The 70,130-nt window shown below is 38.9% G+C and overlaps 7 protein-coding genes, 1 long non-coding RNA gene and 1 pseudogene across 9 annotated transcripts; 5 read left to right on the top strand and 4 right to left on the bottom strand.

The window, feature by feature from the left end:
• Window positions 1-7,089: 7,089 nt before the first annotated feature.
• On the top strand, window positions 7,090-9,506 carry LOC137717614 (serpin-ZX). The gene is made up of 2 exons (XM_068457029.2): window positions 7,090-7,585; window positions 8,444-9,506. The coding sequence occupies exons 1-2, from the start codon at window positions 7,196-7,198 to the stop codon at window positions 9,218-9,220; spliced, it is 1,167 nt and encodes a 388-aa protein (XP_068313130.2). The 5' UTR covers window positions 7,090-7,195; the 3' UTR covers window positions 9,221-9,506.
• Window positions 9,507-19,359: 9,853 nt separating this feature from the next.
• LOC137717952 (serpin-ZX) lies at window positions 19,360-21,473 on the top strand. Its single transcript, XM_068457464.2, has 2 exons — window positions 19,360-20,217; window positions 20,540-21,473. The coding sequence occupies exons 1-2, from the start codon at window positions 19,828-19,830 to the stop codon at window positions 21,308-21,310; spliced, it is 1,161 nt and encodes a 386-aa protein (XP_068313565.2). The 5' UTR covers window positions 19,360-19,827; the 3' UTR covers window positions 21,311-21,473.
• Window positions 21,474-22,782: 1,309 nt separating this feature from the next.
• LOC137716862 (nucleobase-ascorbate transporter 3) lies at window positions 22,783-27,111 on the top strand. The gene is made up of 14 exons (XM_068456224.2): window positions 22,783-23,313; window positions 23,713-23,810; window positions 23,929-24,105; window positions 24,693-24,793; window positions 24,899-24,974; window positions 25,064-25,123; window positions 25,202-25,386; window positions 25,491-25,587; window positions 25,714-25,800; window positions 25,940-25,998; window positions 26,147-26,238; window positions 26,326-26,403; window positions 26,489-26,649; window positions 26,755-27,111. Exons 1-14 carry the CDS (start codon window positions 23,169-23,171, stop codon window positions 26,977-26,979), a joined length of 1,641 nt encoding a protein of 546 aa, XP_068312325.2. The 5' UTR covers window positions 22,783-23,168; the 3' UTR covers window positions 26,980-27,111.
• A 1,967-nt stretch (window positions 27,112-29,078) lies between these two features.
• LOC137717833 (putative disease resistance protein At4g33300) lies at window positions 29,079-32,487 on the bottom strand. The gene is made up of 5 exons (XM_068457320.2): window positions 31,632-32,487; window positions 30,974-31,368; window positions 30,395-30,750; window positions 30,099-30,304; window positions 29,079-29,998 (listed from the first exon to the last, which is right to left on the bottom strand). Exons 1-5 carry the CDS (start codon window positions 32,317-32,319, stop codon window positions 29,187-29,189), a joined length of 2,457 nt encoding a protein of 818 aa, XP_068313421.2. The 5' UTR covers window positions 32,320-32,487; the 3' UTR covers window positions 29,079-29,186.
• Window positions 32,488-33,254: 767 nt separating this feature from the next.
• On the top strand, window positions 33,255-35,207 carry LOC148695328 (uncharacterized). The gene is made up of 2 exons (XR_015965023.1): window positions 33,255-34,149; window positions 34,972-35,207. It is a non-coding gene; the product is annotated as an uncharacterized LOC148695328 (long non-coding RNA).
• Window positions 35,208-39,111: 3,904 nt separating this feature from the next.
• Window positions 39,112-45,908, bottom strand: LOC137718083 (putative disease resistance protein At4g33300; annotated as a pseudogene).
• Window positions 45,038-47,150, top strand: LOC137716863 (nucleobase-ascorbate transporter 3-like). 2 transcript variants are annotated; one of them, XM_088698859.1, is made up of 8 exons: window positions 45,038-45,062; window positions 45,169-45,265; window positions 45,392-45,667; window positions 46,033-46,091; window positions 46,239-46,330; window positions 46,418-46,495; window positions 46,581-46,741; window positions 46,847-47,150. In XM_088698859.1, the coding sequence occupies exons 4-8, from the start codon at window positions 46,042-46,044 to the stop codon at window positions 47,066-47,068; spliced, it is 603 nt and encodes a 200-aa protein (XP_088554985.1). In that variant the 5' UTR covers window positions 45,038-45,062; window positions 45,169-45,265; window positions 45,392-45,667; window positions 46,033-46,041; the 3' UTR covers window positions 47,069-47,150. The 2 variants fall into 2 exon arrangements, with proteins under 2 accessions (XP_088554985.1, XP_088554984.1); XM_088698858.1 differs by having other exon boundaries at window positions 45,392-46,091.
• Window positions 47,151-54,764: 7,614 nt separating this feature from the next.
• Window positions 54,765-56,723, bottom strand: LOC148695327 (uncharacterized). Its single transcript, XM_088699256.1, has 2 exons — window positions 55,366-56,723; window positions 54,765-55,045 (listed from the first exon to the last, which is right to left on the bottom strand). Exons 1-2 carry the CDS (start codon window positions 56,426-56,428, stop codon window positions 55,002-55,004), a joined length of 1,107 nt encoding a protein of 368 aa, XP_088555382.1. The 5' UTR covers window positions 56,429-56,723; the 3' UTR covers window positions 54,765-55,001.
• A 4,423-nt stretch (window positions 56,724-61,146) lies between these two features.
• Window positions 61,147-64,656, bottom strand: LOC137717780 (putative disease resistance protein At4g33300). The gene is made up of 5 exons (XM_068457266.2): window positions 63,806-64,656; window positions 63,088-63,482; window positions 62,526-62,881; window positions 62,231-62,436; window positions 61,147-62,130 (listed from the first exon to the last, which is right to left on the bottom strand). Exons 1-5 carry the CDS (start codon window positions 64,509-64,511, stop codon window positions 61,319-61,321), a joined length of 2,475 nt encoding a protein of 824 aa, XP_068313367.2. The 5' UTR covers window positions 64,512-64,656; the 3' UTR covers window positions 61,147-61,318.
• Between the last annotated feature and the right edge of the window lie 5,474 nt (window positions 64,657-70,130).

Raw genomic sequence — 70,130 nt, 5'->3', positions numbered from 1 at the left:
CAAACAAGTGAGCCAAGAACAGACAGGCTTTGGTCTTTTTATTTTTTATTAATTCAACGTATTTACAAAAAAGATATTATGGAGCTGCTTTATCAGTATATATTTGAAAACAAAGGGAAAGGGACACAGATGTAGTTGGTTAAGATGCTTCTCGATTAGCTATGAAATCTTTACATGTGCATGGGGTGTTGGCAGGTCAATTTCTCACCTGCCCAAGCATGCATAAGCTCAGGTTCTAAAGTATAATTTATACCCTGGAGCTAGCAAATTAAACTGTTTTTTATGTTTTGACTATAGACTATAGTCTGTTTTTCCGTCCTAAATTAATATTTTTGTTATAAATATGATATTTCTTTTTCTCAAAACTGTTCCGTATGTGATCAATTCAAAATTAAAGCACTACAATTTAGCTTGTCAAATGAAAAGTTCGATGCGGTAGGTTTTAAGTTCGAGTTATATAAATGATGAGTTTGATATCTAATTATTATAGCTATTTATTGTGTGACTTAACCGAATCCGTTAACCATTAGGGTTTATTGTTTATAAAGAAAAAAAAAAAGTTTGTTGTTGGGCTACTTAGTCAACTTGCTATATCATCATGTTCATGTGTGCCATATTTTGTTATTGCCTAATCATTTGTTCTTATAACAGTCGTCTTGTTTATCCAGAGACGGACCCTGAATTTCCAAGTTGTCTGAGCTAAATTTACCTTACGTACAATACAAGAGATAAAGGAGAGGAAATTACTTTGTCACGGCTACATGAAACTAATGTATTGCTGCTATAAATGCTTTTCTTGTCGATTGTATTCGGAACAATTGAACTGGAGGTTACTCTATTTAGTTAAGTTACTTTCCAACCATTTGCGTTTCAAATCCTCTTCCTCCTCTTAGTCTAGTTTAAAGCAATGCCACTTGTAATAAAGAACAATATAAAACCCAATTAGTCAATATTTATGACATGTTTACTTCAAGTAAAGATACATAAACCGTTGGAGCAAGGGAATAAGCAAAATAAATCTATTCAACTAGCCACCTAGTTTATATAATTCTAATTTTTAGATATTAACTTATAAGCTGGCAGGAGTTGTCCACACCTAGATGGATTTCATCTGTACTAAAACAAAAAATTTAAAAAAATGAAAATGATTTGAATTCTCATATACATGTCATTAACTTTAAAATTTGAAACATAAACCCAATATGACGCCTTTTATGGTCTAATTATAATAAGCTCACGATGTAGTTCACCACTTGATGTTCATAATCAAAATAAGGCCCAATGTTAGCGTATTTCTTACTTGCCCAAGCCCAAAACTAGAGGTGGGTTCGGTTTAAATCTGCCGAAACTAAACCAAAATTTCGGTTCGGTTTAATATTTTTAGGTTTTTTTTCGATTCAGTTTAATTTTGGTTTGGTTCGGTCTTTTCTTTGCTTTGATTCGGTATTCGGCTTGATGTTTTTTCGGTTCTTTAAGGTACTGTTTGGTATGTGGGATGGGACGGAACGCCCTTGTCCTAAGTTTGGTGTGTGAACGAATTTTGGTTAAATTTTCATTCCATCTCCCCCCTAGAACGACTAGTTCCACCCTCGTGGAACAAAAAATTATAAAGACAAAAATGCCCCTTATCTTTTTTCAATATTTACACCATCCAAATCATAAAACAAACCCAAAATCATCTTCTTTCCATAGAGTTGTGTGAATTCTGACGGCAAAACAAGATCTTGAAGGAAATAACCAGGTATGTCGATGTCGATCGCAGGATTTTCATAGAAGCAGTTTTTTGTTGTAGATCTGTTAAATAAATAGCACCTTCTGCATTTCGTTCCAAAAAATATCCAATTTTCCCTTTACTGGTTCTCTCTGATCTAATTCGTGCACTTTTCATTTGTGAATTAAAGGTAACTTTTCTTACTTAGTTTTACGTTATACCTCATATCCTTTGTTTGGTTGCTGAGAAAAGTCTGAAAAGTGAAAACCGTTTTAGTTTTGATTTCATTTTCTCATTTTACAACTTAGTTGAAGGTAATTTCTCACTTGTGGGAAATCTGGGAAATTTAAATGAAAACTGGGAAATAAAAAGAATTTTAGTTGAATGATGTGTTGCATGTGGTTTCTGGGTTCGGATGAACAAAATTCCTTGTGTCAAACTTAGCTTAAACTGAAAGCGAGTTATTATTTCGATTTACTATATTTTCCACCAACAAAATGGTGTAGTAGTTGGATTTACCTCTTTCTTTTCACCCTATGAAAATATATTAATTTTGGATGAACTGAGTTTTTATCGTCTCTCTAATTTATTTAAAACTTTGCATGTTACTGGAGATTAGTCAACTTTGTATTTTCAAGAACTCTGCAAAGATTACTGCTTATTTTGCAATGTATTCTGATTGAAATGGTTGCAATTTGATTCTGTGACAAGGCTATGTTGTGGCTGCTTTGGTAGTGGAGGCAGTCTTTCTTACCAGATTTGTCATAGCTGAAAACCGTGCTTCTTGCCTGAAACGATTTAATGGAACAAAGTTTAGGTCAAGAGTCTGTTCCTGGTTTTGGGTTACTTGACAAGTCTAGGGTTTTAGATGTAAGGCCTTTGAGGCGTCTTGTTCCGTTGTTCCCGTCAGCTTCTAATACTACTTCATTTTCAACTCCACAAGGTGCTGCTCCTTTCGTTTGTGTTTCTCCTGCTGGCCCTTTCCCAAGCAATAGTTACAATATTAATTCATACATCTCTGTCAAAATACGAATTTCAGCCAAGGATGCAAGGTAGCAAGTTTAGGACAACAACTCTTCACATCATTGATCCGTGAAGCTTCAACCATGTTGAAGCTAATCATGGTATTGTTATAAAAGATGACGGAACGGTTGGACTGAATGAAGCCCATTCCATCCATATCAGCTGCGAGGTTGAACACATGGTCAACATTCTTAGTAAATTATCCATGACCCTGAGGTTAGCAAAACGGACTTCATGACATAACATATCTTCAATCATGTGCTAGTGTAAAAAATATATCATAAATAAGCATATATATGTTCAAATACGAACAAGTTAAAAAACAGAAAAAGGAGTTCTGTCCCGTCTCATGCATATACATTGTACCAAACAACAGACGGAATAAGGGTAAGTTAGTCATTTAATCTTTTGATTCCGTTCTGTCATGTACTTACCAAACGCAAAACGAAACCACCGTCTCGTTCCGTCCTGCGCGTACCAAACATAACACGGAACTTCCGTTCGGTTTCATTCCGTCTCGTTCCGTTTGCGTACCAAACGGGACCTAAACCCACCCTACCCAAAACGATGTGGTTCTGACTCGCGTGAATGTGATAATTGGGACAATGTTAGCGTACTTCCCAATGCTCCCTCTTTTGTCTTCTTCCCCACTTGGCTTCGCGCTGATTCGTTTGAACCTGTAACCGACCACGGACGGCTTTTCCGAAACCTTAGTTCTTAAGTCTCGTATAAGCCTGAAACAAAAAGCCGAACAATCTTCTCGCAACCAAGATATCATCCGACCGGAGAAAAGTTAAGCACAGCAGAAATGGATCTGAGAGAAAGCATCATCCACCAAAACGACTTCGCTCTGGGGCTGACGAAGCAGCTGCTTCAGACCGAAGGCAAGCAATCGTACCCAAAACGATGTGGTTCTGACTCGAAGCAGCTGCTTTAATTAGTTAGCTGTTCCTTGTGCCAAAAAGAAAAGTGAAATCCGTATTCCTTGCTGTTGGTTAAGGGGTTCTTATGTGGAATACATTTTCATGGGCTTTATCAGTAGGGTTTCTAGCAACCGTGAGTTAGTATAATTCTAGGAACTTGAAACTTATATAAAACTGAGGCCCTTATGCACACTGCTAACACCACAATAGTAAGAACTCCCCATCAGTTTATTGTCTAAGGAGCAACAGTCCATAGAAGTGCAAATTTAAAGTTCAACGCTGGACCATTCGTTGAAGATAAAAGTATATCAAACGCATATGAAGTTTTACCGTGAGCAGATTTTATCCATTGGGCAAATATAAAAATTCATCATGTCGTCTTCTCCATTGTGCATCGGGTGTTGGCTGGTCAATTTCTCACCTGCGCAAGCATGCATAAGCTCAGGTTCTAAAGTATAATTTATACCCTGGAATTAGCAAATTAAACTGTTTTATTTATGCTTTGACTATAGACTATTGTCTGTTTGTCCGTCCTAAATCAATATTTTGTTATACATATGATAGTTTTTTTTTCTTCTCAATACTGTTACGTATGTGATCAATTCAAAATGCACTACAATTTAGCTTGTCAAATGAAAAGTTTGATGCGGTAGGTGTTAAGTTCGAGTTATATAAACGATGAGTTTGATATCTAATTATTATAGTTGATTTATTGTGTGACTTAACCGATTTTGTAAACCATTAGGGTTTATTGTTTATAAAGAAGAAAAAAAAGGTTGTTTTTGGGCTACTTAGTGAACTTGCTATATCATCATGTTCGTGTGCCATATTTTATTATTGCCTAATCACCTGTTCTTGTAACAGTTGTCTTGTTTATCCAGGGATGGACCCTGAATTTCAAAGTTGTCTGAGCTAAATTTACCTTACGTACAATTGTTTGGGCCCAAAATATTATTGTTGGGCCGAGCAGCAGGATGCGCTCGGCCCAAGGTAATAACAAATACTATGGGCCGAATAATAAATCCCGGGCCAGTTGGCAGGGTCAGCCAAATCCTATCCTAAGTAGTCCGGATAAATAGAAAAGGTCGAGGAAGTCCTAGTGCGACCAGGATTCTCGACCGGCAAGGAATAAAGCCTCGAAAAGAAGGAAAATTCAGAATCCCAGTGGGAGTGGGTTTGATCGAGTTAGAGTCGAAATGGGACAAGGACTCCCAATCCAAATCAGAGTTGGTCTCAAGGAATGGGGTGCTATAAATACAAGAAATCATGCAACAGAAAGGCCCCTTCAAAATCAACGTACAATTGCCCTGCGCAAAACCTCTCAAACATCTTGAGATTTTTTCCTTTTCTTTTCCTGCCGACACACCTTCAGTTTGGATAAACAGCACTGTGGAAGCACCCGGTGAGCATCTTCAGTTTGGATAAACAGCACTGCTGCCGCAGAATTAGCCGACCGAGAAGTATCTTCAGTTTGGATAAACAGCACTGCGTCGAGGTCGACCGATTATCTATCTAAATCTAAGTCTCGGCCGAGAAGGGTTTTCGAACCTTTGTTGGCAGAGGTCACCTTACTAGCTTTCTCGGCATAGTCAGGTGTTACGAATTGCATTACTCGGTGTACTGGACGCCGAATGGTTTTATGATTGGATACTCGCAAGTAAGTTTCAGGGTTCGGCATTCCGACGGCCGAACTATGTTTACCATCAAGACATACATCACGTTTGAGTACCTGTGCCCATATAGTTTGGTCTCGATTCGTCGTGCTTATACTTTTACGAATATAATCACAGTGACCGAATCGGGCTCCGACGATTTGTGAACTCCGCAGAATTAGTAGCCTTGTCTTCAGGCTGTAGAACCAAGAGACCGAGAGTGTTCCTTCCTCGGTCGCAATCGCAAGATAGAGAAGTCAACAACGCGCTCAACGCGACATCAACAAATTTTACTCCTCGGCCAAGCTCGGCCGACGAGTTAGCACGCCCCGCATTCGACCGAAGGACGTAGTTAGCTTACTAGTTACTCGGCCAGCGCGCCACGTAGGTTTTGTAATTTTTAGAGTCAACAACAATACAAGATATAAAGGAGAGGAAGTTACTTTGTCACGGCTACAGGAAACTAATGTATTTGGGATAGGGTCTTCACCCATTATTGCTTCAAATGCTTTTCTCGTCGATTGTATTTGGAACAATTGAACTGAAGGTTTCTCTATTAAGTTACTTTTCTTCATTTAGTTAAGTTACTTTCCAACCATTTGCGTTTCAAATCCTCTTCCTCCTCTTAGTCTAGTTTAAAGCAATGTCACGTGTAATAAAGAACAATATAAAACCCAATTAGTCAATATTTTTGACATGTTTACTTCAAGTAAAGATACATAAACCGTTGGAGCAAGGGAATAAGCAAAATAAATCTGTTCAACTAGCCACCTAGTTTATATAATTCTTAATTTTTAGATATTAAACTATAAGCTTTCAGGCAGGAGTTGTGGACAAACCTAGACGGATTTCATTTGCATTAAAACAACAAAATTTAAAAAATCAGAATGATTTGAATTCTCATATACATGTCATTAACATTAAAATTTGAAACATAAACTCAATATGACGCATTTTATGGTTTAATTGTAATAAGCCCACGATGTAGTTCACCACATGATATGCATAATCAAAATAAGGCCCAATGTTAACGTACTTCTTACTCGGTCAAGCCCAAAACGAAAGGTGTGTTCGGTTTCAATCTGTTCAATTTTTTGTCAAAATTGAAACTAAACCAAAATATCGGTGCAGTTTAATATTTTTAGGTTTTTGTTCGATTCAGTTTAATTTTTCGGTTCTGTAAACCCACCATACCCAAAACGATGTGGTTCTGATGCGAATATGTGATAATTGGGCTAATGTTAGCGTACCCAATGCTCCCTCTTTTGTCTTCTTCCCACTTGGCTTCGCGCTGATTCGTATGAACCTACGGATGGCTTTTCCGAAACCTTAGTCCTTAAGTCTCGTCAAGCCTGAAACAAAAAGCTGAACAATCTTCTCGCAACCAAATATCATTCGACCGGAGAAAAGTTAAGCACAGCCGAAATATTAACCATGTAAATGCCAAGTGGCATGATTTGATGTAGACCATGTGTTCTGTTGACCATTATATCAGAGATTGATTAGAGAAATATTGATCATTAGATGTGAGTTAGTTAGGAGGTAACTTAGTAGAAATTTTTAAATGTGATAGGAACACGTCTGGTATATCACGTATTTTTATGTAAATGATGAGAAAGTTTATTTTTTGAGTTATTAACTTTTTAACACACATATCCCACAATTCATATAATAACACATGATATACCATCTCGTGTGCCTATGACATTGAAAAATATGTGGTTACTTAGTTGTTAAGATTCTTTCTTTATATAAATAGGGAGTTGACTCACTTTCTAATGCAATGAACATTCTCTCTGTAGAAATACATACAAGATTACGCATTTGCTTCTCTCTCTGAACTCTCTCTACATTTTCCTGATTTCTGCTGCCATTGTCACGAAGAAATGGATCTGAGAGAAAGCATCATCAACCAAAACGACTACGTTCTGGAGCTGACGAAGCAGCTGCTTCAGACCGAAGGCAAGCAATCGAATCTCGTGTACTCGCCGCTGTCCATCCACGTGCTGTTGAGCCTGATCGCGGCCGGGTCAAAGGGTCCGACTCAGGACCAGCTGCTGTCTTTTCTCAAGTCAAAGTCCACCGACCACCTCAACTCCTTCGCCGCCGAGCTCGTCTCTGTGATCTTCTCCGATGGGTCCCCTAGCGGCGGCCCCCAGCTGTCGTTTGCGAATGGTGGTTGGGTGGACAGGCGTCTCCCTCTGAAGCCATCTTTCACGCAGGTGGTGGAAACTTCTTACACGGCCGCTCTCGCTCAAGTCGATTTTCAGACCAATGTAAGCTCCCAAACCCTCTGTCTTGTCGTTTGGATTGTTTTTTTTCGACGATGCTCTTGATCGAAGTCTTTTATTTTTTCGATGTGATTAGAGATGCTTGTTCCTTTGTTGAACCTAAATTGTAGGCCTGCTGATGCTCTTTTACTTGTAGCATTTCAACTAAAAATTTCCTTTCCCTAATCATTACTGTTTATGTTAAATTATTGTTGCCAAGAACTAGATTAAGTTGCAGTAATCACAATCAAGTAAAAAGCACAAAAACCTTTTCATATAAAAGCATTTCAATTCACTAACCTGATGAACCGCCACGTGAAGACGCCATGAATGCTGCAAACCGATCTCAGTGCACTGTAACTCTTCTCCTCTCCGTCAGATTATTTCAATCTCTAACCAAGAATAGGGTTTAGTTCCGAAGAGAGCACTATTCTGTGAGAGCAGAGGTCACAATATATATATATATATATATATATATATTTAAAATATAGGCACATATATCTCCTTTTCATAACTCAATAAGGATTCCCTTTAAAATCCTTATAGAAAACAACTTACGTTTCCTAATTCATATCAGTTTAATGTCAAAACAGAATCCTTCATAAACAAGAATTAGTATACAACTTCTCATAAGGCTTTTTAATACCAATTGGACTTAATCACTCGCTGTCAGAACGTCCAATCTCATGTTCATACTCTTACAGTTTGTGCTTGTTCCTTCTGCATAGCTTAGGTATTACAGAATCATATCGTAATTCGTAGATTTTTGTTATAGTACGTTCATCACTAGGTCAATAGTACTGTAACATACAGGCTGATATATTATTGTTTTCTAACTTGTCGTAACTGTTGTTGGTGCTCAAGGCTGCTCAAGTGGCCTTGGGAGTGAATTCATGGGCTGAAAAGGAGACGAGAGGCCTTATCAATGAGGTACTTCCTCCCGAGTCAGTTGACTGCTCAACCAAGCTCATCTTTGCAAATGCGTTATACTTCAAAGGAGCTTGGACTGAAAAGTTTGATGCATCACAAACGAAAGAGCATGACTTCCACCTTCTCGATGGAAGCACAGTTAAGGTGCCCTTCATGACCAGCAGGAAGAAGCAGTATGTAAGATCCTTCAATGGTTTCTCAGTCTTAGGGCTTCATTACAAGCAAGGTGAAGACAAGCGATGTTTCTCCATGCACATTTTTCTTCCAGAGGCGAAAGATGGGCTGCCAGCTTTGGTTGAGAAACTTGGTTCTGAGTCCGGGTTTTTGGATCGCCATCTTCCCAAGCAAAAATTTGCAGTGGGTGATTTCAGGATTCCAAAGTTTAAGATTTCATTTGGATTTGAAGCTTCGAATGTCCTTAAAGGTCTGGGCTTGGTGCTGCCATTCGGTGGTGGAGGAGGTTTGACTGAGATGGTGGACTCCCCTGAGAGTAAGAACTTATACGTTTCCCGCATATTCCATAAGTCGTTCATCGAAGTGAACGAAGAAGGCACGGAAGCCGCAGCTGCTTCCGCCGTTGTTAAAACTATGATGTGTCTGCCGAGGACGGTTGACTTTGTGGCTGATCGTCCATTCCTCTTCTTGGTCAAGGAAGAATCGACCGGAGCCGTGCTGTTCATCGGCCATGTACTCAATCCTCTTGCAGGCTGAACGCCGCCTATTTGTATAATCTATTTAATAGAGACGAAATCCACATGCACTGGCGGGTCTTACCTCTATTAAATAGATGGTATAAATAAGTGTTAAGTGTAGCAATCATGTATTAATAAACAAAAATGTTACTCTTACCATCTAGTGGTATCATCTCACAATAAAAATAAGACCCACATGTATTGACGGATCTTATCTTTATTAAAGAGGTGATACAAATGATGGTATAACTAAATAGTAAGTGTAGCATTACTCTAAAATAAATGTATGATCATCATGTTCATGTCGTCTTGTTTCTCTCATGTGGCTTTTGTTATTCGTTCTGCCTTGGCTACACGAAAGTGTCGGAAATGCTTTGGGATAGGCGTGTTACCCATTATTGTCATTTTCCTTCGGTTGTACCGGAATGGTTTGGACTAGACCTTTTTTTTTAAAATTAAGTGGTTGATTGTCTCAGTGAATAGTCATTCCTTATTCATTTGTGTATTGGGTTCAAGTTCTCTTATTCTTCTTAGTCTAGTTAAAGTAATGTCGCTTGTAATAAAAAAATTAATTGATCGATATTTATTACACGTTTACTTAACATGAGGTGGACAAGGCAAGAAACAAATGTTAGAGAGATTATGTTTTTAGATTTTATTTCGTAGACCAATTGGTGTGGCAGTTGATGATTAGTTTCTTTACTTTTTTAAATCATTAAAGAAGAAAATCAACCATCAATTGCCATATTAAGTGATCTACAAAATATAGTTTAAGTAAATGATCCCCCTGTCATCTCCAGGTTTTATTTATATCATCAAACACATAAAAAATAAAGGGTTACATGGTAAGTATGTCATTAAGGTCAAAAACTTTGAAACATAAATACAATTAGACACCTCTTAAGGTCCAATTGTAATAAGATCATTTAAAAATAAGGTCCAATTAGACCCGATAATTTCGTACATGATTCATTGACGCGACACTGAACGATACTAAAATAACAGGTTTCGTATTAACACGTTATTTAATCGGGTATAACAAGTCACTCGTTAATAATGAGTTATTAACAGATTTGTCCGTAAGGAAACTGTTTCAACCTTTAAGAAAAAGTTAGTGTTAATGCAGGGACCTTTTCGGCCCCTAGAGCAATGCAGGCCCAACAAAAGGCCCGACAAAGGCCCAAATAAAGAAGAAAAATTCAAGTCTTAGTGCTAGGCATATTGTGCTAGGCTAAGTGCTAGGCTCAGTACTAGGCATATTGTGCTACGCAAAAGTGCTAGGCATGCAGTATCTATAAACCTTCATTAGAAATAACTAGGGAAGACCACACATCAGAATGCAAAAGTTGCAAAGGAAACGTAGAAACAAACGCAGACACGATGAAAGGTAACTTGGTACTTTTTCTTAAGGGACATGACTCAAAAAGGTTACATCAAAAGTACCATGAATTGGTACCAATTTAATTGAAATTAAAAACTTAATTATTAAATCGGCAGGATGACCAAGCCTAGCATGCCATTTTTGGATTGAACACCGTACTCCTACCAAGGCTGAAATTGAATACTTGAACTATCCACTACCACTAGGAAATGGGTATAACCCATTCTCACATCTCCCTCGGAAAAACGTCTTCCGTGTCTTGAGGTCATTAACAAGGAAAAAAATATGGAAATATTAGCAGATAGCAATTGTTGTCTAAGGTAAACCTATGGGCATATATGATGTTCTGAGAGGCAGTGGGACATTGAAGGACATTATTCAAATCAAATGAACAAGTTTTAGTATGTAGTTGATTGGAACCAAGATGAGAAATAGTGATGCTAGAATCATTACCTACACCCCCAATAGTTTCATTACCATTGTATTCATTGGGATTAACCAAAATTTGAAGTTCAGGAGTGACATGCGCATTAGCACCAGTGTCTAACAGCCAGGTACCATTGGATTGCTTGTTCAGAGTGATCAACGAGGAGGACATGGCTGTGAGTCTTTTGGCAGGAATCTTACCTTCATAAGCAGCATTCATCCTTTGGTAGCAATCAAGGGCAGGATGACCTGGTTTGCCACAGATTTGGCAAATGATATGCTCACCAGGATAAAGAGGTCTCTCACCATTAGCGGGCTGATTGCGCTGGTTGTTATTGTTGTGAGGATTGTATCCTCGTTGATTGGACAGAGAACCACGATTAAATGGAGATTTACCTCTTCCAGTCCCACGAGAGCGTCCACCACCACGTCCTCGAGTAGCAACAAAGGCATTGATTGGTGCAGGTTCAGCCAAGGAAACATTCTGATCCGCCATTCTTCGCTCGGTAGTCAACAGAAGTGCCTCAAGGGTGAGATAGGTGATAAGGGTATCCTCAACTTGAGCAGCACTTACTGTCATTTCAAACGTAGGTCCTAGATTGTTCAGCACAATTTGCATGAGTTCATTATCATTCAAAGGTTGCCCCGCTAGGGCAAGGTTGTCAGCAATCGCATTCATGCGATCTAGGTAATCTGCAACAGAAAGATCACCCTTAAACAACAGTTTTTAATTCAAATGGTGATTTGTTGTTTAAGGTTGAGGTAGGCATTCTATTAATAAGATAGACAGCCACTTGACAAGCAAAAGACCAAAAATGTGGAGGTAATGAAGCATTTTGTAAAAGTGTGATAGAGGTTTCAATGATATGTCTATGTTTGCTTTTAGCTAGACCATTTTGTTTCGGAGTATGAGGACAAGACAATTGATGTTTGATTCCTTTATTAAGAAGAAAGGTTTGAAATGTTTTACTAATATATTCCCATCCCCCATCACATTGTAAGGTTTTAATGGTTGTTGTAAAATGGTTCAAAACAAAATTGTAGAAACCAACAAAGACAGAACAAACAACACTTTTATTGCTAAGTGGAAAAATCCAACAATATCTAGTGTATTCATCAATGAATGTCACATAGGATCTGAAACCTTCAATAGAAATACATGGAGAGGGACCCTAGACATCAGTATGTACAACTTCAAAGGGGGTAACAAATTTTGACACAGAAGCAACAAAGGGCAGTTTACAAAATTTACCTTCCAGACAAGTAGAACAAATCACAGGTGATGAATCAAATGTAACAAACACTTTACATTGTTTTAAAATGGAAGACATTATAGAGTTTGATGGATACCCTAATCTACTATGCCAAAGTTTAGAAGATACTTGTTGTCCGGGAAATGCCACTGGAGATCGAGTTGATGAAGATGATGCAGGTGCTGATAGTGGAATTGGATACAACCCATCACTGCAAAGCCCCTCGAACATTATCCTCCCTGTGGCCTTGTCCTGAATCCAAAAATAGAAAGCATCATATATCAACCAGCAATTATTGTCCAGACACAATCGATGTACAAATAACAAATTTTGTGTTAATCTAGGAACATATACGATAGAATGTAATTGCAGTGGTTTGATTGGAGTTGGAATACTGGAAGAACCAATATGTGAAATGGATAAACCTTCATCACTAGCTGTTTGAATTGTCTCAGTGGATGGATAGGGAGTAGCCAAGGAAAGATTATTCAGATCAGCCGTCATATGTGATGTGGCCCCTGAATCAGTGAGCCAAACTTGTTAAGGAGGTGTACTTGGAACAACAGAATTTGAGACAGTGTTGACATGCATAGTAGTAGGTGAAGAATTTTGAACATTGGAGTTTCTGTAAAGACAAAACTGCGCACTATGATTCTTTTAACCACATATTTGACAACCTTGAACAGCTGCAGTATCTGAATTCCTGAACTTGCAAATATCAGCCAAATGCCCATATTTACCACAAATTTGACAGATAGTGTTAAACTTGCCTTGCTGAGATGGTGTTGAATTTTCAAGAATACTAGGAGCATTATTGATGTAACTAAATCTGTTATTCCCAAACCTAGGCTGTGAATTGTTGTAAAATTTCCCCTACCCTTGTTCTTGTTAAAATTTGGCTTATAACTAGAAGCATTATAGAACCCAGATTGAGAACCATAAGAATTATTTTGAAAAGAATTCCCAAATTTAGATTGATCACCAAAATTAGACTGTCGATCATAACTTGAATTCTTAGAATCATTACCACCATTCTTGGCAACCATTGCAGTTAAGAAAAGAGTGGTAACCACATTTTCAATCATTGCTTCCTCAGCAAGTAACTGAGAGTGAAGATCCTTTATTGAGATAACATTTTCTCTTCCTTGAATTATATACCTTAAAGTATTATACTCAGAAGAAAGACCATTCAGAGTTAATATCACAATATCATCATCCTCAAATGTTACTGCAGCAGCAGAAAGATAATCACGAGCCTATTTGATTCTTTGTAAATACTGAGAAATTGAATCATTACTTTTCTTGATGTTTTGCAATTCAGATTTCATCTGAAAGATTGTTGTACGAGTAATAATGGAAAATTGCTCCTTGAGACGAGTCCACAAGTCACGAGCACTGGTACTTCCAATTGCATAAGAAACGGCGGAAAGAGACAAAGTGGCAGTGATCAATTGCATGAGTGCCCTATTATGCATCTTTCAAATCTTGAAGGTATTAGTCTCAATTGAATCCCCAGATGCAGTGGAATCAAACCGTGAGGGACAAGGGTTGGTGCCATCGACAAAACCCATTATGCCATAACCTTCCAAAAGTAATTCCATATGGAAATTCCACACAAGATAGTTGGAATCATCCAGTTTGACAGTAATAGATGAAGAAAATATCGATAGAAGAGAGGTAATAGGAGATTGAAGGATCTGAAGTTGTGCAGTCGCACTATAGCTTCAAATCAGAGAAAAACCCAGATGCAAATTCTCAGAGGAATTAAACCAAACACCTGGAGTGCATAAGAAAATGCAAAAGGAACCAAGAAATATAGAGATATCAAGAACCTAAGAAACGTGAGAAAGGGGAGCTGATTATAGATAAAGAGTGGAAGCAGAGAAATCCAAGATCGAAGAACCGTCGAGCACGAAGCCTTGCGGCGATTGATACCATGTAAACTATGAAGAATTCACTGTATCTTGCAGAAGAAGAAAGAAAGAGATAGAGAGAGAAATAGAGATTTAGAGAGAGAGAATATTCAGTTTATTAATGATTCACAAACTTAGTACAAGATGGTTACACATGCTGGTTATTACCAGACTAGGTAGCTTACTAACTAAGCCACACACTCAACTCACAATCTATTGACATTTGTCATTCTATCTAACCATTGAATCATAAACTCATTGTTGAAAGCTAACCAGCTCTTGAAGTCGAGGGGTCAAAGGCGGCAAGGAGCTTCTGAGCAAGAGGTGTTGTCTGCATCAAAGAAAGAAGAAGAAGAAAATGAAGGGTTGGCCTCCAATGGCTAGTTTTTTGTTGTTTAAATGTGTGAGTGACAAATGTACACTTTAGATTAAATCACTTAAATCCCAATGAAGGGCTAGAATTTAATCTAGAGTAGTAAGGTAATTTTAGTGTTTAAATATTGTCTAATCACCAACTCTTTTACACAAGTACGGGTGATGGAAATGTACCATACCCTTACACATTTTCTCTACTTAATGAAGTATGGCTGCTGCATTTTTTCTGCACAACCTTGAAGTTGAAAACCACACTCAAATATCCTCTTAATTCTCTGCCATTCTACCCCTAAGAAACCGATCCAAAAACTATAACAAAAAATCATCCAAACAAACAAATTGTATCATGGCCTCAGAGCTCAGTTTTCTGATCTGAAAACTTTTTGGGCGTAATATATGCAAGTTAAGACTTTTGGGAGCACTAACAAAGTGTCCTCAACAACAACAACCAACAAACAATTCTAAAAATGAAAGGATCCAGCAGTAGCATGAGCTAAAAGCTCCAGTCTTTGATGGGGAGAATTATGATTTTTGGAGAATAAGAATGACAACCATTTTCAAATCCTATGATCTATGGGATATGGTTCAACACAGGTATGAACTACCTGAGATGGAGATTGATGCTCTAGAGGAGGATCTCACAGAAACACAACTCAAAACACTAAGCAGAATCAGATGGAGGATGATAGAGCACTTGGAATCATTCAAGGTGTTGTCTTAGACACCATTTTCCCAAAGACAGCAAATGAAGAAACTGGTAAGGAAGTTTGGGAAGTTTTACAGCAAGAGTACAGAGGAGACACTAAAGTCAAAAAGGTAAAACTTCAGTCCCTTAGAAGAGATTTTGAGTATACAAGAATGAGGGAAAATGAGCTGTTAAAATGCTACTTCGCTAGGCTGTTTGATGTTGTAAACAAGATGAAAACATATGGTGAGGAACTGCCTAATGAAAGAATTGTCCAGAAACTGTTAATTAGTTTGACTAAACCATATGATTCGATAGTGAGTGTTATTGAAGAAACCAAAGACACTGAAACTCTCAGTGTGTAAGATGTGATGACATCCTTAAGAGCCTTTGACCAAAGACTTGAGAGGCATGCTGATTTTGCACCTGATAAAGCCTTTCAATCACTCAATGTTGGATCTGGTAGTCAAGCCAGTGCAAGCAATCAGAAACCACAGTGGAAGGGCAAGAACAAGAAATAGGAGGGAAAAGGGTATCACAACTCTAGACCTAACCAAGGCAGCAACATTAATGCAGGTTCAAAACCAAACAACAATGCAAACGTTGTGATAAATTTCATCTTGGAGAGTGTTGGTTCAAAGACAAGCCTAGGTGCCACAAATGCAACAGGTTTGGGCACATTATGAAGGACTGCAGATCAAAGAATGTGCAGCAAGTAAACTGTGCAAATCAAGTGGAGGAAGAAGCAAATGTGTTCTGTGCTTTTAGTGCAAAAGTGGAGAAAAACAATGAAGTGTGGTACGTTGACAGTGGTTGCAGCAACCATATAACTGCACATGATTCATTACTCAATGACATTGACACAAACTTCACTGGAAAAGTGAAAATGGGAAATGGAAACATTGTCAAGGCCACTGGAAAAGGAACTCTGGTTATCAACACCAAGAAAGGAAGAAGATGCATAAGAGAGGTGATGTTAGTGCCAGGACTGGATGAAAACCTACTTAGTGTGGGTCAAATGATGGAGCATGGGTATTTCCTACTCTTTGGGGAACTGTGGTTGAAATCTATGATGATAGATCCTTATCAAATTTGGTGACCAAAGTGGAAGTGAAAAATAGAAGCTTTCCACTTGTGTTGAAGTACTTAGACGAAGCGGCAAGGAAAGCAAGTGTGACAGGTTCTATGAAACTATGGCACAAGAGGTTTGGTCACTTAAACATGACAAGCCTAGAAAATCTACAAAAGTATGAAATGGTACAAGGGATACCTAAGATGGATCACTGCAATGAAATCTGTGAAGGATGTGCATTTGGGAAGCATCACAGAGATCCATTTAAAGTTGCCAAGGCTTAGAGGGCAACAAAGCCACTCGAATTGATTCATACAGATGTGTGTGGACCAATGTAAACAATAACAGTCAGTGGAAACAAGTATTTCCTAACCTTCATTGATGACTACTCACAGATGTGTTAGGTGTATTTCATGAGGTTCAAGTATGAGGTATTCACAATATTCAAGAAGTTCAAGGCAATGGTGGAATTACAAAGTGGATACCAAATCAAAAGGCTGAGAAGTGATAGGGGAGGTGAGTACACCTCACATGAGTTCAATGCATTCTATGAAGATGTGGGGTTGGAGAAGCAACTCACTATGGCATATTCACCACAACAAATTGGGATTGTAGAAAGGAAGAATAGGACTATAGTCGAAATGGCTAAGTCTATGATGCATGAGAAGAATATGCCTTATATACTTTGGGGTGAAGCTGTGAACACCTCAGTGTACCTATTGAATAGGTGCCCTTCTAAAGCACTGGACAAGAAGACACCATTCGAAGTGTTCAGTGGAAGAAAGCCATCTGTGAAGCACCTAAGAGTGTTTAGCTTAGTATGTTACACTCTCATCCCTCACCAACTAAGGCACAAGTTGGAGAAATCAAGTAACAAGGGTGTATTTGTAGGCTATGGTACCAATAAGAAAGGGTATAGAGTTTATAATGTGTTAACTCAGAAGATAATCCTATCAAGGAATGTTATCTTTGATGAAGACTCAAAGTGGAACTGGGAAACAAAGATAGAAGAAAAAAACAATGTCTCTCTACAACTTGACCTCAACAAAAGGCAAACAAGGGAGCTTATGGAGACCTGAGTTTAAGAAGAAGTTATAAATAATGGTGACATACAAGGGACTCCACAGCAATCTAATATAAGTCCACAATCAAGTCAATCACAGATAACAACTCCAAGTTTAACTCTAGTGAGATTGAGAAACCTAGATGAGATTTATGCTACATGTAATTACTGTGTAGTAGAACCAGAAACATATGAAGAAGCTGAGAAAGACAAAGCTTGGAAGAAAGCAATGAAGGAAGAGCTTGAAATGATAGAGAAGAATGACACTTTGGAACTTGTAAATCGACCAAGTAACAAGCCTGTGATTGGAGTGAAATGGTTGTACAAAACGAAACTCAACTTAGATGATTCTGTGCAAAAGAACAAGGCCATATTGGTGGCCAAAGGTTACTTACAGAAACCGGGTGTAGACTTCAATGAAACCTTTGCTCCAGTAGCAAGGTTAGACACCATAAGGACTTTAATAGCCCTAGCAACCAAGAAGGATTGGAAGTTACATCAATTGGATGTCAAATCTGCATTTCTAAATGGAGTGCTAGAGGAGGAGGTGTTTATGGATCAACCTCAAGGGTTCATAAGTCAAGAGTTTCCTGAAAAAGTGTACAAGTTAAGGAAGGTTCTCAATGGCCTAAACCAAGCTCCAAGAGCTTGGTACAGTGAGATTGATTCCCATTTCACTGAAAAAAGGATTTCAGAAAAGTCCTAGTGAAGCTACACTCTACACCAAGACAGAAAGCAACAACAAGACACTCATTGTCTCAATCTATGTGGATGATGTTGTCTACACTGGAAATGATGCTGCAATGATTGAAGAGTTTAAAGAAGAAATGATGAAGAGGTATGAAATGATAGACCTTGGCCTCTTGCATCATTTTCTTGGCATTGGGGTAATTCAAAAGGCAAACAACATTTTCATTCATCAAAGAAAGTATGCTGAAACCTTGCTTGAAAAGTTTGGTTTCAAAGGTTGCAAACTAGTCTCTACAACCTCTAATTGCAAATGAGAAACCTAAGAAAGATGATGGAAGTGAATCTGCAGATGCTAGTCTCTATAAGAGCATTGTTGGCAGTCTATTGTACTTAACTGCAACAAGGCCAGATCTAATGTTCTCAGCAAGCCTACTTTCTAGATTTATGCAGAATCCTAGCAAGATACATATGGGCACAGCTAAGAGAGTGCTGAGATATGTGCAAGGAACACTAGATTATGGATCAAGTATGAAATGGGGAAGTCAACTATCTTAATTGGATTTTGTGACAGTGACTAGGGTGGCAGTGAAGATGATAGCAGAAACACATCGGGCTACGCTTTCACCTTTGGTTTAAGGGTATTTTCGTGGGCCTCTATGAAGCAACAAAGTGTTGCACTATCCACAGCCGAGGCGGAGTACGTGAGTGCATCAGAAGCAATGGCTCAAGCTATTTGGCTAAGGTTTATACTCAAAGATTTTGGCGAATTACAGGTTGATGCCACACCACTCTTGTGTGACAACACCTCTGCAATTGCCATGACCAAAAACCCAGTTTTCCATCAAAGAACAAAGCACATCAAGAGAAGATATCATTTCATCAGAGAAGCATTGCAGGATAATACAATCAAACTAATCTATTGCAGCACAGAATATCAGATCGCAGACATATTCACATAAGCACTACCGAAGGAGAGATTCAATTACCTGAGGGGTTTGCTTGGAATGACTCCTAGAAGCAGTTTAGAAGGGAGTGTTGGAAGCTAACCAACTCCTAGAGTCGAGGGGTTGAAGGCAGCAAAGAGCTCCTGAGAAAAAGGTGTTGTCTGCATCGAAGAAGGAAGAAGAAGAAAATGAAGGGTTGGCCTTCAACGGCTAGTTTTTTGTTGTTTAAATGTGTGAGTGACAAATGTACACTCCAGATTAGATCACTTAAATCCCAATGAAGGGCTAGGATTTAATCTGGAGTAGTAAGGTAATTTTAGTGTTTAAATATTGTCTAATCACCAACTCTTTTACACAAGGATGGGTGATGGAAATGTACCATACCCTTACACATTTTCTCTACTTAATGAAGTGTGGCTGCTGCATTTTTTCTGCACAACCTTGAAGTTGAAAACCACACTCCAATATCCTCTTAATTCTCTACCATTCTACCCCTAAGAAACTGATCCAAAAACTATAACCAAAAATCATCCAAACAAACAAAATTGTAGCACTCATAACAAACATCCAACAAACCTATATTATTCTTATCACAAATCATCCAAACAAACAAATTGTATCACTCATAACACAAACATCCAACAAACCTATATTATTCTTATCACTATTGTCTTCTTCCCCACTTGGCCTCGCATTGATCGTTTGAACCTGCAACTGATGACCGACGACCGACACCAAGATTTTCCCAAACCTTGGTCCTTACTCTCGTATAAATTCGAAACGAACAGCGGAACAATTTTCTCGCAACTGGACGCACAGCAAACATGGATCTGAGAGAAAGCATCATCAACCAAAACGACGTGGCAAGGAGGCTGACGAAGCAGCTGGTTCAGACCGAAGACAAGCAGTCGAACCTCGTGTACTCGCCGCTGTCCATCCAAGTGGTGCTGAGCCTGATCGCGGCCGGGTCAAAGGGTCCCACCCAGGAGCAGCTGCTCTCGTTCCTCAAGTCAAAGTCCACCGACCACCTCAACTCCTTCGCTTCCCAGCTCGAGTCCGTGATCTTTTCCGATGGGTCCCCCGTGGGCGGCCCCAAGCTGGCGTTTGCAAATGGGGTTTGGGTGCAAAAGGATCTCCCACTGAAGCCTTCCTTCAAGCAGGTGGTGGACGCTTATTACAAGGCCGCACTTGCCCTAGTCGATTTTCAGACCAATGTAAGCTCCCAAACCCCGTCATGTCGTTTCGGTAACTTTTTTTAAATGCTGCTCATGATCAAAGTCTTCAAATTTTTTTCGATTTGATTAGAGATGTTTGTTCCTTTGTTGAACCTAAATTGCAGGCCTGCTGATGCTCTTTTATTCTTGTAGCATTTCAACTAAATACTTCCTCTTCGTGCTTGTTCTTGTGCATAACTTAGCCGTTACGAAATCGTATGGTAGATTTTTTGTTTGTTACTGTTTGTGGTTGTAATTGATCGAGATATGCAGGCTGATATCATTGTTTTCTAACTTGTCGTAACTGTTGTTGGTGCTCAAGGCTGCTCAAGTGGAGTCGGAAGTGAATTCATGGGCTGAAAAGGAGACGAGCGGCCTTATCAAGAATCTACTTCCTCCCGGGTCACTTGACAGCTCAACCAGGCTCATCTTTACGAATGCATTGTACTTCAAAGGAGCTTGGACTGAGAAATTTGATGCATCAGCTACAAAAGAGCATGACTTCCACCTTCTCGACGGGAGCACAGTTAAGGCGCCCTTCATGACCAGCAAGAACAAGCAGTATGTAAGTGCCTTTGACGGTTTCTCAGTCTTAGGGCTCCCTTACAAACAAGGTGAAGACAAGCGGCGCTTCTCCATGCACATCTTTCTTCCACAGGCGAAAGATGGGCTGCCAGCTTTGGTTGAGAAACTTGGCTCTGAGTCCGGGTTTTTAGATCGATATCTTCCCAAACAACCAGTTGCAGTGGGCGACTTCAGAATCCCAAAATTTAAGATCTCATTTGGGTTTGAAGCTTCCAATGTCCTAAAGAGTCTGGGACTGGTGCTGCCTTTCGCGGGTGCAGGAGGTCTGACGGAGATGGTGGACTCGCCCGAGGGTGAGAAGCTATATGTTTCCAGCATATTCCACGAGTCGTTCATTGAAGTGAATGAAGAAGGCACAGAAGCTGCAGCTGCTTCTGCCGGGGTTATAAGTGATAGGAGGATGCCCATGACATTTGTGGCTGATCGTCCGTTCCTCTTCACGATCAGTGAAGAAACGACGGGAACAGTTCTGTTCATCGGTAACCTGCTCAACCCTCTTGCCGGCTGAGTGTTACAATCCCCTGGGAAAAGGCATCATGTGTACGTAGAATAATACGAGACTATAGTAAATAAAATGTATGATCCTTGTATACATGTGCTATGTTTGGTTATCACCCAATCACCCTGTACTTGAAGCAGTTGATCTATTTGTAGAATCTTGATTCTGAATACTTATTTTATGTTATTACGGCCACACACGATAATCAAGACTATTTGTTTAATACTTAAGCTTACTTGTGGTCCCATTATGTAAAAAAAAATCTACATACGACCGTTTGCATGTAAGAAATCGTTTATTGACTTTAATTGAGCTTAAATAATAATTATCCGTTCGTGTTAAAGTTAAAATTTATTTTATTACGTGGTTGATTTAAAATACTGTAAATACTGATTTAAAATTATCTCATCGTCACCTTGTGTGGCATTCTCGTAGAATTTGGAATTATTCACATTGTTTAATAACGTAAGATGTTTCAGTACATGAAAATGTCGTTACATTTATAAAAGGAACTGCAGCGCCTGCTGACCTCGTTAATTTAATGGTGGTTATCCCTGCCCCTTGTCACGACTCCCATGCAATGCTGCAAAGTCACAAGCAACCATCGTTTGGTTCTAATATTACAACAGTACCCCCCATGGAAACACAATCTTAAGCAATCTCTAATGCTCATAACGTTGTTGAAGTTTTGCAAGAATAATTGCTAAACAGTGATTAGACGGTCGGATAAGAGATAGGGTTTATGATTTGATTTGGATGTTCCACCGTTTGCCACTCAAAGTGTCTTATCTACCAAACATATCTTGAAAAATAATTTAGTTTCGTACAAAGAATCATAATCTTTATTTATCATTGACGTAATCAATCATTGCATGTTTTTGATCAAATCTGTATTTATTGGGATATTCATCCTTAAAATCTTCATTTTGTTATAAAACAACAATATATTTATTATTTTTAGAATTTTGTAATACGTTTATTTAATTAGTAACCTTGACATTTTAAAATTGAAAAATCAATATTTAAATGCAAAGTTGTCCGTTTTGAATAATCTTTAACAATATTTTCCTTCTCGTAAGCAAGTAAGACTGGTTTATTTTGTACACAATTCGATATTGAGAATTGAAATTCTAAATACTAAGTTCTTAATACCATATTTTTGTAATCATTTAAGATGTTTGTATGCTCGAAGAAAATGAAAAATTGAATCAACCCATATTATTATTATGGCTGTCGACATCTTTTATCGTAGGATAACCATCAAGTCACACCACATATCCAGAAAGAGAAATCCATCCAAAAAATAGGAAAACGAAAGGAAATTCCTTATTTTCCTCCGTGGAATCATCCCCTCTCTCCCCACCACGAAGGTCTCAGCTGAAAAGAAACGGATGGCACAATCGTGATTATCACAAACAGCAATGTCAATTTGTAGCTAGAGAATGGTCACCACCGTTTACAAATAAGTGGAAGTTCCTCGAAGAGTAAGAGAACTCGACAATCATAACGTAATCTATCTCTTCACTTTCTCAATCCTTTTCTATCTTTTTTTTTTTCTGGGTTCCTTGTACTTCTCGTAAATATTAAGACTTTAATTCAACAGAAAGGAACTTTCTCTTTCATTGCTTGCATTTATTTTTTTCAGATTTTGTACTTTCCTTTCCTTGCAGTTGCTTGGAAGAAACCAAACTCAGAAGACCTTTGTTTTTTTTAGAATTCAGTTCAATCCGTTTATATATATATATATATGTGGTGTTGATGATACCAGAAGTGATAGTGCTTTAACCGAGAAGAAGAAGCTTTTAGTCTTCAGAAATTCAGAGAAAAGATAAGGAAGTGGAAGAGTGAAGGAAAAGCAAAACAAAAGATGGGAGAAAATGCTCCGCCTCCTCCACCACAGGTGGTTGCTCGGCCGTCTCAGATGCCTCTTGGGGCGGCGAAGGGTCCTATTTGGACTCCAACTGAGCAGCTCCACCACCTTCAGTATTGCATCCACTCCAACCCCTCTTGGCGTTAGTCTCTCTCTGTTTCTGTTATTTCTTCGTTCTGGGTTTCTATATTTTTTGAGTAAAAAGCTGATTAAAGTTGTGCTATTTTAATGGGTTGGTTTAAAAGTTGAAGCTTTTGGCACTACTTCTTATTTAGTTTACTAGTTTGCTTTTTAGTCCTAATTTTGCAAATTAATTCTACTATTTTTGTTTCGGATTCTCTAATTTATTGTGTTCGAATCTTTTTAAGTACTGTAATTAGTTCTAATAAAATAATAAGCATATGTTCCATAACCAGTTTCAACTTATCCTGCTTACAAGAAATCGTTATCACTCGAAAATGTTTAGGAAGTGTAAATGTAAATTTCCCATGTTTTCCTGATCGAATGTAACAAACTGCTTCTAATGGATCGAATTTTACAGCGGAAACATTCGTACTCGCTTTCCAGCACTATATTGTGATGCTCGGATCCATAGTTATAATTGCCACTAGTCTCGTGCCTCGGATGGGTGGGGATCATGTAAGTTATGTCCTCTATATCGTAAAGTTTATAATATACCGGTTAAGATTAGCGATCACACATGTAGCTTTGAATCCGTGATGTTAATGTTTGGGTTTTGTTCTCCCTTTGTGATCAGGGTGACAAGGCACGCGTGATTCAGACGATGCTGTTTATGGCCGCAATAAACACGTTGATCCAAACACTCATCGGGACAAGGCTTCCAACAGTGATGACTTCGTCATTCGCTTTCACCCTTCCGGTGATGTCAATCATCAATGATTATTCTGATCGGAATTTTAGAAGTGAACATGAGGTATTAAAGTTTGAAACATGTTATTCATAGAGGATTTAACATCACATTAATTTACTTCTTAAATTGCTTTAAGAAATTTCAGTTATAGACTTTGAGATGAAAAATACGTGGTGCAAACTTTATACCAGTTGATGCAGATCAAATCAAAACGTGTAAACCTTACATACCTGTAAAAGACGTCATGATGAATTTCTGGTTTTGAGGACGGAATAGATTGAAGCACGTCTATGCACTGTTGCGTCATATGCAACGAACTGATGGGGAGTTCTAGGGTTGTGGCATTAGCAATGTGACAGGGACCTCAAACTTACATAGGCTTCACGTCCCTAGAACCCTACCCACTAACGGAGACTAGAAACTCTTATGATCCTCTAACCAGAATAATAAAGCCAATGGAATTGTATTCCAGGCAACAACCCCTTAAGCAATTGGAATTAATCCGGTTTCACTCTTCCCTGTGGCACAAGGAATAGCTAACTAATTAAATCACTAACCCTAGGTCATTCGGTTACAACTATGCAAACCAATTAGGGTTGGACTTTATTACTTGACTGCAACACGTTGATGATTAATGTGTATGATTGCAGAGGTTTGAGACCACAATGAGAACGATTCAAGGGTCACTTATTGTAGCTTCCTTCTTCAACATCTTCATCGGGTTTAGTAGGGCATGGGGGAACTTCACAAGGTACGAAATCATTATCTCAAGAGTGATGCTTGAAGCCTCAACATGACATTCTTCTTCGTTATCATTTTCTAAACTGTCATCGGTTTTCTTTTTCTTCTCTATCAGATTTTTTGGTCCAATCGTTATCGTGCCAGTGGTTTGTGTAGTCGGTCTTGGTCTTTTTGCACGGGGCTTTCCACTTGTAATGTCTTTGACAAAACACTCCATTTCTCTCATCACATTCATAAGGATATTATCAAAACATTGATCTCTCTCTTATGTTCTGCACAGCTCGCAAACTGTGTGGAGATTGGTCTGCCTATGCTGATCCTGCTCGTCATTACTCAACAGGTAAATTTTATCCGATCTGCCACTTTTTGTTCTTAGAATAAATGTTCTAAGTTTAACATGATAATATTGTTTGGGCAGTATCTGAGGCATGCTCTTCCTAGAGCCCATAACATACTCGAGAGGTTTGCTTTGCTTCTCTGCATTGGGCTTGCATGGTCATTTGCTGCTATCCTCACCGAGGCTGGTGCTTATAACAATGCTAAACAGCAGACTAAACAAAATTGCCGTACAGATCGCTCTTACCTTATAGCATCTGCTCCTTGGTATGTACATGTATCAGGTCTCTCTTCTTGCGTAATAAAGTTAATAAATTCCCTTCAGAAGAATTATTCTTTTCATAACACTTGTTATTGCTGTTCAAATGAAGGATTAGATTCCCATACCCGTTTCAGTGGGGTAAACCCATATTCCGAGCGAGCCACGTCTTTGGAATGATGGGAGCAGCAATTGTTACGTCTGCAGAGGTCTAATACTGGTTCTATAAACTTTTTTATGCACTTTGAAAATTTCGTAATTGGTATTGAATCTCGTATCTTAAATCTGATTCTATGCTTAACCCTTGATAAAGTTAATAATATGTTTTGTTGCAGTCAACTGGAGCGTATTTTGCGGCAGCACGGCTTTCAGGTGCTACTCCCCCTCCAGCAAGTGTAGTGAGCCAGAGTATTGGCTTGCAGGTGATTGCAAATTGTCATGCCGCTCCTTTCTCCCTCTCCCTCATCCTTTCCAAATCTCTGTGATGCTTTAAAAGAGCGGGAAACAAACGTTGTATTTCAAAATAGTTAAAACGATTTAGTTGTGTATGTTCAAATGTAGGGTGTTGGCATGCTGCTTGAAGGTATTTTTGGCGCTGCTGTCGGTACCACAGCATCCGTGTAAGAAAGCCTTTTTTGCTTGACATATATGTTGATATTCCCTTTATATAATAACGGTTTCCTAGCTATCGAAGAGTATTGGATATCAACAGAAGAAAATTTGCTTACAAAGATTATGAATTCACTCATTTTTTGTAATGTCTTGCAGCGAAAACGTTGGCCTGCTTGGATTGACACACATAGGGAGCAGGAGAGCGGTGCAGATTTCAACTGCTTTCATGTTCTTCTTCGCTATATTTGGTTCGTTCTCTCCTTCCGTTAGTCATGTCATGACTCATGCCTGGGTTTACTACATTGTGTTTGATAGTGTTAAGTTGTGTCTTTCAGGGAAGTTTGGAGCTTTTTTTGCATCAATTCCTTTGCCGATATTTGCTGCCATGTACTGTGTTTTATTTGGAATCGTCGGTGAGTGATTCGATTACCATTTCTAATCTCGTTAATACCATTCTATCACCGAAAAGTGTTTCACCTTTGTTTTCTCTATCTGCAGCTGCTGTTGGTCTCACATTCATGCAGTTTGCAAATAATAATTCCTTGAGAAACATCTATGTTTTGGGTCTTTCCCTGTTTCTTGGGATCTCGATACCTCAATATTTTGTCTCGAACACCACCCCGAATGGTGTCGGGCCAGTCAAAACGGATGGCGTGTGGGTACGTTACACATAGACACGTTACGCTAAACCCTAGACCCTCTCTCTTTCAACTATGACTTCGTTTATTTGGGATTCTAAATCAACATCATTTTGATGGCTGCAGTTTGATGACATACTGAACACGATCTTCTCATCGAGCCCAACAGTGGCGATGATCGTGGGCACGCTGCTGGATAACACGCTTGACGCCAAGCATTCGGCCAGCGACAGAGGACTTGCATGGTGGAGACCATTCCAGAGCAGGAAAGGAGATGCTAGAAATGAGGAGTTTTATAGTCTACCTGTTAGGATACGGGAGTACATACCTTCCAGATTTTTCTATTATTAGATAACAGAACATGTTTATAAATTGTGAGATGATGTTATTTGTTGTGTTTAACTGTTTATGTACATGGTACATGGGTTTGTTATTAATTTAGCAGAAATATATATCCTAGAAGCCCAAAGGGCAATAAAGAAAGAGGAGAATTGTTCATATGGTCGAAAAAGGAAAAAAAAGATGGGAGAGAAACTTCGGTAGGTCTTCTTAATTAGGGTGCTCTTATACTGGGTGGGATCGGCGTGGCTTCAAGCAGCTCTTTCAAAGTTTCTCTCCTCTCGAGAGTTGCTAGTGAAAGAACTTGAGCTACTAAGCACATTCGACCAAGATGCTATTAAGCGCCTTCAGAAAGATGATCTTATGAAAGGGGAAACCAGTTTCAATCGTCTATGATGAATGTAATGTTGTAATGAAAGAATGAGCTGATATGGATTAGATTAGTTGGTTAGAGAAATGCGTGTGTTATTTGGCATCTGAGTTTAATGCCATTTTGTGTACATAAGAAGGGTTAAGAATACTTAAGTTGAAACAAAGAGAAGGAATGCTATTTTTTTAGCTCTCTTTCTCATCCTGCAACGTTGAACGATTAACAGAATCATATGAAGAACCGGCCTCAGTAGAAATTAACTATGTCTCACCAAAAAAATAATTAAGTCTGAAATCGTTTAATCATCTAATATCAAACGAATAGACAAATAAAAAAGTTAAATGATTTTTGATTCATTGAATGTTTGAAAAATTGATCTTTCAAGGACGTTAAAGGTTTGAAACAGTTCTTATATTCAAATAACATTGCATGACGAGAATGGAAGCTAGAATGTTCAAGTAAGAATGTTACTGTATTTCCTCAAATGAGATATTTAAGTAGAATAGGGACAAAGTGAAAAATGTAAATGAAGAGATAATGATATTATAAATATGATAATGAAATCCATCACTGCTAATCGTAATGACATATTGTGCCATATATATATATATATATATATATATATAGTTCTGGACGACAATCACCTCCAAAAGCAACAAAATTATCAAGAAAATATTGTAACCTAAATCTGCCCAGAAATATATAATTTATACATATATTCATGAATCATGGTCCATGTAGTCTAAGACCAACGGTGTGAACGCCCGAAAGATGAAGGAGTACGACTCTGAAAACCAACTCTGTAAATTGACAAAGAAGCCGGCAACCGCACTTGGTTTGGTAGAGGTCTCGATCTCTCATGGACCCCACACGTTTTCTCTCCATTTCCTCAAGACGCGTTTGCCTAATTTTGAAGATAATATACTCTAATCATATAAATTAACACATAATCATCCCTTGAATATCAGATTTATTCAACTTTTATAAGTATATGTTAATACGATTTTAACGACTGTTTTGAACTCCTCGTACAAATTCATTCAAACCAAAGTGTTTACTTATTTAACAGCGATTGGACTAGCAAAAGGACATCAACGTTTTGTTGCTTAGTACAATAATAAAATAGTTAAATAATTTTTATATTATGTAAATTTTAACAACAATGATTTAAAAAATGAACGGCTGTGATTAAGTTAATCCACAAGCTTAAATTAATCTATTATTTTTCATTTTGGGAAGTGTGCTAAAGTCGTATTAGGGGTAGGGGATAAGTGGGAAGGTGGAATTGCGGGATGAGGGTAGACTAATTCAAACACTGATGTAAGCTCAATAAAATTGGACCCCAGCTGAAGTCAAGTCAATCAGACGTTACAAATATTTCAAAAGTTCTTGTCCTAACTTTTGGCTTCAGGCTAAAGTGCTTGTGAAACAAGTCCTTTTGCTGCTTGTTAGCCGCCAGCTGACTGTCCCTAAAGCAGGGCACTTGCGACGACTTCTGAAGTGTTCAGAAAACAGAACCACAGACACACCACAGTTAGAATAATCCTCTAATTTTTTGCCCTATTATTTGAATCGACATCCCCTCTGAATTTCTATGTCCGAAGTTCAAAGACTAGGAGAGCCAAGCCAGTGAAGAGAAATTCGGATTCTTAGTTTAGTTAGGTGGACTAGTAGGATGAACAAATAGGGACCGTATGGTTTAAAATGTGTGATCCGGACTCCGGAGTTCCAGACACAAAGATTCAGAGAGGATCTCAATTCCTATTATTTAACTTCATATGAACAAATTACTTACAATTTACAACAAAGTTTATACAAATTAACATTGACTAATGGTACAACAATTTGCTCATTCATCGAGCCAGTCCAGATCGAAATGTTTCTCCACCACCTGAACATGAAGCTCCGGCAATGCCATCTCTGCATCTCTCCACATCCAAGAAATATCCTCGTCGCACACTACACGGCGCAGAGACTGTAACACTGCAGCGGATTTCGGCAGATTGCTAATTTGTGAACATTCCCTCATGTCAATCTTTTCCAAACTTGCTAGCTTACCAATGTCCATGGGTAGGCATCTCAAATTTACACATTGGGAAATGTCAATGTACTTCAAGCGAAGTAGCTCGCAAATGCTGGCCGGAAGCGTCTGCAGTGCTGGACACGCGTATAGCCTTAGGATCTGTAGAGATTGCAGCCTTCCCAAATCAGCTGGGAGCTGGTATAGGCTGTGGCAGTTGGTTACGCTCAAGTTCTTGAGCGAAGGCATTGCGTAAATGCACGAAGGCAGCTGGAACAAGTCATCGCAATGATCGATGGTGAGCTCTGTGAGCCGAGGAAAGGCCGATTGATCAAGGCTATTACTTATCTTGCATAGGATTATATAGATTTTCCTCAGATTTTTCAGGGGGATGGTAGATAATCGAGGGACAAATACTTTTTCAAGCCAGAGGCTTCTCAAGTTGGTTAAGTTTGAGAAGACTGAAAAGCCATTTAGTATGCAATTTGATGTACTGTAATTCATGATTATCAATGCCCTCAACTTTGGCATGTTTTCAATGAAAGGAGGAAGAAGGTACTCGTCGTCCGATGAAAAATTCAAAATCAGCACTTCACATTTGGGAAACTCCATCTGGAACCAGTCCATCTCTCTCATTTCACCTGCATTATCGAGGAATGAATCGGTTTAAATCAGCACGAAAGAGTAAACATAACGAATAACCTCATAATCAATAAGGCAATTACTGAGACACGTTAATACCGGTATGAACTGATACAATCTTCGCGTGAAATGGCTGATCTGAATCCCTCTCCCATTCTCTTGGAAGTTCAGTCTCTCTTCTTGGCATAAGCAATCGACTACGTTCATTCACGCTGCCATCACTGCTCAAATGAAGAGCAAGGTCCCTCAGCACATCATGTTGTGTAACAGATATGTCATAGCAACTGCTATATATGTCTCCATCTCTACAACATCAATATATACAAAGGGTTCAAAACAGAAACTAATCACACTCAAAGTAAAAGAAACCAAGTGCCGAACTTTAAGCATCGTACCTTGCATCTTTCACCAGGGTGAGGAGATTTTTGTTCGAAAGCTCGACAAGTATAGCAAACGCTTCTTCTTCATCGATGCCATGTATTTCAACCCACATATTGGTAAGGATATCAAGAGGGATCTTCTTGTCTTCTGGAAACGCACCCAAATCTAAGAAACATGATTTAACTTTTTTGGATAAGCAGTCGAGACTCGCTGCCATTCGCTGAAGTAGATTGTTCTCATGGGACTCACAAAAAGCTTCCCCTTTTGACAACTTGCTCCTTGCATTTGCCCAACACAATTCAGGCTGGTCCTTCAATGAAGCTCCAATCACTTTGAGAGCCAAAGGAAGCCGCTTGCACTCGTTAACAATCTAAAGTTCAAGAAAACAATCAGTTACCAATCTAAAGAAACATGAAATAACCCGTTTTGATTAGCAGAAAATGGAGATTGGAGACTTATGACTACGTTTAGCAGTAGAAAGAAAGTGATTATGCATTATAGAAGCACTTTCTAGAGCTTTTCAAATAAGCAATTGTATTCCAGCAAAAACGCTTATGAGCAGAAAGAATTACAAACGGACACTAAGATCCTACCTGCTTGACCAAATTTTTATCAGCCGCAGGAGGAATGGACTTTTGGCCAAAAGCAGAGTGACAAAACAGAGAGAGTGCTTCTTCTTCCCTCAACAACTCAACATCATAAGTGGCATCGAGAACGTTTGGGAATTTGATACGTGAGACCACAAGAAACTTGCAGCCCGGGATCTTAAGGAGCAGCGGGTCAAGCACTGCCAGTGACCACACATCATCCAAAACCACCAGAGATTTCGTTACGGTTATCCATTCATACTGCAAGTTCCATTGGGGAAGCACAGAATTGGGACTGAGAATTTGGGTGCCCATGATGAACTGCACAATCTTGGCCTTCAACTGGTTCACATCTGGAGACTGTGACACTGTCAGGAACAGAATCCTCTCATTGAAATAAGCTGCATTCGAACGGCAACGAACACAAAACAGAGTCAGTGTTTGATTCTAAAGAAAACTCAAATTCTAGAGAACCCATTAAAGCGAATTCAAGTTCTATAAAAACGCTTCTGACAACATTTGGCGAAAAAGTCATTATATCATCTGAAAAGTACTTGAATTTTCAATACAAATTTCAACATGTTTCTAATAAAGTAAAAGCACTTCTAGCAAAATCGATTACGATGACAAGCAAGCAATCCGAAACAGGCACTTAGTTACTTACATCTAACTTGATCATCCTTGCAAAGCTCTCTAGCAAGAGTGGTTTTTCCAGAGCCACCAATCCCACAAATCCCAACGACCCTCAAATCCTCCCTCCCAAAAATCATTCCCTTCACCGTCTTCATCCCCACCCCTAATCCCAACACCACCGAACTGCTCACCTCCCACTTCATCTGCCCTTCCTCCTCAACCCTCCTCACAGCCTCCTCCATCCACCCGCCACCGACACCCCCGCCCCCGCAAGTCCCAAGCCGCTGTTCCAGCACCCGGTTGGACCAATCAAACCGGTCAAGCCGCTGATCCACCTCCGCCCTAATGTGGTGGACGTCGGCCAAGATATGGACCTGTAATGGGCCCTGAAGAAATCTTGACACTGTCTTCTCCAAAGCTTCCATCTTTTTCGCCAATTGGACGTGCGTGTAAAAGTGCCAGCGCGGTGTCATGAGGACTTTTCGGACCAGTTCGAGGCCGTTCTGGAGAACTTCCGACATGCGATCGAGCTGGAACTGCCGTTCGGCCGGTAGCTCGACGCCGGAGTACTTGATTTCTTGGATTATGGGGAGGAGCTGCTCGACTGAGGTTTTGAGTTCCTCGGCGGTTCCTCTGCTGCTGCATAACTTGAGGGAGATGGCGGCGAATAAATTTTTCAGGAGCTCCGTCGTGATCTCGCCGACGAAGAAGTCCGCCATTGCCCTTGTTGGTGGTGGTGGGAGCTGTGCGACTATGGCGGGTGAAATGATTAGCCTTGTTATGGAGAGCGCGCTTCGACGATGGTTCTCAGATATGCTCCATGCCTTTTAAAACGTTGTTTTATAATTTGTGACGTGTGTAATTAGTCAACTAACTATTTAAAGATTGGTTTTTTCAGCCATAACCTTTGATAATATATACCATTTGTCAAAAGATTTTAAAAACTCTATTTAAAACTAATTTAATATATTTTTGGCAAAAAATAAATGTAAAAAGGAAAACTTGATATAAGTTCAAGTTTTTGAGCCAATAGTATGAATAGTCTAATTTATTAAAATAAGTCAAATTCCTTAAATTTAATTATTTAATTATTAATAATTATTTCTTCAATGATAAGATTTATTAAAAATCAAATTTCTTCCTAATTATCAATTTGATATTTTTTTTTTTTTTTTGCTATTTCTTGTTGTTCCTTCTGCTTTAAACCCTATTTATAGATTTTATTTTTAATTTTTATGAGCAACCTATATCTCATGTTGATTATATTTATATACCTATATGATAAATTCTTTTTTATAATCGACCTGTCAAAGATTCATGTGCCCTACTTCTAGGTGTATTATATTTTTCTAACTTTTAGTTGGGTTTCATATGTTGCTTATAGGTATAATATATATTCATATATATTTTTTGCTTGAGTTAGGATATAATGTTTTGCAAATAGATTTATGTTAGTATATTAGGTTTTTTTGTTATAAGATATTTGTGACAGTCCGTCCTGAATTATTCGTACCGTAAGTGTGAAATGGTGATTTTGCCCTTGGTGGGTATTTGTCATTTTGGGGTGATTGTTTTGTGGTTTTGTTGGTTGCATCTGGACCACACCCACACCCACATCATCTTCTCCTGTGTCTCTCTCTGTCTCGAACTCCCTCTCTCTCTCTCCCCTTCTCACTTGTACGGACGAGGTTCAAAACCCTTGCAAACGTTGCAGATCGAAGTGAAAAATTGTACCTTTGTGTTCGTGAGGACCATACGAGTTCAACCATACCAATTTCAGGTAAGGAATCCTTCGATTTCACGTCGAACCAGGAATCTCTGATTTGGTCACTGTTCATGCACACGTGAATTATTGATTTTCAGGGAATTTGAAGTTTTTAGGAAGCTTAGTGAGGTTCTTAGGAAGCTCGGGGTGGTTCGTTGGAAGGAATTGGACATCGGGATCATGAGTTACAAGTTTGGCCGATTTTTCTAGAATTTTTCCAGCGAGATCCTATGATCTTTGAGGTTTCAAACAGGTATAACGTTGTTCTACTCATCTCCAGCTTTCCATTGGTGCAAATTTCATAGAAATTGGTGAAGAAACGAGTGAGAACGAAGGGTTTGAAGTTTTTCCAGGTTTCCGACGATCGGCGTCTCGCCGGAGAAGATGAAGGAATATTCCATCAGTTTGGACGGAATATTTTGACGCATTCAGTCAGATTTAACGGAATCTATTAGGGTTTAACAGAATATTCCTAACGACATTAACTGACGCCGTCAGTGTGCCTGGCACGTGGCCGTGCGTGGGAGCGTGTAGGGCCGTGCCCTCGCCGGCGCGTGGAGCCTCGAAAAATTATTTTAAAAATATGGGGATGTTCATGAGGTTGAGTAGATCACGTTGGTGTATTCACACACCCCATTTGAGCATTGTATGAGAAGTTATTACCTAGTTTTGGTTATGTGCTTTAAATTGATGTTTTTATAGTTGTTTTGCATATAAGTGAGACCTATCCTGAAGACGAGCGCAATCACTCGAGGCAAGGGGGTTATGACTCTTCCACATACCAGTGAGTGGGCTTTTAGTTTTCCGTATGCCTATTTATTTATGCCATGCCTATTTATTTATGTATGCCTATTTATTCATGCCTATTTATTTTTCCCAGAAAATGAAATGGAATGTTTATATGTTTTAAATGCCATGCATAACGTTTGCCTATTTATTTATGCATTAGTAGTTGTATATATGTATGTTTAGTCCTGCGGACGCACAGGTAAGTGCCAGGTAAGTTTATAGTTTATGATTGTGCATTAATGGTTATATGAGATGCATAGAGAGCTCATAACTTGCACCCTCGGTTTTGGGGCTCCCGCCCAGAGTAGGGCACAGTCATTCACGTGATGTTCACCTCCCGCACCACATGTTCATCTTGGATCCAAGTTAGCATAGTCCTGCCGTACAAACCACTATAGATGGTTCCAACTCGTAGGTGACCCGTGATTATTCACCCAGTCTTCAAGTGATCGTAGCACTTGAGCATATTTATTTACACCCAATCCTATCGTACAGACCACTTTAGGTGGTTCCTACTTGTGTGCAGGTATAGTTAGTGAGTTGGGGATTTGAGCTCTGGATTCAGCCATACAGGTCACGTTAGGTGACTCCGGCTGACATGTTACTTGCATTGATTGACATTACCTGGGTTACTTACAGTTTATGTGGAGGCGTTCGACATGACATATTTCTGAACACGTTTTCGATATATGTGTATATTCTATTTTCTAGAAAACTATACAGGTTTTACGGCGAGGGCTTAGAACTTTTGTTAATGAAATGATTTTGAAAAACTTTGTTTTTGCCTACTCACACTTTCTGTTTTGCGCCCTTCCAGGTTCTAGTTAGAAGCAGCTTTGGTGGTTCACGAGGACTTGACAGTGGTTCTGACAGAACATCACACATGTAGGATTCACCTTTGGGGTGTTGTGTAATTAGTATTCGTTCTTCTGGACTGCACTTAGGCTTTCTGTGCTCTGATTATGTTTATCCCACTTAGTCTCACACTAGTGTGTTACTTTAACTAGTTTATTTAGTACTTTGCTTTTTATTTATTCGTACTTTTATTATTAATTTTGCTTCGCATTGTGCACATGGTTACATCACTCTCACGTGACGACCAGCACACCTCGATTCCGATCAGGGTGTGTCAATATTAATTAGATTTTTTTGGAGTTGGAAAATACATAATATTAGAAGATTTTAATTGATTTTTAATATTTTTAGGAAATGTAAAATGAGTATACAAGAAATAAAAAAAACATGTAATTAGATAACTGGACTCACTTCTAAAAACCATTTATGATTTTGGATCCGGATCTAAAAGCCCCATGTAAAGAACAATAGTAAATAATGCGATGAAGAGCTCAACACCTCTTTCTTCCTCCCCTCATTTTCCACGGTATTCCTACCCCAACCCTAATTCTCTCTTCCCCCATCTCACTCTTCTCTGCGATTTATCTTTATTCCGTCCCCTCTCACCCCCTCCCCAAACCCTCTCCATTGCTTTTTCTTCTAATTTTCAATTGCAATAGAAAATGTAGTTAGAATTTTCAATTTTGATGTTATTGTGTTGAATATAATTAAATTTGGTGTGGGGAGATAGATAGAGACATAGGAATAAAAGAGAGGAAGAAAACAAGGGCAGCATATATATATATATATATATATATATATATATATATATATATATAAAGATACTGATTTATTGTCAATGGCTGGGGTTGGTGGCGTTATAGTTGTTGGTTTGATTTTGAGTTTTTCATTCCTTTTGTTTTTACTTTTTTTTGTTGTTGAGTTTTTCAGTCCTTTTGTTTTTACTTTTTGCAATGTGGATGGAAAAATAAGACAATAGAATGGGCCTAGTAGCACCTTTTGTTTTTACTTTTTGCAATGTGGATGGAAAAATAAGACAATAGAATGGGCCTAGTAGCACTCTTTTTTATACAAGCTATAGTGGGGGAAGGGGAGTTGGATTCTCGTATGCAAGGATGTATATTTTGACTAATTGAGTTACACGTCATTTGCTATCACAACAGAACCACGAGTATTCTAATGATCTTATATAACCCCAATAACTTATTCATTGTGTAAAGTCATCTCCAACTTAAGGAGCTAAACATAGCCCTGTCTATAATTATAAGCCTGCAAAAAATTATTTTTAAATGAACAATATCAGGCCATATTCATACACCATCTTCAACCGAATTTTAAGTTTGTAATAATTTTTCAAACATTCTATCCATTTGATGTCTCCTTTAAGCCTTTGCGAAGGCTTGATGCCATTTGCTCAACCTCAGATAAAGTTGTTTTTCCATTGGGGGACTCAGTATTTTTTGAACATACTAGTTCAAAGGCCTTCACTTGATTGACAAATACCATTGATACTATCTTCAAAGATCCACCTATAAGCCTTGGAAAGAGCTTCATCTTCTTTTGGGTCCAACCTTTTATTTTTATTTTTTTTGTTTTGAGAGGTTAGGTTTACATCAGTGTAACTTCTTTATTTGTTATCAATAAAATTCCATTTTTCAAAAAAGAAAAAAAAATATTTTAGGTGAATCTTGACAATGATGATTTAAAATGAATGGATGTTATTAAGTTAGTCTAGAAGTTTAAATTAATCAGTGTTCTAAAAGTTGGTTTAGGCGGTGTCTAGGCGCTGAGCGGTAAGGTTCTGTGGCGATTTTGGACAAAACGTTCAATAAAATCCGGGAGGGTCTAGTCGGCCGCCTAGGCGGCACTAGCGGCACTAGGTGGTCTAGGCGGTGTTAGGCGAAATGCTAGTCGGAACCTAGAAACCCATAACCTTTGTGCAAAACCAGAAACCTAAAAGCTCTGTGCAAACCAAGAAGCTTTCATCTCAGACTTGAAAGTTGAAACCCAGAAGCTCTGCGCATCCTACAAACCCAAAAACTTTGAGGAACCCCAAAATTCCTAATCGCACATTCGTACACTGCACGTCATTCATCGGCCTCCAGATCAAAAGAGATACCCAACAATTTATGAAGTCAAAACAAAGAAACCCATATAGAAAGATTCAAACCCCAAAATTTAAAAACTCAGAACGATGGTTCCGAACCCAATTTTAAACTCATTAGGGTCTCTAAACTTTATTTACATTTTTTCAAATTCTCAATACATTATAAGTATATGTTTTTTCAAGTATAAATAAACACTTATTTATAAGATATTTTATAAATTTACTTAAATCTGCCAAGCTCGACTAGGCGCCCGTCTAAGTTTCGCCTAACCGCCTGGGCATTAAACCCCTGCCTACCGCCCGGCTAGCGTTTAAAATCTTTTAGAATCTTGAAATTAATCAATTATTTTTAATATTGGGTGTGGTGTAGTGTGCTAAAGTCGTATTAGGGGAAGGGGATAAGTGGGATGGATGGGACCGTGGGATGAGGGTAGACTAATTCAAACACTTAGCCTCGTTTGGCAGCTCAGATTGTACTGACTATTTCAGTTGGATAAGATAATCTGTCATCGGACAGTACTGACTATTTAATCGGGCGTTTGGTGCAGTACCAGATTAAAAAACTTTATTTATTTATTTTAAATAATGTCTATATATACTTTTTAACATAATTAACAAATTAAAGAGCATCGATCAAATCTGTTCTCAGTTAAAAAAAAATAAAAACTCAATTCATCTTGGACTTGTTTTTGTCCGTAATTCTTCCTCCTATTAATAAAAGTTGCTGCTGCACAAAGAATCAAAGATTATCATGTTCATTTACTTCCTCAAAAGGAGATTGAAGAACATTTATGGCACTGAGTTTCCCAATTTAAAACCAAATTTGGTATTAGAGCTCGTTGATTTGATCGGAAAAAACTAAAAACCACCATCTCTGATCCAGACGAAAACGTTCCCACTATGGATGTTTGCCATGAGCATCTGCAAATGCAGGTCGACATCCTATTCGTCGATTAGCCACAATTCCAACTTATTCCACCACCCAATCCCCATCCCTATCCCCATCAACCATATACAGTCGCACACCCCAAACTCTTGTTCTTTCTTTGTCGAGAGAGAGAATGAATACTGGTTGAGAAGATTGATTGGGAAAAGGATAGAGTATTCAGCAAGAGAAAGATGGAAAAAGAGCCAACTTGATTTTGTTTCCAACGACCCGACTAATAATACCAACGATTTGGAGTGTATAAGTTATCCGGCGTGCATCGTATAAAATAGGCGGAGACGCATAAATAATTCAATGCTAATTTAATACGAAATGACACCAAACATCAGATAGTATTAAATAGTACTATCCGATATCTAATACGGCATGCCAAACGAGACCTTATGTAAGCTGGAAATGGATCATCTCTAGATCCCTTCCACATAATCCATCAAATCCACCAATCAGACTGTTGAATTTGATCCAACTATTAAAGTTATTATAATTTTAAATGGGATCCTTTGTTTGTAATCGTTGGATCAAATTTCAAGAGTCCGAATTTGTTGGTTTGGTGGATTAGGTGGAAGGGATCTGGAAAGGATCCCTTTCCATGTAAGCTCAATAAAATTGGACCCAGCTGAAGTCAATCAGACGTTACAAATATTTCAAAAGTGCTTGTTCTAACTTTTGGCTTCAGGCTAAAGTGCTTGGGAAATAAGTCACTTTGTTGCTTCTTAGCCGGCTATCATCAATTGACTGTCACCAAAGAGGGCACTTCCGACGACTTTTGAAGTTTTCAAAGAAAACAGAACCACAGAAACACATGTAGAATAATCCTCTAATTTTTTATCCCTATTATTTGAATTGATATCCTCTCGGAATCTCTGTGTCTGGATCCCAAGAACAAGGAAATCCAAGTCGTTGCAAAAAACGATTCGCACCCTTAGTTTGTGTGAAGTGGACAAGTGAAATAGGCTAATGGGAGCCGCAACATTTAAAATAAGTCGTCTGGATCTCCTGATCCTTAACTGCAGACACAGAAATCTGAAAAAGATCTCAATTCCTATTACTTAACTTCATATAAACAAATGATTTACTATTTACATCAAAATCCATACAAACTAATATTGGTAATGGTGCAACAATTTGCTTATTCATCAAGCCAGTCCAGATCCAAATGTTTCTCCACCACCTGAATATGAAGCTCTGGCAATGCCTTCTCTGCGTCTCTCCACATCCAAGAAACATCCTCGTCGCACACTACACGTCGCAGAGACTGTAACGTTGCAGCGGATTTCGGTAGATTGCTAATTTGTGAACATTCCCTCATGTCAATCTTTTCCAAACTTGCTAGCTTACCAATGTCCATGGGAAGGCATCTCAAATTTACACACTGGGAAATGTCAATGTACTTCAACCGAAGTAACTCGCAAATGCTGGCCAGAAGCGTCTGCAGTGCCGGACACGCATATAGCCTCAGGATCTGTAGAGACTGCAGCTTTTCCAAATCAGCTGGAAGCTGGTATAGGCTGTGGCAGTTGGTTATGCTCAAGTTCTTGAGCAAAGGCATTGCGCATATGCACGAAGGCAGCCAGAATAAGTCATCGCAATGATCGATTGTGAGCTCTGTCAGCCGAGGAAAGGTGGATTGATCAAGGCTATTACTGATCTTGCATAGGATTATGTAGATTTTCCTCAGATTTTTCAGGAGGATGGTAGATAATTGAGGGACGGATACTTTTTCGAGCCAGAGGCTTCTCAAATTGGATAAATTTGAGAAGACTGAAAAGCCATTTAGGATGGCATTTGATGTACTTTAATTCTGATTATCAATGCCCTCAACTTTGGCATGTTTTGAATAAAAGGAGGCAAAAGGTACTCCTCGTCGGATGAAAAATTCAAAATCAGCATTTCACATTTGGGAAACTCCATCTGGAACCAGTCCATCTTGTTGGAGTAAATATGTTTTTACTTAAAATATATTTATATTTTGGTTTATCACAAACATTAAATATAAAACGTAAACTGTTATTAAAGATGGGATTCCAAGATCAAGTCTATATACATAACTTTGTCTGTTGTGATTTGTACGGTTCGGTCTTGTCCGTTTTTGAATCTTCTTTTTAATTTCCTACAGTTTTGAATCCTCATAATAATTCCCTTGATTTTTTATCATTTAGCACCCCCAATTTCTATTTTCTTATATATATTTAGATACAGAAGATAGAAAAAATTGAAATTGAAGTCATGCGATTTGCAAAAAGTAAACAAGGAAAAATTAGAAGTTTTACATAGATTGATAGCAACATATTGAAAGGGTGCAAGTTTGAAGGTTCTTCCATTGTGCGAGGAAGAACCTTATCAGAAGAAGGTTCTGGGCTATTTTATCCTGGGGACGACGTGGTGTTTGTGAACTGCTTGCACACTTGGGCAGAGCCGCGAAACGTCTTAAAGAGAGCGACTCAGTCCGCGACTCATCCCAAGAATCATTCATCACTCAAGGCTTCTATTTTTTTTTTCGGGTAACTTCATTCCTTTCTATTTCAGTTTACAACAATTTTAAGACGCATTCAATCTGCCATGCATTATAAGGCAAACTCTGCTTCTCAGGCAAATATTGTTGAAGAGCAACTGATTGCAATGATATCAGAAATCAACGTAGTTGATGGATCCGAGGGATGGTGGGTGGACAATGGTGCTTCTCGCCATGTTTGCTATGATCTTTCCCTATTCAAGACCTATTATGTGGCTCAGGGAAGAAAGGTGTTGGTGGGTGATTCGCACTCAACTGATGTTGTTGGTACTGGAGAAGTGGAGTTGAAGTTGACCTCTGGAAAAACCATGACACTGAAAGATGTGATGCACACTCCAGCAATAAGGAAGAATCTGGTCTCATATTTTCTTCTTAATAAGGCTGGATTTACTCAAACGTTTGGAGCAGATACGTATACTCTTACTAAAAATGGAGTTTTTGTGGGAAAGGGATATGCTACTCATAGAATGTTTAAATTGAATGTTGATAAAATGTCTACTTTTGCTTACATGTTGTCTTCTTTTAATACTTGGCATGCTCGACTTTGTCATATTAACAAACGCTTGGTTAAGAACATGAGTAACTTAGGTTTTTTACCCAACTTATCATTGAATGATTTTGAAAAATGTCAATATTGTAGTCAAGCTAAAATCACTAGAACTTCACATAAATCTATCAATAGAGAATCTGAACCACTTGACTTAATTCATTCTGATATCTACGAATTTGATAGAGTGTTAACTAGAAATGGAAAACGTTATTTTATTGATTGTTCGAATTACTGTTTTGTCTATCTTATGAAAAATAAAAGTGAAGCTTTTGACATGTTCAAAACTTTCTTGACTGAAGTTGAAAATCAATTTAATCGTAAGATTGAAAGATTTCGTAGTGATAAAGGATGAGAATATGAATCCACTAAATTTGTTAATTTGTTTAAGTCTAATGGAATTATTCATGAAACTACTGCTCCTTATTCTCCTGAAATGAATGGTAAAGCGGAAAGAAAAAATCGAACTCTTTGTGAATTGACTGTTGCTACTTTACTTAGTTCTGGAGCTGCTTCTTATTGGTGGGGTGAAATTGTGTTAACTGTATGTTATGTGTTAAATAGAATTCCTAACTCAAAAACGAATATTTCTCCTTATGAAATTTGGAAAAATAAGAAGCCAAATGTGTTGTATTTCAGAGCTTGGGGTTGTTTAGCTTATGTTCGTAAACCTGATCCAAAAAGATCGAAATTGGCTAGTAGAGCGTATGAATATGTTTTTATTGGTTATGCATGTAATAGCAAAGCATATAGATTTTATGATTTGAAAAACCATGTCATAATTGAGTCACTTAATGCTGATTTTTATGAGAATAAATTTCCTTTTAATCTTCGAAATAGTGGGGGTTCTAATTCTTCTAAAATTTATGAACCTACTCGCATAGAACATAGTCAATTTGCATTAGAACCTAGGAAAAGTAAAAGAGCTCGAATAGCTAAAGATGTTGGGGCTGATTTCCATGTATATAACTTACAAGAAGATCCTAATACAATTCAAGAAGCTTTAACTTCTTTAGATGCAGATTTATGGCAAGAAGCTATAAATGATGAAATGAAGTCCCTGGAGTCAAATCAAACCTGGCACTTGGTGGATCTTCCACCTGGTTGCAAAAAAATAGGTTGCAAATGGATTCTTAAAAGAAAATTAAAACCTGACAGATCAGTTGAGAAATTTAAAGCCCGACTTTTGCCAAAGGCTATAGACAAAGAGAAAATATTGATTTCTTTGATACTTATTCACCTGTGACTAGAATAAATCTATTCGTGTATTGTTTGCTTTAGCTTCTATTCATGATCTTGTTGTGCACCAAATGGATGTTAAAACAGCTTTCTTAAATGGTAAATTAGAGGAAGAAATATATATGGATCAACCATAGGGTTTTATTATTCCAGGTCAAGAAAATAAAGTTTGCAAGTTAGATTAAGTCACTTTATGGATTGAAACAGGTTCCTAAACAATGGCATGCAAAATTTGATAGTTTGGTTACTTCGAATGGTTTTAAAATAAATAAAAGTGATAAATGCATCTATTATAAGTCTGAAAGTAATATATGCACTATACTATGCCTATATGTGGATGATTTGCTTATTTTTGGTTTGAATGTTCATGTTGTGAATAATGTCAAATCTTTGTTATGTGCTAATTTTGATATGAAAGACTTAGGTGAAGCTAGTGTAATACTTGGTTTGAAAATAACTAGGTCCGAACATGGGTTTTCTTTAGATCAATCTCACTACATAGAAATTTTTTTAAGAAAGTATAATTATTTTGATTGTAAGCATGTTAAACAATCTGAGTATGCGAGTATTATTGGTAGCCTTCGTTATGCTACTGATTGCACTAGGCCTGATATATCTTATGTCGTATGAGTTTTATGCAAGTTTACTAGCAGACCTAGTTTGGAGCATTGGCATGCCATAGAGAGGCTTATGAGATACCTTAAAAGAACGATGAATTTTAGATTACACTATGAGAAGTTTCCCGCTAGCCTAGAAGGTTACAACGACGCTGATTGGAATACTCTTTCAGATGACTCTAAAGCCACTAGTGGATATATTTTTAGTATTGGTGGTGGGGCTGTGTCACGGAAGTCTAAGAAACAGACTATCTTGGCTCAGTCTGCTATGGAGTCAGAATTAATAGCGCTAGCTACGGCAAGCGAAGAAGAATGATGGTTGAGAAACTTACTGTTAGATACCCCTTTATGGGAGAAACCGATTCCAGCAATTTTGATCCATTGTGATAGCACATCGGCAATAGCTAAAGTGCAAAACCGTAATTATAACGAGAAAAGGCGACAAATATGTCGTAAGCACAACATTGTAAGAGATTACCTCTCTAATGGAGCTGTAAGAGTGGATCATATACGGTATGAAGAAAACTTAGCTGATGGACTAGCACGAGAAAAGGTTTGGAAAACCTCGAAAGGTATGGGACTAAAGCCCGTAGAAAATTGAGTCATTTGTGATAGCAACCCAACCTATCGACTAGAGATCCCAAGAAATAGGTTCAAAGGGTAATAACAAGTCACAAGTGATATGAGTGAAGTCTTGCTAATTTTAATTTGGAATATTATTCCATGTCTATCCTTAAGCAGCATGACATCCCAAAGCGTTTTTAGGTTGAGATTTTTTTTCTTTTAGTAAGGTCTATACTCTATGTTGAGTGGGATATCTAGCTACAGGAATATCCTTGATAGTCTTACCTATGTGAATGTGGAAGTGAGGCCGCTTCCTATGAAATCTTGGGCAAGTTTCTAGAGTGTTCACCATACTGGGATACAAGCACATGGCCGTAATGTGCTAGCTTTGCAAACTTCACCTTAATAAAGTTATGTGTGTGGTGTTGTCATAAATAGAGTTCAAAATTGTAAGTTACTCTAGTATAATTTGGATGACTAACACTATGTACAAGTTCAAGTTGAGAAACACCTTTACTTATGCATAGTTTAATAATATGTTGCTTAAACAAAAACAAGTGGGGATTGTTGGAGTAAATATGTTTTTATTTAAAATATATTAATATTTTGGTTTATTACAAACATTAAATATAAAACGTAAGCTGTTATTAAAGATGGGATTCCAAGATCAAGTCTATATACATAACTTTGTCCGTTGTGATTTGTATGGTTTGGTCTTGTCCCTTTTTAATCTTCTTTTTAATTTCCTACGGTTTTGAATCCTCATAATAATTCCCTTGATTTCTGATCATTTAGCACCCCCAACGTCTATTTTCTTATATATATTTAGATACAGAAGATAGAAAAAATTGAAATTGAAGTCATGCGATTTGCTAAAAGTAAATAAGGAAAAATTAGAAGTTTTACATAGATTGATAGCAACATATCAAAAGGGTGAAAGTTTGAAGGTTCTTCCATTGTGTAAGGAAGAACCTTATTAGAGTTAGGTTCTGGGTTATTTTAACCTGGGTACGACGTGGTATTTGTGAACTGCTTGCACACTTTGGGCAAAGCTGCGAAACGTCTTAAAGAGAGCGACTTAGTCCGCGACTCATCCCAAGAATTATTCACCACTCAAGGCTTCTATTTTTTTTCGGGTAACTTCGTTCCTTTCTATTTTAGTTTACAACACATCTCTTTCATTTCAACTGCATTATCGAGTGATGAATTGGTTTAAATCAGCACGAAAGTGTAAACATAATGACTAACCTCATAATCAATAAATGCAATTACTGAGACACGTTAATACTAGTATGAACTGATACAATCTTCGCATGAAATGGCTGATCTGAATCCCTCTCCCATTCTCTTGGAAGTTCAGTCTCTCTTCTTGGCATAAGCAATCGACTGCGTTCGTTCACGCTGCCATCACGGCTCAAATGAAGAGCAAGGTCCCTCAGCACATCATGTTGGTATGTACATGTATCGGGGTCCCTCAGCACATCTGAATCCCTCTCCCTTATAGCATCTGCTCCTTCCTTGGTATGTACATGTATCGGGGTCTCTCTTCTTGCGTAATAAAGTTAATAAATTCCCTTCAGAAGAATTTTTCTTTTCATAACACTTGTTATGGCTGTTTGAAATGAAGGATTAGATTCCCGTACCCGTTTCAGTGGGGTAAACGCATATTCCGAGCGAGCCATGTCTTTGGAATGATGGGAGCAGCAATTGTTACGTCTGCAGAGGTCTAAAACTGGTTCTATACACTTTTTTATGCACTTTGAAAATTTCGTAATTGATATTGATTCTCGTATCTTAAATCTGATTCTATGCTTAATCCTTGATAAAGTAAATAATATGTTTGGTTGCAGTCAACTGGAGCGTATTTTGCGGCAGCACGGCTTTCAGGTGCTACTCCCCTCCAGCAAGCGTAGTGAGCCAGAGTATTGGCTTGCAAGTAAGTAACTAACCTGAAGACGCCATGGATGAAAGCTTGGTGCGCAAAGAGTCTTCTACGTTGTACTGATCCTCAGCAATCAAACCGTATGGGGAGTTTGTGAATATTGCGTGTATCAGCAAACGCAAGGACCTTCACTTATATAGGCATGTTAACCTAATAGGCTTAACCCATCATTGAGACCTAATAGGTAACTGAATATGTCTATATCTCCTTAACCAATCAGGATTAGGAACCCCTTTAGCAAGAATAACAACTTAATAGTACATTCCTTTTGCAACCGGTAAAGTCCAAGTTAATTCCCTAATCCTAACTTGATCCTCAAGTAACTTACAATGATTGTGAGACCACAAAACCTTGTGAGAACCGGATTTTACTCCAACAGTGTAGTGAGCCAGAGTATTGGCTTGCGGGTGATTGCAAATTGTCATGCCGCTCCTTTCTCCCTCTTGCCCTCATCCTTTCCAAATTTCTGTGATACTTTAAAAGAGCGGGAAACAAACGTTGTATTTCAAAATAGTTAAAAACGATATAATTGTATGTGTTCAAATGTAGGGTGTTGGCATGCTGCCTGAAGGTATTTTTGGCGCTGCTGTCGGTACTACAGCATCCGTGTAAGAAAGCTTTTTAGCTTGACATATATGTTGATATTCCCTTTAGATAATAACGGCTTCCTAGCTATCTAAGAGTATTGGATATCAACAGAAGAAAATTTGCTTGCAAAGATTATGATTTCACTCATTTTTTGTAATATGTTGCAGCGAAAACGTTGGCCTGCTTGGATTGACACACATAGGGAGCAGAAGAGCAGTGCAGATTTCAACCACTTTCATGTTCTTCTTCTCTATATTTGGTTCGTTCTCTCCTTCCGTTAGACATGTCATGACTCATGCCTGGGTTTACTGCTTTGTGTTTGACAGTGTTAAGTTGCGTCTTTCAGGGAAGTTTGGAGCCTTTTTTGCATCAATTCCTTTGCCGATATTTGCTGCCATGTACTGTGTTTTATTTGGAATCGTCGGTGAGTGATTCTATTACCATTTCGAATCTTGTTAATACCATTCTATCACCGAAAAGTGTTTCACCTTTGTTTCCTCTATCTGCAGCTGCTGTTGGTATCACATTCATTCAGTTTGCAAATAATAATTCATTGAGAAACATCTATGTTTTGGGTCTATCCCTGTTTCTTGGGATCTCGATACCTCAATATTTTGTCTCGAACACCACCCCGAATGGTGTCGGGCCAGTCAAAACGGATGGCATATGGGTAAGTTACACATAGACACGTTACGCTAAACCCTAGACGCTCTCTCTTTCAACTATGACTTCGTTTATATAAGATTCTAAATCAACATCATTTTGATGGCTGCAGTTTGATGACATACTGAACACGATCTTCTCTTCGAGCCCAACAGTGGCGACGATCGTGGGCACGCTGCTGGATAACACGCTTCACGCCAGGCATGCGGCCAACGACAGAGGACTTGCTTGGTGGAGACCCTTCCGGAGCAGGAAAGGAGATGCTAGAAATGAGGAGTTTTATAGTCTACCTGTTAGGATACGGGAGTACATACCTACCAGATTTCTCTATTAAATAACAGAACATGTTTATAAATTGTGAGTAGATGTAATTTGTTGTGTTTAACTGTTTATGTACATGGTACATGGGTTTGTTACTAATTTAGTAGAACTATATATCCTAGAAGCCCAAAGGGCAATAAAGAAAGGAGAATTGTTCATATAATCGAAAAAGGAAAAAAAGATGAAGAGAAACTTCAGTAGGTCTTCTAAATTAGGGCGCTCTTATACTGGGTAGGATCGGTGTGGCTTCAAGCATCTCCTTCAAAGTTTCTCTCCTTCTGAGAGTTGCTAGTGAAAGAACTCGAGCTATTAAGCACATTCGACCAAAGACGCTGTTAAGCGCCTTCAGAAAGATGATCTTATGAAAGGGGAAAATAGTTTCAATCGTCTATGATGAATATAATGTTGTGATGAAAGAAATGAACTGACGTGGATTAGATTAATTGGCTAGAGAAAGGCTCATTTGGCATCCGAGTTTAGTGCCATTTTTTGTATATAAGAAGGGTTAAGAATACTTAAGTTGAAACAAAGGAAGAATGCTAGCAACCTTTTCATTTGAACATTTTTGTTCCATTTTTTTCGGCTCTCTTTCTCATCCTGCAAATTAACAGAACCATATGAAGAACCGACCTTAGTAGAAATTAACTAAGTTTTAGCAAAAAAATTACTAAGTCTGAAATCGTTTAATCATCTAATATCAAACGAATAAACGAATAAAACGGTTAAATGATTTTTGATTTATTGAATGTTTGAAAAATTCATCTTTAAAGGGCATTAAAGAATTGAAACACTTCCTATCATCAAATAACATTGCATGACGAGAATGGAACCCAGAATGTTCAAGTGAGAATGTTACTGTATCTCCTCAAATGAGATATTTAAGTAGAATAGGGACAAAGTGAAAATTGTAAATGAAGAGATAATGATATTATAAATATGATAATGAAATCCATCACTGCCAATCGTAATGACATATCGTGCCACATACATACATACATACATACATACATACATACATACATACATACATATATATATATATATATATATATTGTTCTGGACGACAATTACTACCAAAAACGACAAAATTATCAAGAAAATATTGTAATTGTTGTAGGCCTATTTGATTGAACGATCTAGGGTTTAGAGAGAGAGGTTCCGGCTATGGTTAGAGAGAAGAGAGAGTGATTTAATTGTGAGGTGTGTTTGATTCACCCCCATTGTGCCTTTATTTATAGCAGTAGGATAGGTATAAACCTTTTCCTTTAGGATTACAACATTTAATAGGTAATCTACTCCTAATAGGAATATAAGATATTTTCCCATATTCTTTAGGATTTACACAATCACATTCCTATTCTAAATATAACTGCAACACTCCCCCTTGAGTGTGTAAATACTCAACAAACCATCACATCAGATCTTCAACAAATAAGGTAGAATAGTTGATGAAGTCATCGGCACAACGGGTGATCGCAAGTCTCAAATTTAAGTGAAGTATGCATTTGTAGTAAAACTTACAAAACCTCGCTGTGGTAAAACCCAAGGCATGGGGAAAACCCACAGACTAAGGAGAAACATGAGAAGTATGCATAATGTCTAAAACAAATGTCAAACAGGACGAAAGTAGTGAACTCAACAGAGTATGATCATCCTAGGATAGGTGCCTCGTTAAAACATCGTTAGGTAGCAAAAACTCAGTGGGCAAAATGCTCCTAATCGTAGGAAAAAGAGTACATTAAGATCATGTGAGTATGCTTCTAGATACTCCCTCTGAGTTAGACATAACTTCTAAATAAGAAAACTACAAGCGATTCAACTCAGATAATTTACGCATACCGATTCCTTGGACGAGCTTCTGAAATGTAGACTTGGGTAATGACTTGGTGAAGAGATCGGCCAGGTTGTCCTGGGAACGGATTTGCTTGACTTCAATGTTCTGATGCTGCTGCTGGTGGTGTGAGTAAAAGAACTTTAGCGCTATGTGCTTGGTGTTGTCTCCCTTGATGTATCCCTTCTTCAACTGCTCAATACATGCTTCATTTTCTTCAAAGATCGTCGTAGAAAGGTCAACAACTGATGTAAGACCATTAATGCTTCGAATATATTCCATAACTTCTCTCATCCAAAAGCACTCACACGATGCTTCATGCATGGCGAAAATCTCAGCATAGTTTGACGAAGTCGCAACTAGCGTTTGCTTGGTAGACCTCCAAGATATAGCGGTGTCTCTAACGGTAAAGACATAGCCCATTTGAGAACGTGCTCTATGTGGGTCAGACAGATATCTAGCATCTGTGTAACCAACAAAGCGATAATCAATCTGAGGACCATAAGGGACAACAACACTCGGAGATTCGCAGGTATAGAACAAGCCCAAATCCGTAGTACCCTTAAGGTAGCGGAAAATGTCTTTAACACCATTCCAGTGCTTGCGTGTGGGCATATTGCTATATCTAGCTAATAGATTCACAACGAAGGAGATGTCGGGTCTAGTACACTGAGCCAAGTACAATAAAGCCCTAATTGCACTTAGGTAAGGAAATTCGGGTTCCAAAATCTCTTCCTCATCCTCATTTAGACGAAAGGGATCTCGCTTAGCATTTAGAGTCCGAACGACCATAGATGTACTCGAAGGCTTTGCTTTATACTCATTAAAACGACGCAACACCTTTTGGGTGTAGTTCGATTGATGTACTAGGATTCCATCGGAACAATGCTTGATTTCTAGGCCGAGGCAATATCGAGTTTTCCCAAGATCCTTCATCTCAAATTCTGATTTCAAGTGTGCAGCAATTTCCTCAAGCTCTGCGGGAGTCCTGATAAGGTTTAAGTCATCAACATAAACTGCAACGATTGCAAATCCAGAATGTAACTTCTTTATGAACACGCATGGGCATAATTCATTGTTCATATATCCCTGACTTGTCAAATATTCATTCAAACGGTTATACCACATCTGCCCAGATTGTTTCAATCAGTAGAGTGATTTCTTCAACCTAATTAAGAGAGTGTTCCGTGGTCTAGAACTATTTGAACCAGTCAATGGAAGTCCTTCTGGAACTTTCATATATTTCCATATCTAGATCCCTATAGAGATACGCGGTTACCACGTCCATAAGCTACATATTCAGTTTTTCGGAAACTACCAAACTAATTAGGTAACGAAACATTGTAACGTCCATTACGGGGGAATACGTCTCCTCGTAATCAATTCCAGGGCGTTGAGAGAAGCCTTGCGCTACGAGGTGTGCTTTGTATCGCACTATTTCATTCTTCTCATTACGCTTCATCACGAAAACCCACTTGTAGCCAATGGGCTTCACGCGTCGTGGTGTAGGAATGATAGGTCCAAACACTTTACGTTTCATGAACGAATTGAGTTCGACCTAGATTGCTTGTTTCTAGTTTGACCAATCTGTTCTATGTTGACATTCATCGATAGAACGTGGTTCAATATCATCGCTAAGCATGATGTTAATAGATATTAAGTACGAGAATGCGTTATCGACGATCATCTCATTCATATTCCAAACCTCATCCAATACTGCGTGGCAGACCGAAATCTTGCGATTCTCGAGAGGCCAGCATGTTTCGTCTAAAGCATCATCGTAATCTAGCATAACCTCATGTGCTGGAACAGATGAGTGAGAGATGGTTGGATTCAAACTAGGGTCACTAGTTGGTGTCATTTTCCTCTTTTGGGGTTATGAATCCTTTAAACCAAGGGGTCTACCACGCTTCAGGGTCAGAGCAAATAATTAGCTAGCCGCCAATGTACCTTGCCGCGTGGAAGGTGCAGCCTCCCCACCTTTGAGGATGGTCCGACCTTCCCAGACGGGTTGTGGATGTACATAGGGTACATCTATCCTTGCAGGTGTGTTTGTAGCGGGTATATGTGATCTTGTCACCGTTACTAAATCATTAAAAGCAACTAGCATGCTCTAAGCAATGCTCTAAAAATCTATAATTCATCGCACCTCAGTTTCAGACTGGGCAGAGCAGGGATCTAAATAAGACATAGTGGGAGCATACCACGACAATTCGCGGCGTTCTACGGGAACGTTAGCATGCTTATCTCTCCCTAACAACGGGAAGACTGTCTTATCAAAGTGACACTCCGTAAAACATGCGGTAAAGAGATCTCCTCTCAAGGGTTCTAAGTAGCAAACAATTGATGGCGAATCATAACTGACATAGATTTCCATTTTTCTCTGAGGACCCATTTTAGTACGTAGTAGTGGCGCTATTGACACATAAATGGTGCACGCAAACACCCGTAAATGCAAGATGTCAGGCTCGTATCCAGTGACCAATTGTAACGGTGAATATGGTTGAGTAGCGGTGGGCCTCAAGCAGACCAACATAGCTGCGTGCAACATTGCATAACCCCAGGCAGATATCGGTAGTTTGGTTCGCATAACCAAAGTCTGAGCTATCAATTAAAGGCGCTTTATGAAAGCTTTTGCCAGGCCATTTTGGGTGTGAACATGGGGCACAGAATATTCCACATCAATCCCTACTGACATGCAATAATCATCAAAAGTCTGTGATGTAAACTCTCCAGCGTTATCCAGTCGAATCGACCTAATCGGATAATCAGGGTGGTGAGCCCTTAGCTTAATGATTTGAGCTAGGAGTTTGGCAACAAGCAAACATGTGACGATCGTGTCAAAGCATCAACCAACACCATAACATACTTAAATGGTTCGCAGGTTGGTTGGATGGGTCCACAAATGTCCCCTTGAATCTTCTGAAGAAACTTAGGGGGGTCATGAATAATCTTTGTATAGGAAGGTTGATAAAATATGAACCTGCTAGGGTTTCGTGGGTTCTAGGGTTTAAGCCATGAGAGAGAAGTGTTGAAGATGGTTTTGTATATTTGCTTAATGAAACAATTACAAGATGAAACATATATATAGGGAAGAAAAATAACATAAGCCTAATTTTGCCTAACTTACCTATCTTGCTTGACTAACCTAACTTGCCTAACTTTGAACAAGAAAATTGACTAGCCTACCATTATTCCAACATGTTTATTTCATGCATTTTAATTGCTTAATACTCCCCCTCAAGGTGGAATGTGAATGTCAATCACACCCATCTTGCCAAGTAATGAGTGAAACATCCCTTGTCCAAGCGGCTTGGTAAATATATCAGCCAACTGTGCTCCAGTACGAACGTAGGCTGTCGTGATAACCCCTGATTGAATACGTTCACGAACAACATGGCAATCGATTTCTATGTGTTTGGTACGCTCGTGGAACACGGGATTGGCTGCTATATGAAGAGCCGCTTGATTGTCACAATGCAGTTTTGCTGGCACATGATGATCAACTCGTAAGTCAGCCAACAAGTATTTCATCCATGTAAGCTCACACGTCGCAGAGGCCATGGCACGATACTTTGCTTCTGCTGAAGATCGAGAAACGGTGGTTTGTTTCTTAGTCTTCCAAGATACCAATGCTCCTCCAAGGAATATGCAATAACCCGTGACAGATCTCCTTGTAATTGAACATCGAGCCCAATCGGCATCACAATATCCAGCCAAGATTAGGTCCCCCTTTGAAGGAAATAGAAGTCCTTGTCCAGGTGCCCCTTTCAAGTATCGCAAGAGACGATGGACTGCATCTAAATGTGGTTTTCTTGGTTGTTGCATGTATTGGCTGAGTACATGAACTGCATATGAAATTTCCGGTCTAGTGATAGTAAGGTAAATAAGTTTACCAACAAGTCTCCTATACTTCGAGGCATCATGAAGAACTTGCCCTTCCGTTGGAGATAACTTCAAATTTTCTTCCATGGGAAATTTTGCAGGTTTGGCACCCAGTAAGCCGGCTTCATCAAGAATGTCAAGCGTGTATTTCCGTTGTGAGATAGAAATACCTTGAGAGGACCTAGCCACCTCTACGCCGAGAAAGTATTTTAATGGTCCCAGATCCTTGATTCGAAACTGAGTGTGAAGAAACTGTTTGAGATCACGAATGGCCTCTTCATCATTGCCTGTGATGATTATGTCATCGACGTAGATTAGTATAGCTGTGAATGAGTGATCACGTACCTTGGTGAACAAGGAATAATCGGCCTTGGATTGTTGATACCCAGCTTGGTGTATAGCAGTGGAAAATTTGTGAAACCAGCTTCGAGAGGCTTGTTTAAGCCCATAAAGTGACTTGTTGAGTCGGCATACATTGTGCTCCCCCTGACGACGAAGACCAGGAGGCAGTTGCATATAGACTTCTTCCTCAAGATCTCCATGGAGGAAGGCATTTTGAACATCCATTTGGTGAAGAGACCAATGACGAACAGAAGCTACGGCCAAAAGACATCGGACGGTAATAAGTTTGGCAACTGGGGCGAAAGTCTCTTTGTAATCGATACCTTCACGTTGTGTAAAACCCTTGGCAACAAGGCGAGCTTTATAACGCTCGACAGACCCATCTGAATGATACTTGACCTTGTAAACCCATTTGCAACCAATAGCTCGATGCCCGGGAGGAAGACGAGTGAGAGTCCAAGTCTGATTTTGTTCCAAGGCTAGGAGTTCAGCTTGCATGGCGGCTTGCCATGCAGGATCACTATTAGCTTGCTCAAAGGTAGTGGGTTCAACAATGTTGGAAATAGCACAAGCAAAAGAACGGTGTGAAGAAGAAAGATGAGCATAAGAAACATAGTGAGATAAAGGGTAACGTGTACCTGACATGGAAGAGGAGGTGGCACTGGGAGCAAGAGAGTGTACATGATATAAATGATAGCCCTGAAGTCGTACGGAGGGTTTTGGAGGACGGTTGGAGTGGCGAATGGCAAGGGGAAGAGGGGAGGGAGCAGGCTCGGTGATGAGAGGGTCCGAGGAAGGGTTGGTGGCATGGATAGGGGGTGTGACTTGTGGTGGGTCATGCGGTGGGTCGTGTGGTGTGTCGTGGGATGGAAGGGGGATGGTAGTGGTGGTAGGGGCAGGTGAGTCGATGGTAGTATCAAGGGGAAGGGGGAGAACAACACTGTCAAGTTGGTGATCTGGGGGTTGGGAAGGAAAGGGAAAGGTGTCCTCATGAAAGGTCACATCACGGGAGGTGGAGAATTTGTGGGTAGTGAGATCATAAACACGGTACCCCTTTTGACCAAGAGGATATCCAACAAATATGCATTTCCGAGCACGTTGATCAAACTTGTGTGTGGGAGTGAGATTTGTGGCATAGCATAAGCAACCAAACACACGCAAGTGATGAAAATCTGGAGGTGTACAATGTAAAAGCTCAAATGGGGTTTTGTGATGGAGGAGTGGTGTTGGTAAGCGATTGATTAAATAACATGCCGTTTGAACACTTTCCCCCCAAAAAATTAAAGGTAAATTGGCTTGAAAACGAAGTGCTCGCCCAACATTTAAAAGATGGCGATGTTTTCTTTCAACGACCCCATTTTGTTGGGGAGTAGAAGGACAAGAAGTGTGAAACACAATACCCTTGCTATCAAAAAAGGAACGTAAAGAAATGAATTCAGCCCCATTATCTGCCCTAATTGTCTTGATCATGCGATTGAATTGTGTTTGAACCCAAGCAATAAAAGAACGTAACAACCCTTGTGTTTCAGATTTTAAACGCATAAGATGGATCCAAGTAAATCGTGAATAATCATCAACAATAGTCAAAAAATATCTAGCCCCCGAATGAGAATTGACTCGATGAGGTCCCCAAATATCACAATGTATTAAATCAAAAGGTGCTTGAGATGAAATAAAGCTTGACGGAAAAGACAAACGAGTTTGTTTAGCAAGGGGACAAATGTCACAAAAATGGCTAGAATCAAACATAATAGTTGGAACTTGCTTGGTCAAAAGTTGTAAGGGACCGGTGGAGGGATGTCCTAACCGTCGGTGCCAAAGGTTTGAATGACGGTTGACATTGTGAGCTAAATGAGGATTTTGTGTTGACGACAAGTAATAGAGCCCATTATATCGCTTGCCCAGGCCAATCGTCCTCCTCGTAGCCATGTCCTGTATCACACAAAAGGTAGGAAAGAAAATCACTATGCATTGTAGAGACTCAGTGAGTTTGCTAACGGATAACAAATAAACTTGAAATTTTGGAACATGTAACACATCATCAAGTTTAAGAAGAGGAGTTGCTTGGACGGAACCAACAGATTCTATAATGGCTTTTCCCCCATTCGGCATTTGTACATAATCACACATAGATTTCTTGTGAAGCAAGTGAGGTGAAGGAGATATATGATCCGTTGCCCCACTATCAATGATTCAATATAGGTTTTTCTGTGGTAAGGCTCCTGACATTTTAGACAGAGGTGTAAGAGTACCTGTGGCGTTTGCAAAATGGTGAGGATTACCATCCAAGTTGTTTTTCTTGAGCATGGCCATGATTTGGTTGTACTCTTCAGGAGTGAACTTGGGGCTGTCACCGTTGGTTTTATGATGGTGCTGATCCGTGACTGTGGCGACTTCACTGCCAGTCTTTATTTGATTAGCCGCAGGTTTCTTCTTGTTAGGAGGAATCATCTTTTTGCCATGGTATTTGTGCCCCGGTGGAAAGTCATTGAGATAGAAACACCGATCTACGGTATGATATTTTTTATCACAATATGAGCATTTAATAGAGGAGTTACCTCGTTGTGCATCAGATTCCCTATGGCTTGTCAAATGCATCGCATGCAAACTGTTGTTATGACGAGTGAGAGATACCTCCACTTGTTTCTCTTGTTGTAAAACAAGAGAGTATGCCTTCCGAGTGTCGGGAAGTGGCTGCATCAACAAGATTTGCCCACGTACTGCGGCATAGGACTCGTTTAATCCCATGAGAAACTGCATCACTCTTTCCTTTTCATCACGTTCATTGATCTTCTTCAAACCCCCACAAGTGCATGTTGAGGGCTCATGATAGGACATCAATTCATCCCACAATGACTTTAGTTTGGTGTAGTAGACTGAGATCGATTGTTGCTCATGTCTGTGCTCAACAATTTCTCTCTTAATTTGGTAAACACGTGAATCGTTCCCTTGAGAGAAACGATCACGCAAGTCAGCCCACACATCTGCTGCTGAAGTGTAGTAGGAAACGCTGCTTGCAATGTCTTCATGTACAGAATTCAAGATCCATGCGAGAACCATGTCATTGCATCGTTGCCACAATGCAAATTGTTTATCTGTTTCAGCAGGTGGGTCAATGGTTCCATCGACCAAACCTAGCTTGTTCTTAGCACTTAGACTGATGCGCATAGCACGGCTCCATGTGTTGTAGTTGTCTCCTTGAAGGGTTTTGGAGACCAAGATGTTCCCAGGTTGATCAGAGGGGTGTAATAAAAACGGGTTCGAGAGATCAGTAGCCATCTCTAATGGTTTTGTGTTGGTTCCTGAATCACCCATGATGACGATGTTGTTGGTTGTGGTGCGGAAGCGTTAAAGATAGGTGGGGTATTCAGAGTCACCAGAAACGGTGCTCTGATACCATGATAAAATATGAACCTGCTAGGGTTTCGTGGGTTCTAGGGTTTAAGCCATGAGAGAGAAGTGTTGAAGATGGTTTTGTATATTTGCTTAATGAAACAATTACAAGATGAAACATATATATAGGGAAGAAAAAGAACATAAGCCTAATTTTGCCTAACTTACCTATCTTGCTTGACTAACCTAACTTGCCTAACTTTGAACAAGAAAATTGACTAGCCTACCATTTCATGCATTTTAATTGCTTAATAAAGGTTGAGTATTCAACTTCCCTAAATAACATACTTTGCATGGTGGAAGTCCAACATAGGGATGTATCTTATGCCCATGTGAAGATTTAAGGATACGGCACATCATATCACGTCCAGGATGTCCCAAACCGTCATGTCAAAGCAACAAAGTGTCTTAGAACTCAGGCATAGGGCTGCCTACATTGTGGGCTTCTATGCCGCGAATGGTTATGATGTACAACCCACTCGACAAACGTTCCAACTTCTCGTGAATATGCTTCTAGCCATATTCGTACGAAGTGATACAAAGAAATTCAAAACCATGATCTTTTTTGGTTTCAAGATGATATTGATTATCTCGAATGTCTCTAAAACTCAGCAACGTTCTTCCGGAATGTGGAGAATAGAGTGTCTCCTTAATGGTCAAGATTGTACCATTAGACAACAAGATACGTGACTGTCCGTATCCTTCAATTAGGTTCGATGGGTCTGAAAAAGTTGTCAAATGAGCTTTCTTGGGTATTAAGTTAGTAAAATAGCGTCATTCACGCAAGATGGTGTGCGTGGTTGCACTATCTACCAGACAACTAACTTCCCACTAGACATACCTAGAAATAAATTGGTTGAATCGGTCACATGCATAAATATAAGTCCATTCATTCAATTAAACAATTCGAGAAAATAATATCCATTCAAATAACAATCCATAATTCAAAACAAACCAAAACCAAACAAATTATTCCAAATACTTAGAAAATTTGTTCAAAATTAAACCATAAACCTAGAAAATAGGGGGGGGGTAGGGTCGGCCACTCCTAGTGGGTTTGGCCCCTAGGGGTAAACACCCTAAAAACAAGTCTAATTTAGTCATCCATAGGAGTTGACGCCTCCTGAAAATCTGATATCTCTATTGATGTAGTTGCATTTGCCGAATGATCAACATGTGCAAAGTTAGACTCACGACGGGAATGATACTTGGTAATAGCCTCAGAGGAAGCTCGACAGATGCGTGACCAATGATCCTTTGATCCACAACAATGGCACATGTCCAGTTCAATAGAAGCGGTGTGAACGGGAGCTTTACCCTTGTTCTTGAAGTTTGGGACCTTAGGGGCAAGCGGTGGACGCTACTAGGTCACAATTCTTCCCTTAGGTGCAGCACTCTGTTAACCTTAGGCCCGTGGTGGGGCTTGTCGGCTGGTGCCACGGCCACGTCGATTCTTTCGTCATTTATGGCTGCTAGAATTAATCGCATGAGCTTCAGGCGCGGCGTTCGAGCTAGTGGGTCAAGATTGATGATTCTTCATCAAAAGCTAGTTCTGCTTTTCAGCGAGAAGTAAAACAGAGATCAAATCCAAAAGCTTGGTGAATTTTTGTGCCCTATATTGTTGTTGCAGGACAATATTGGTGGCATAGAAGGTTGAATAGGTCTTCTTCAAGGGATCTGATTCTGTTAGTTCCACTTTGCAGAATTTCAACAGTGAACGGATTCTACAAACTTCAGAGTTGTATTCAATTACTTAAAGTCCTGGAAGCGAAGATGCTGCCAGTCATGTCTTACTTCAGGCAAGTATATGTCTTTCTGGTGATCAAAACAGTCAGCCAGAGCAAGCCAGAGGATGCATGGGTCCTCCTCAGCGAGATACTCAGTCTGCAGTGCATCATGGATATGTCTTCAAATGAAGATCATTGTAGTAGCCTTCTGAGCTTCGTCAACATGTTTGTCAGCAATAGGTGTCTCGATAGTGGCTTTAATACCCTTTGCAGTTAAATTGAGCTTCACATCTTGAACCTACTTTAGATAGTTTCTTCCAGAGACTTCTAGAGCGGAGAAATCGAGCTTGTTTAAGTTCGACATGTCCCTAAAATGAAAGGAAAAAAACGTGATTAGTCATATGGTAAGCCATAGACATATATCGTAGAACATATAGGTTCTATAGACATGTATTGGTTTAATTTATGCATGAAAACTATAGGTTTCATGTGGTATGTTTTGAATGAAAACTTCGGATTTCAAAGGCATTAAATTTGAAACTACAGGTTCAATTTAGTTTTATGAACAATTAGTTCATAATGAGAGGTTCCTGCAAGAAACATAGAATGCATATACTAATTTGAATATAATGGATTTGAGGTTCTTCGGGAACTCAAGTGTGAGAGCTTCGTTACTAGGAAAGTATGTTATGGTTCAAAGTATAAAAATAAACTATTGAATCGTTAATGTCCAAAAGTGATCTTCATGTCAATAATTTTGGATTCATTATCAGATTAATGGACTGCAGGTCATTTTTAATTAATTCAATAAATTGGGCCATACGGGGTCGACTGTAGAAGGTAAATAATATTATTGGGCCGAAAATATAGCCCAAAAAATAATTGGGCCCAGGTTGGGTGCCTTGAGTAAAAGGCATAGCCCAAAAGGGCCTCGGGTTGGCTGCAGGAAAGCAGCCCACGGTGGTTGCAGGCCACGGGCTTGGGTGGGGTGGCACGGGGACAAGCCCAGCTCACACTGGCTTGTGGGCTAGCACACGGGGAGGCCTAGCGAAAGTTGGGGCCTTGGTTTTTTGCATGAGAAGCCCAGCCGCATGGCTGGCTTCAGTTGTTGTGGGCTGCTGGGCTGGGCAACACAAAACCTAGCAACCTTAAAGGTTGCAATGTGCGCAGGGAAAACCCAGCCAATATGGGTTGGTTGGATGTGCGGGCCATGGTGCAAATGGGTGAAGGGCTTCAGGCCCATCAAATTGACCCCAGGCCGAGGCCTAGTTTCAGGTTGCTTAGTGATGGTGCGGTGAGTGTGTCGCACCATATCCAATTCCTTTTTTTTTTTTTTTTTTTCTTGAAATCCCATAAGGTTTAGGAAACCCTAAATTGCTTCTAATTTAATTTTATACATTGACTCACAAATTCCACATAGCAATTTAATTGTGCGATGCATGAAACAAATATATATATATATATATATTGACAAATATATAAATATATACAATATATATATATTGAAAGGAAAATATAAACATAGAGGGGTTCATGCATCATAGGGAATGTTTTCATGCTTCGTAGACGTTTCAAATAACTTCTTTTATTTTAAACGTACCTGATTAGCAGAAAACGAAAATAAGCCTTTGAATTTTGTAGAAGATAGCCTCCTCCTATGATCTGTCAAATTCCTCAGCTTTTGGTAAGAGCATACTGATAACGTGTTGTAGACCTATTTGATTGAATGATCTAGGGTTTAGAGAGAGAGTGGGCCGGCTATGGTTAGAGAGAAGAGAGAGTGATTTAATTGTGAGGTGTGTTTGATTCACCCCATTGCGTCTTTATTTATAGTAGTAGGACAGGTAAAAACATTTCCCTTTAGGGTTACAACATTTAATAGGTAATCTACTTTTGATAGGAATATAAGATATTTTCCTATATTCCCTAAAATTTACACAATCACGTTCCTATTATAAATATGACTGCAACAGTAACCTAAATCTGCCCAAAAATATATAATATATACATACATTCATGATCCACGTAGTCTTAAGACCAAAAGTGCGAACGCCCCAAAGATGGACTATGACCGAAAACCTAGTCTGTAAATTGACTAGCAATTCACTTGGTTTGGTGGAGGTCTCTATCTCTCATGGACCCACACACGTTTTCTCTCCATTTCCTCAATACGTGTTTGCCTAATTTTGGAGATAATAGACCCTGATCATATATATTAACACATAATCATCCCTTGGCAATTAGATTTATTCAATTTTCATATGTACATGTTGACGGTTTTAACGACTGTTTTGGACTTGTCGTACAAATTCACTCAAACCAAAGAGTTTACATATTTAACAACGATTGGACCAGTAAAATGACATTTTTGTTGCTTGGTACAATAAAAAAAATAGTTAAATAATTTTTATATTATGTAAATTTTAACAACAATGATTTAAAAAATGAACGGCTGTGATTAAGTTAATCCACAAGCTTAAATTAATCTATTATTTTTCATTTTGGGAAGTGTGCTAACGTCGTATTAGGGGGAGGGGATAAGGGTAGACTAATGAAAACACTGATGTAAGCTCAATAAAATTGGACCCAGCTGAAGTCAATCAGACGTTACAAATATTTCAAAAATGCTTGTCCTAACGTTACAAATATCATCAGCTGATTGTCCTTAAAACAAAGCACCTGCAACGACTTGTGAAGTCTTCAAAGAAAACAGACCCACAGAAACACCACATGTAGAATTATCCTCTACTTTTATCCTATTATTTGAATTGACATTTTTATGTTCAAAGTTTAAGGACTAAGAAATCCGAGCGGTTGAAAAGAGATTCGGACTCTTAGTTTATGTTAGGTGGACTAGTATGATGGATTAATGGAGACCGTATGGTTTAAAATGAGTGGTTCGGACTCCGGAGCTTCAGACACAAAGATCCAAAGAGGATCTCAATTCCTATTATTTAACTTCATACAAACAAATTATTTACAAGAGGATCTCAATTCCTATTATTTAACTTCATACAAACAAATTATTTACAATTTTCATCAAAGTTTATACAAATTAACATTGACCAATGGTACAACAATTTGCTCATTCATCGAGCCAGTCCAGATCGAAATGTTTCTCCACCACCTGAACATGCAGCTCCGGCAATGCCTTCTCTACATCTCTCCATATCCAAGAAATATCCTCGTCGCACACTACACGGCGCAGAGACTGTAACGTTGCAGCGGATTTCGGCAGATTGCTAATTTGTGAACATTCCCTCATGTCAATCTTTTTCAAACTTGCTAGCTTACCAATGTCCATGGGTAGGCATCTCAAATTTACACATTGGGAAATGTCAATGTACTTCAAGCGAAGTAGCTCGCAAATGCTGGCCGGAAGCGTCTGCAGTGCCGGACACGCGTATAGCCTTAGGATCTGTAGAGATTGCAGCCTTCCCAAATCAGCTGGGAGCTGGTATAGGCTGTGGCAGTTGGTTACGCTCAAGTTCTCGAGCGAAGGCATTGCGCAAATGCACGGAGGCAGCTGGAATAAGTCATCGCAATGATCGATGGTGAGCTCTGTGAGCCGAGGAAAGGCCGATTGATCAAGGCTATTACTGATCTTGCATAGGATTATATAGATTTTCCTCAGATTTTTCAGGGGGATGGTAGATAATCGAGGGACAAATACTTTTTCGAGCCAGAGGCTTCTCAAGTTGGTTAAGTTTGAGAAGACTGAAAAGCCATTTAGGATGCAATTTGACGTACTGTAATTCATGATTATCAATGCCCTCAAATTTGGCATGTTTTCAATGAAAGGAGGAAGAAGGTACTCGTCTTTCGATGAAAAATTCAAAATCAGCACTTCACATTTGGGAAACTCCATCTGGAACCAGTCCATCTCTTTCATTTCACCTGCATTATCAAGGGATGAATCGGTTTAAATCAGCACCAAAGAGTAAACATAACAAATAACCTCATAATCAATAATGCAATTACTGAGGCACGTTAATACCGGTATGAACTGATACAATCTTCGCGTGAAATGGCTGATCTGAATCCCTCTCCCATTCTCTTGGAAGTTCAGTCTCTCTTCTTGGCATAAGCAATCGACTGCGTTCGTTCACACTGCCATCATTGCTCAAATGAAGAGCAAGGTCCCTCAGCACATCATGTTGTGTAACAGATATGTCATAGCAACTGCTATATATGTCTCTATCTCTGCAACATTAATATAATCAAAGGGTTCAAAACAGAAACTAATCACACTCAAGTAAAAGAAATCAAGTACCAAACTTTAAGCATCGTACCGTGCATCTTTCACTAGGGTGAGGAGATTTTTGTTCGAAAGCTCGACAAGAATAGCAAACGCTTCTTCTTCCTCGATGCCATGTATTTCAACCCACATATTGGTAAGGACATCAAGAGGGATCTTCTTGTCTTCTGGAAAGGCACCCAAATCCAAGAAACATGATTTAACTTTTTTGGATAAGCAGTCGAGACTTGTTGCCATCCGTTGAAGTAGATTGTTCTCATGGGACTCACAAAAAGCTTCCCCTTTCGACAACTTGCTCCTTGCATTTGCCCAACACAATTCAGGCTGGTCCTTCAGTGAAGCTCCAATCACTTTGAGAGCCAAAGGAAGCCGCTTACACTCGTTAACAATCTAAAGTTCAAGAAAACAATCAGTTACCGATGTAAAGAAACACAAAACAACCCATCGATTAGCAGAAAATGGAGATTGGAGACTTAGAACTTAGAAAGTGATTATGCATTATAGAAGCACTTTCTAGAGGTTTTCAAAGAAGCAATTGTATTCTAGCAAAAGCGCTTATGAGCGGAAAGAATTGCAAACGGGCACTAAGATAGTACCTGCTTGACCAAATTTTTATCAGCAGCAGGAGGAATGAACTTTTGGCCAAAAGCAGAGTGACAAAACAGAGCGAGTGCATCTTCTTCCCTCAACAACTCAACATCATAAGTGGCATCGAGAATGGTTGGGAATTTGAAACGTGAGACCACAAGAAACTTGCAGCCCGGGATCTTAAAGAGCAGCGGCTCAAGCACTGCCAGTGACCACACATCATCCAAAACCACCAGAGTTTTCGTTGTGGTTATCCATTCATATTGCAAGTTCCATTGGGGAAGCACAGAATTGGGACTGAGAATTTGGCTCCCCATGATGAACTGCACAATCTTGGCCTTCAACTGGTTCACATCTGGAGACTGTGATACTGTGAGGAACAGAATTCTCTCACTGAAATAAGCTGCATTCGAACAGCCATGAACACAAAACAGAGTCAGTGTTTGATTCTAAAGAACTCAAATTCTAGAGAACCCATTAAAGAAAATTCAAGTTCTATAAAACCCATTAAAGAACATTCTCAAAAGAAGCAAAACAAAGCAGAGTTCTGAAAATTCATCTAAAAACGCTTTTGACAACAATTGGCGACAAAGCGATTATATCATCTGAAAAGCACTTAAATTTTCAATACAAATTTCAACTTGTTTGTCATAAAATAAAAGCACTTCTAGCAAAATCGATTATGATCACAAGTACGCAATCCGAAAAAGGCACTCAGTTACTTACATCTAACTTGATCATCCTTGAAAAGTTCTCTAGCGAGAGTGGTTTTTCCAGAGCCACCAATCCCACAAATTCCAACGACCCTCAAATCCTCCCTCCCAAAAATCATTCCCTTCACCGTCTTCATCCCCACCCCCAATCCCAACACCACCGAACTGCTCACCTCCCACTTCATCTGCCCTTCCTCCTCCACCCTCCTCACAGCTTCCTCCATCCACCCGCTACCGACACCCCCGCCCCCGCAAGTCCCAATCTTTAAGGTCCCAAGCCGCTGTTCCAGCATCCGGTTCGACCAATCAAGCCGGTCGAACCGCTGATCCATCCCCGCCCTAATGTGGTGGACGTCGGCCAAGATATGGACCTGTAATGGGCCCTGAAGAAATCTGGACACTGTCTTCTCCAAATCCTGCATCTTTTTCGCCAATCGGACGTGCCTGTAAAAGTTCCAGCGCGGTGTCGCGAGGATTTTTTGGACCAGTTCGAGGCCTTTCTGGAGAACTTCAGACATGCGGTCGAGCTGGAATTGCCGTTCGGCCGGTAGCTCGACGCCGGAGTACTTGATTTCTTGGATTATGGGGAGGAGCTGCTCGACTGAGGTTTTGAGTTCCTCGGCGGTTCCTCTGCTGTTGCATGGCTTGCGGGAGAGGGCGATTAAATTTTTCAGGAGCTCCACCGTGATCTCGCCGACGAAGAAGTCCGTCACTGCCATTGTTGGTGCTGGTGGGAGCTGTGCGACTACGGCAGGTGAAATGGTTTGTCTTGTTATGGATAGCGCGTTTCGACGATGCTTCTCAGTTATGCTCTCTGCTTTCTAAGACTTTCTTTTATATAATTTGTGACATGTTAATTGGTCTACTAACTTTTTTTTTTTTTTCTTTTTCATTTTGAATACTATTCAACTAACTATTTAAAGATTGGTTTTTTTCGCCGTATGCCATCACTTTCATTTTACTTTTATTAAAACTAGCATTTGCAAGTGTATGAACAAAGTCTTTTAGAAAATGAGAAGGAAAGTGGGAGAGAGGGAACGTGGAGGGAGTGAGAGATTTTTGTTTTTGGATTTTTATTTTTATTTTAATATTTAAGGTATTTTAACATCACATGTAGCTGAGTCTTCAATAAAAAACAGTAAAATTTGGACCTGTGAAATTACATTATTGCTCATCATTTTTTTGTGTGATAGAAGACTAATTTGTTTTTTCACCCTCTTTTGGTTGACAAAAATGGTTTTATTAATTAGTAAAGATAAGTTAAATTCCTTAAATTTAATTATTTAATTATCAATAATTATCTCTTCAATGATAAAATTTATTATAAAAAATTAAATTTCTTCCTAATTATCTATTTGATTTTTCTTTCTTTTTTTAAGGAAAACTAATGAAAATAACTTGAAAATTTTGAGTTTTAACGATAACGAAAAAATAAAGGGTAAAATGAATAGTACTAGGATTGATTTTTTTAGTGTAAAAATGTGATTTTTCCTTAAAGTGAACAATGTCACATCCCGGCCCAGGCCTCTACCACATCCCTAACTCAACTCCACCGTAGCACAATATTGTCCACTTTGGGCCCCGACCACGCCCCTTACGGTTTTGTGTTTGGGAACTCACACGAGAACTTCCCAATGGGTCACCCATCTTGGGATTGCTCTTGCGCGAACTCACTTAACTTCGGAGTTCCTATAAAACTCGAAGCCAGTGAGCTCCCAAAAGGCATCGTGCTAGGTAGAGATAACAATATATATGTAAGACTTATAGGATCCGCTCCTCTGAGCAATGTGGGATGTTACAATCCACCCCCCATTTGGGGCCCGATGTCCTCGTCGACACACTTTCGGCCAAGGATTGGATCTGATACCAAATTATCACATCTGGGCCTAGGCCCCCAACACATCCCGGGCTCGACTCCACCGTAGCACGATATTGTCCGCTTTAGACCCCGACCACGCCCTCACGGTTTTGTTTCCAGGAACTCACACGAGAACTTCCCAGTGGGTCACCCATCTTGGGATTGCTATCGCACAAACTCACTTAACTTTGAAGTTCCTATGGAACCTGAAGCTAGTGAGCTCCTAAAAGGCCTCGTGCTAGGTAGAAATAGGAATATGTAAGATCCCACATCACCCAAGGGTGAGGATCCTGTAAGCCTTATATGTATATTCCCACCTCTACCTACCACGAGACTTTTTGGGAGCTCACTCGCTTTGGGTTCCGTAGGAACTCCGAAGTTAAGCGAGTTCGCGCGAGAGCAATTCCAGGATGGATGACCCACTAGGAAGTTCTTGTGTGAGTTCCTAAAAACAAAACTGTGAGGGCGTGGTAGGGGCCCAAAACGGACCATATCGTGCTATGGTGGAGTTGAGCCCGAGATTGCTCTCGCGTGAACTCACTTAACTTCGAAATTCCTACGGAACCCAAAGTCAGTGAGCTCCCAAAAAGTCTCGTGCTAGGTAGAGATGAGAATATACATATAAGGCTTACAGGATCCACTCCCCTGGGCGATGTGAGATGTTACAATTCACCCCCCTTAGGGGCCCGACGTCCTCATCGGCACGCTTCTAGCCAAGGATTGGATCTGATACTAAATTGTCACATCCCGATCCGGGCCCCCACCACATCCTGGGCTCGATTCCACCGTAACACAATATTGTCCACTTTGGGCCCCAACCACGCCCTCACGGTTTTATTTCTGGGAACTCACACGGGAACTTCCCACTAGGTCACCCATCTTGGGATTCCTTTCGCGCGAACTCGCTTAACTTCGGAGTTCCTATGGAACCCGAAGCTAGTGAACTCCCAAAAGGTCTCATGCTAGGTAGAGATGAGAGTATACATATAAGGCCTACAGGATCCACTCCCCTGAGCGATGTAGGATGTTACAAATAATATCAGGAGCTTTTTGTTAAAGTTCATTTTTTTCTTTTTTTTTTTGTTTGCTATTTCTTGTTCTTCTTCCTGCTTTAAACCCTATTTATAGATTTTAATTTTAATTTTGATAAGCAACCTATATCACATGTTAATTATATTTATCTACCTAGATGATAGATTCTTTTTTATAATCGACCTGTCACAGATTGGTGTGTCTTACTTCTAGGTGTATTATGTTTTTCTACCTTTTAGTTGAGTTTCATATCTCGCTTATAGGTATAATATACATTCATATATTTTTTTACTTGAGTTAGGGCATAATGTTTTGCAAATAGATTTATGTTAGTATATTAGTTTTTTTTTTTTTTGTTATAAGATATTAATTAGATTTTTTGGAGTTAGAAAATACATAATATTAGAAGATTTTAATTGATTTTTTAATACTTTTAGAAAATGTAAAATGAGTATGAAAGAAATAATAACATGTAAATAGATAACTTGACTCACTTCTAAAAATCATCTATGTTTTTGGACCTGGATCTAAAAGCCTCATGTAAAGAACAATAGTAAATAAGGAAAATTAATTTAAAAAGTTTCAAAACTTTTAATTTTAACCAAAAATCATCTACTAGTTTTTTTTTATGATAAGGACAAAAAAAAAAAAAAAAAAAAAAAAAAAAAAAAAAAAAAAAGACCTAAAAAAAGCGCGTGCAACTCAAACCCAGTTGTCAACTCGCTCCGTCTCCTCCCATCACTTCGTTTTGCAGCCGTCCTTTCCAACAAATTTCACAGCCGAGTTTCCTCTCTGGCACGGAAATCAGGTGCGGCGCAATTCAAACGCATTTTTAAAGGCCTTTATTGAGCACTACAACGTACATGTTTGATGCCAACCGCGCGGCCATGGCTATTCTATACCAGGAAAGCTCAATGTTGAGCTTCGAAGGTCAGAAGATCCAAGGAAGGCTCTTAGGTATATCTGTTTCAGCACAACATGGAATGTATATTTGATTTGATTTAGCTAATCTATGATTTGGTTAACCTATACCATGAAGGCTCAATGTTGAGCCTTGAAGGTCAGAAGATTAAGGGTCACAAAAGCATTATGGCCAAGCTTACGAGCCTCCCCTTCCAGCAGTGCCAGTACTACTTTGATTTTGGCTATGGTTTTAGTGATTTTGGCTTTTGTGATCGAGGTTTAGTCGATTCGCTAGAAACTTGATTTTGGTTTTAAAAATAGTCAATGCTTAGTTTACAAAATAGTGATAGTATTAGTTTACAAAATAGGGATAATACTAGTGGTTGGTTTGAAAAATAGTCAGTGCTTAGTTTACAAAATAGTAATAATACTATTACTTGGTTTAATAAATAGTCTATTTAGTTTACGAAATAGTGATAGTACTAGTATTAGGTTTAAGAAATAACTAGTGTTTAGTTTACAAGGTGTTCGGTTTAAGAAATAGTCAGTGTTTAGTTTACGAAATAGTAATAGTACTAGCGCTCAGTTTAAGAAATAGTCAGTGTTTAGTTTAAGAAATATTGTTCAAATTAAGACGTAGTCAATGTTCAGTTTAAGAAATAGTGTTTGGAAAGAAGTAGTCAATGTTCTGTTTAAGAAATAATAACAGTATTAATATTCATATAACTGAATAATGAAAATTTTCTTTATTTTTGATCTTGTAATATTATTACTTAGTTTGTTCTAAAACAATTGAAAGAATAGTCAAATAATAAAAAAATAATTTTTTTATGGAGTGAGATGAAAGGAGAGAGAAGAGTGGGGAGATGTGAAAAAAAAAAGAGAAAAAGTTGATGTGGATGAGTGAGGTAAAGGGAGAGAGAAAAATTGATGGGAATATATGAATGAGTGAGAGAGAGAAAGAGGTTGAACGGTTAAGTGAGGAAGAGAGTGTATGTGTGTGATGTGATGCGCGGTCCCATGCATTAGTGTATGTTTTTTTTTTTGTTTTTTTTTTGGGTATTATGTAAAACTTTTGTCATTTTCATTAAATTTTGAATCTTTTTCATTAAATAAAATTAGCAAATGGTTTTTGGTTAATTAAAAGTTTTGAGAAACTCTTTTCATTAAAACTCCTAGTAAATAATGAGATGAAGAGCTCAACCTCTCTCTTCCTCCCCTCATTATCCTCTGTATTCCTACACCAACCCTAATTCTCTCTTCCCCCTTCTCACTCTTCTTTGTGATTTATCTCACCTCTGTCCCCACCCACCCCACCCCCCCCCCCCAAAAAAAAAGAAAAAAAAAAACTCTCTCCATCCCTCTTTCTCTTTCTAATTTTCAATTGCAATAGAAAATGTGGTTAGAATATTCAATTTTGATGTTATTGTGTTGAATATAATTAAATTTGGTGCGGGGAGATAAATAGAGAGATAGGAATAAAAGGGAGTAAGAAAACAAGGGCAGCATATATAAGAAAAAGAGATGCCATACCTGATTTATTGTCTATGGCTGGGGTGGGTGGCGTTATAGTTGTTGGTTTGTATTTTGATTTTTTCATTCTTTTTGTTTTTACTTTTTTTGTTGTTGAGTTTTTCAGTCTTTTTGTTTTCACTTTGTAGAACTTAAGCTAGTAGGGATAGTTAGGGAATAATGGTGGGTTGGAAGATAGTTATATTTTTTGTAAATTTGAGGGTGAGTGAAATTATAATGTGGGTGAGAAAATAAGACAATGAGATGGGCCTAGTATCACTCTTTTTTTATACGAGCAATAGTGGGGGAAAGGGAGTTGGATTCTTGTATGCAAGGATGTATATTTTGACCAACTGAGTTGCATGTTATTTGCTATCACAACAGAACCACGAGTATTTTAATGATCATATATAACTCGAATAGCTTACTCATTTTGTAAAGTCATCTCCACTAAGGAACTAAACATAGCTCTGTCTAGAATTATAGGCCTGCAAAAAAATTATTTTTAAATGAATACTGTTAGGCCATATTCATATACCATCTCCAACCGAATTTTAAGTTTGTAATAATTTTTCGGACATTCTATCCATTTAATGTTTCCTTTAAGCCTTTGTCAAGGCTTGATGCCATTTGTTCAACCTCGAATAAAGTTGTTTGTCAATTAAGGGACTCATATTATTTTTTGAACATACTAGTCCAAAGGCCTTCACTTGATTGACAAATACCCTTGACACTATCTTCAGAGATCCAGCTATAAGCCCTGGAAATAGCTTCATCTTCTTTTGGGTCCATCCTTTTCCTTTGGTTGAAAATGTAACCATTTAAAAAAATAATGGAAAATGTAAGCTAGAAATTATGCAGCTATCAATGGATGATGGAAAAACCAGCTGGCTCGGATGCTAAGAAACAACGTAAGAGAAAACGTCTTGACAAACAGTTATTTCAAACCTATTTGAAAAGCTTTTGACAGAAACAGAAAGTGAGACTCGTGTTGTTAGAGGAATTGATCCGAAAGGTGTTGCATCACTAAGGT

This window comes from Pyrus communis, chromosome 8 (assembly GCF_041283825.1).
Source record: "Pyrus communis isolate YQ-2024b chromosome 8, ASM4128382v1, whole genome shotgun sequence".
Taxonomy (NCBI): Eukaryota; Viridiplantae; Streptophyta; class Magnoliopsida; order Rosales; family Rosaceae; genus Pyrus; species Pyrus communis.
This window is presented reverse-complemented; position numbering and strand designations above follow the sequence as displayed.

Bases quoted from the DNA above. Each gene is read 5' to 3' on its own strand.
- LOC137717614 (XM_068457029.2), top strand. From the start codon at position 7,196: ATGGATCTGAGAGAAAGCATCATCAACCAAAACGACTACGTTCTGGAG. The intron at 7,586-8,443 runs GTAAGCTCCCAA...TTGGTGCTCAAG, and splicing joins AAGTCGATTTTCAGACCAAT to GCTGCTCAAGTGGCCTTGGG.
- LOC137717952 (XM_068457464.2), top strand. From the start codon at position 19,828: ATGGATCTGAGAGAAAGCATCATCAACCAAAACGACGTGGCAAGGAGG. The intron at 20,218-20,539 runs GTAAGCTCCCAA...TTGGTGCTCAAG, and splicing joins TAGTCGATTTTCAGACCAAT to GCTGCTCAAGTGGAGTCGGA.
- LOC137716862 (XM_068456224.2), top strand. From the start codon at position 23,169: ATGGGAGAAAATGCTCCGCCTCCTCCACCACAGGTGGTTGCTCGGCCG. The intron at 25,801-25,939 runs GTGATTGCAAAT...GTTCAAATGTAG, and splicing joins GCCAGAGTATTGGCTTGCAG to GGTGTTGGCATGCTGCTTGA. The intron at 26,404-26,488 runs GTGAGTGATTCG...CTCTATCTGCAG, and splicing joins TGTTTTATTTGGAATCGTCG to CTGCTGTTGGTCTCACATTC.
- LOC137717833 (XM_068457320.2), bottom strand. From the start codon at position 32,319: ATGGCGGACTTCTTCGTCGGCGAGATCACGACGGAGCTCCTGAAAAAT. The intron at 31,369-31,631 runs GTAAGTAACTAA...GTTCGAATGCAG, and splicing joins CAAGGATGATCAAGTTAGAT to CTTATTTCAATGAGAGGATT. The intron at 30,751-30,973 runs GTAGGATCTTAG...CTTGAACTTTAG, and splicing joins ATAAAAATTTGGTCAAGCAG to ATTGTTAACGAGTGCAAGCG.
- LOC137716863 (XM_088698859.1), top strand. From the start codon at position 46,042: ATGCTGCCTGAAGGTATTTTTGGCGCTGCTGTCGGTACTACAGCATCC. The intron at 46,092-46,238 runs GTAAGAAAGCTT...AATATGTTGCAG, and splicing joins GTCGGTACTACAGCATCCGT to CGAAAACGTTGGCCTGCTTG. The intron at 46,496-46,580 runs GTGAGTGATTCT...CTCTATCTGCAG, and splicing joins TGTTTTATTTGGAATCGTCG to CTGCTGTTGGTATCACATTC.
- LOC148695327 (XM_088699256.1), bottom strand. From the start codon at position 56,428: ATGGGTGATTCAGGAACCAACACAAAACCATTAGAGATGGCTACTGAT. The intron at 55,046-55,365 runs GTACTCTTACAC...TGTGTGATACAG, and splicing joins CCATTTTGCAAACGCCACAG to GACATGGCTACGAGGAGGAC.
- LOC137717780 (XM_068457266.2), bottom strand. From the start codon at position 64,511: ATGGCAGTGACGGACTTCTTCGTCGGCGAGATCACGGTGGAGCTCCTG. The intron at 63,483-63,805 runs GTAAGTAACTGA...GTTCGAATGCAG, and splicing joins CAAGGATGATCAAGTTAGAT to CTTATTTCAGTGAGAGAATT. The intron at 62,131-62,230 runs GTATTAACGTGC...TTGATAATGCAG, and splicing joins GATTGTATCAGTTCATACCG to GTGAAATGAAAGAGATGGAC.